General features: G+C 51.1%; 2 protein-coding genes across 2 annotated transcripts; both read left to right on the forward strand.

Moving 5' to 3' along the window:
* The first annotated feature begins 1,087 nt into the window (after positions 1 to 1,087).
* Positions 1,088 to 33,865, forward strand: LOC119100020 (collagen alpha-1(I) chain-like). The gene is given in 31 exon segments (XM_037223136.1): positions 1,088 to 1,151; positions 2,923 to 2,970; positions 13,492 to 13,674; positions 14,139 to 14,233; positions 14,513 to 14,628; positions 16,157 to 16,319; positions 16,742 to 16,927; positions 18,425 to 19,006; positions 19,008 to 19,043; positions 19,756 to 19,941; positions 20,574 to 20,709; positions 21,079 to 21,119; positions 21,121 to 21,402; positions 21,720 to 21,836; positions 22,229 to 22,417; positions 22,850 to 23,056; positions 23,354 to 23,560; positions 24,184 to 24,435; positions 24,858 to 25,019; positions 25,313 to 25,474; positions 26,130 to 26,346; positions 26,609 to 26,922; positions 27,710 to 27,826; positions 28,500 to 28,661; positions 29,323 to 29,538; positions 29,984 to 30,222; positions 30,552 to 30,730; positions 31,701 to 31,885; positions 32,208 to 32,311; positions 32,751 to 32,868; positions 33,453 to 33,865. Coding segments are annotated over 31 exon segments (5,409 nt in total). The 3' UTR covers positions 33,597 to 33,865.
* Positions 33,866 to 47,615: 13,750 nt separating this feature from the next.
* LOC119100021 (glutamate receptor ionotropic, delta-2-like) lies at positions 47,616 to 55,286 on the forward strand. The gene is made up of 7 exons (XM_037223137.1): positions 47,616 to 47,628; positions 50,313 to 50,532; positions 50,821 to 50,982; positions 53,245 to 53,491; positions 53,636 to 53,719; positions 54,605 to 54,801; positions 54,848 to 55,286. Exons 1-7 carry the CDS (start codon positions 47,616 to 47,618, stop codon positions 55,284 to 55,286), a joined length of 1,362 nt encoding a protein of 453 aa, XP_037079032.1.
* Positions 55,287 to 71,787: the final 16,501 nt, after the last annotated feature.

Raw genomic sequence — 71,787 nt, forward strand, 5'->3', positions numbered from 1 at the left:
ACACCGAACAGTTGGCTTCCTGTCAGTCTGGACTCTGGGTGCCCGTTTTACAAGCAGGAGCGAGGCCGGGGGCTACGATTTGCACTGGTCTGGATCCCTGAAACAGTGGTTTAGGCCCCTGTGTCGGTCAGGGGCCCACAGAACATGACAAGGCGTCATGTGTCAGCTAGTTGTCCTTAGTTGGCCACGGGGTTTGTTTGAGGAGGTCCGAAAAGGATCCGGAGGACCTCTCGGCACCAAAGACATAAAGGCCCGATTGGAATCAGTCCCGGCGCCCTTGCTTCGTAGTGCCGTGGCCTGAAATGTCTGTCAGAATACTTTATTAGGGTTCTCTTATCAGGGCTCTCCATCCTTATTATATGGGCCTCGACACGAAGCCAAGAAGTCAGCTTTATGTCCGTCTGAGCACTTGAGACCCATTTCTCAAGCAGGGACCAGGCCAGGGACCGCGATTTGCAATATTCGGGGTCCCTAAAAAATGAGCGGCTCCTGGGTCAGTCAGGGGCCGCAGTGCCTAACAGGCATCCTGTGGCGGCAAGTGGCCCCGAGTCGGCTGGGAGAGGACTTTGAGGAGACCTGAAGTGGGGCCGAAGGGTTTCTTGAGATCGAGGATCAAAGGCTCGATGTCAAGGCTGAAGAGCTCAGAGCGCTGGCGGCTTGTCACATTAAGAACTCCGCCCATATGGCCGTGATCTCAAATGTCAGTAAAGTAGCCTCTTGCACTAATTGGGGTAAACTGAAACGGAGCGCGTCTGTATTTCGGCCAGAGATCATCAACATCGAACAATCGACTGGGTGCCGGTCTGAGCTCTGTGAGCCCATTTTTCAAGCAGGGACAAGACCAGACCCGCGATTTCCTTTGATCGTGGTCCTTCCAACAATGGGGGAACGGGCTCCTGCTTCGTTCAGGGGCCCACAGTGCCCAACAGGATATTATGTGTCACTGAGGTGCCTCGAGTCGGCCAGGAAAGATTTGCTCAACAGGTGGGGGGACTGGACCCCAAATAAAAGGGTCTCTTGCGTTGATCGGGGGCCCTATGACAGTGAAAAGAAACATGAGCACTTATGATTGTTTAAAGTTGAGGCGATGGAAGGCTTCTGTAACAGTCAAGGACCCCGGTTCCAAACGGTGTGCGAGTACCCAGTGCCCAGTACCAAATTCCAGCCTGGCCCGTTAAACCGAACTGGAGCATATATGCCAATTAATTGACCACCTGCGGAGATCAGGGATGTTGTTGCACCAATGAGGGTTTTTGCGTCGATCCGGGGTCAACTACCGCGCAGGTTCGCAGGCCTTCTGCGTCAGGGAGAGGACCAGTGTGATATAATGTATCCCTCTGAGGGCGTCCAGATCGGCCAGGAGATCCCGCCCCGTGTCGTCAGAACGGCAACCGGAAGACACTCCGCGGTGGGACAGAATAGTCCTCCAGCCCTTGACCGAGAACGGCAATGTACCCCTAGTGTTCTTCTCAAGGGTCTCAAGTTCTTCTGGACAGATTATCAGATAAAGCAACAGGAAGCATAGATATTCTACGTGTAAAAAGATGATCCGAACAGCTGGCTTTTATTCAACTAGAGCTCTCGGAATAATATCTACCTCTTCTTCAGCCTTGATGATGATGAGACAATGCTATTCTCGAAAACACATTTCAGCACGTTCTGGAAAAAAGAGTCAAAAGTTAAAAGTAATATGCAATCAACAAACCTCTGAGGTAACGAAAGTAGGATGACTCGCTTGTCATGTTAGCCGCAGATGAAAATTGCAGAACATTGCCAAAAACATATGCAATGCATTGACAATTTCGATACGATGGCAAAACACCGCTTTTGAGCATTACCAAGTCACGTGATAACTGACACGCGCATACATCTCGAAAATGCATATAGTTTCACATCTCGTAATCGATTCATAGCAACGCATACGGCATATCGCAACACAAAAACAAGATAACCCACGCGTGTAGAAATTTCCGGACCCGAAGCCCGCTATCGTATTTCGTATTACACTTCGCCCAACCCAACTGTTCTTTTTCAGCCTTTTTATTTCAAGTTGTAATACGCACTCGCTAACGGTACCCTCGGATTTGTACTCAAACATTTGTCACTGGCCGTTCTGGAAATGAAAATACCTCAATCTTTCTGTGTCATCAGTTTGTCTCACAATCAAAAATTTATCCCTCCTTCCACGCGATGCGATACCCTATGTTCAGAACGTTTTTTTCAGTAAGCCCGAATGGCTTATATCCGCGGTTTTTTATCGTTCTCTGGTGTCCACCACTTCTTGTTTTCAAGCTTCCACATGTCTCCACCACATAAGCTCTTCCACATTCACATTTTTATTGACAACTTATTCTTGTCTTTTTGTCGGTTCTTAACTTGTCTTATTGTCAAACCAAGCAACTTCAAGTTACCTTCGACGCGCTTTGTACTGATATACATGCGTTATGCCAACACAGAGTGGTGCTTCACTGTCGAAAATATGTTTATTCCGGTACGATAAGCTTTTTCTACGTAACTCGTTTTCTCACAGCACGATCGAATGCGTGCGTTTAGACGACGAATGTCATGCTCTTGCGATGGTCGGGAAGGTACGCCCGCCGGCGGAGCCACGCAGGTCTGACACCCCAGCAGAGCTGGCGGCTTCCCACCGGTGAGCCGTGCCACAGACCGAGCCAGAGCCTGCGGCTAGCAGGCCCGCAAGCCGGGCCTGCGGCGCGGCGTGGCGGCGGGCCGGCCGGCGGCGGCGGCTGCAGTGGCGGCCGGCTGGGCGGCGCCGGCGGCCGGCCGCCCCAGTCAGCGGCCGAGCGCGCTCCACGCCGCTCTCGGACGCGGCCGGCCCCGGCGGCAGCGCAGCCGGCCGTCCGCGCCGCAGCCGCCTCCGGGCCATGGCCCGGCGACGCCACCGCCCGCTGCTGCTGCTGCTGCTGCTGGCCGCCGCGCCCGGCCCGCCGCCCGCCTCCGCCCAGTCAGGTCAGTCCGTCGTGCCCGGCCGTCCCCCGCTGCTGCAGGCGCGACCCACTGCTAGGCTGGCTGCTGTTTATGGTCAGACTCGGTTTGAAATCACACCGAGCTTTTTGTTCTGTACTTAAAGAGTGTTAGCAACGATGCTGCGGAGTTTTACGAAAGATGACGTTTGCGGCGTGCTTCGGGGAGCCCCTAAGACCTTTGGCCTACGCCTCGGTCGTAGGCCTGCGAGCAGGTGGCGGAAAGGGGGGGGGAGGGTCGTGACCTACTCACTGTTCCTGCAAGCTTTGCGTAGCTACGAAAACATTAAAAATACCAATAAGCATTGAAACAGCTAAAAGAAAAAGGGTTTTCGCCTATGAACTTTCAACCATGTTCGTAAGCACCTAACCCATATCTACAGAGCACAGAATCCTTTTTCATGTGACAGTAGACTGTCGTCGTATCAAAAGCTAGCAATACACTCACAACATTCAGAAATTCTCTCGTGCTCAAAAAAGCTTATTTTTATCTCATGTGATCACATTAAGATAAACGCGATGGGAAGGACTTGGAGACGGGCTAAATACCCATCCCCATGCGGCTTTGCTTCGCCTGCATCCTGTCAAAAAATCAAACACGACAAAAGCGGATGATGGTGCGTTGTTGCTTTTCCTGCCATCGTGACATCCTTGCTATTTCCACCGTCGCCACATATCACAGTATTCTTTTAGTGCAATAGGCGGGTGGACTATTTCTTATATTCAGCATTGCTGGTCGTAAAATCATGTTTTTGACACTTACTGTCGTTAAAATAGCCGAATCGTTCGGATTTTCTCAAGACCGTGCTTGGTGCCCAGACCTTTGTGACGAAGTCGCACTACAACAGCTGGAGGACGAACGCAATACAGATCTCATATCTATAAGTGCACATTTATAGAACTACGTCGAATACCAGGGTGGGTCATTCCATCAAATGTTTACTTATTACGTCAGTTCAAGGTGTGTCATATATGACTCCAGACAAATCGACAAACTGTAAACGAAAACTGAAGGTTTTTTTGGTAGGTATACTCCTGAACACAAAAATATTCTGCCCAGTCATACCCTGTCATAGAAAATGGCAAATGATAGAACTGTGCGGTTTTATGTAAGTGACGTTATTTTAACTGGTCAATTCATTAGCGCTTTATTGCGTTTATATAACTATATATACTATATATATATATATATATATATATATATATATATATATATATATATATCTGCATACGCTGTTTTTGGATTTGCGATATGTCAACACTTCAACTCAAATGCGCAGCGATTGATCCTAAGAGGGAATAAAGCCGTGCCGCCGTTATGGCGGCACATTTTTATCCTACGTCACTACATGGTGTAACGTTCACCAGTGGCCATATGTCCGGCATGGTCGGGACGCTCTCTGTCATGAAATATGCATCTTCAGCTCGACGAAGTGTGCCATCATTTTTGCTGCTTTTTGTTCCTGACCCGCCTTAGACCTGACAGACCTTATTCACGCTCATAAAGTCAGATAAATGTAGTTGTTATTTCCGCTAGATGAAAGCACATGCTGCTAAAACAGCGCAGGGACGTGGATGCAGTTTGCACGCATGGCTTTTCTCTGATGTATCCCATGACTCATCGCAGTATTGGCCTTGCTTCTTGAGCTAATGGTTGAATATTGAGGAGACGATGGCTATGCTTACAGTGGGCGTTTCAACCATGATACCTGTTTCATATTACTTAGCACCTGGCACATGGTTTGCAGGCCGGCAGGCGAGTTCATACCGTAGGAAACCAATGCATACGGAAGGATAAGTTGCAAAATAGAGGAAAACGTGCACTAATAAGACTGGTCAATACAGTGGCATGTCGAACCAGCCGCCGGTCCAGCTACAGTTGGTGCTGGCTGCCGCGCGGAGGGCGGGCGGGTAGCGGCCCCGCCCGCCGGCCGCCGGCCGCCGCGGCCACAGCCCGTGTGTTTACATTGGGAGACCCAGATTCCGGCGGGTCCGGGGCTACACATGGCTCGTCTCAGCTGTCAGCCGGCCGCCTGCAATGTTGTACCTCGCCGCTGATGACCGCAGCTGATGCACCCCGCTGACGAGGGCACCGGCCGCCGGCGCAGCGCCGCTCCCCACGCCTCCCGGGCTCCATTTCCGGTGTCAGATGCTCCCCACGCTCCCCACACTTCTGCACTCTCGGGCGCCGCTATCCACGCTAGAGCTCTTCAGCACGTGGGGTTTTCTAAACTGGATGGGAAAAGATTAGAGCAGTGACTGTCGAAATTGGAATTGTATCTGACATAATGCTAAATTCAAATTGACTGGAACAGATTCATGTGTAAAATGTCCATAAAAAGGTCCCAAGAACACCCGTAACTTCTGCGCGTGACACTTGATATTGGACGGGCAGATGCGCGGTGACGGGATTTGTTTACGGTCAGTCACATTTTTGCAGGCAATGAATTGCATTGGGTACCATATGCGATTGGTGAAAAGTATATTTGTGGGTATAAATCAAACCACGAATCGATCTAAAACCTACTACTCCTGCTGCCTCCGGGAGATCGGCCGCCACTGCAGATACCCTTTTTCTACGTACGGATTAGTCACCAGTCATTACAAGTGAAGTGAAGTCAAGTGAAATTAGCTACAAGTCAGGTGCATTGCGTGTTTGACATCCTGATCGGATGAGATCGGGTCAATTTGCTCGAGGCATTGTCGCGTAATATAATAACCATCCGCTCAGTAACTTGTACTTCCATTTTTACTGGTTCCACGTAGCCGATGGCATAGGGGATGCACTGCACCATGTTTTTTGTTATTGTGTGCCTAAAATATTTTGTAGCACGGCCTGGATCCACAACACTTGGTAAATGCAGCTTGTTACATGTGCATACCCCTCCGTCACACATATTGGCACAAACGCTCCTGGTCATCTCGTAATAATGATAGATTATGGACCATTGACATGTCATGTGAATGTAGTTGGCACGTATAAAGCGAGATATGCTGATATCAGAAGTGGTTGTATGCATTATTTGTAAGCCCATTTTCTCACTAGCCTTTGCTCTAAAAAGGCCCGCCGAATTGGAGGCTCTGCCCAAAAACAATTGCGGGATATTCATGTCACATGTAGACAAAAAATCAGGGTTGACTGAAGTTCGGCCTTCCAGCTCACCCCCATTTATATTGGGGCGCGAAATTGTCAATTAACGTTATTGACAAAGACAATATTAATGTTTCGGTTCGTTCTGACTTAGCCAATGTTACATTTAGAAGGTCATGTTCATTAAACAGCGATGTGTAGAAAGCAGTCCAAACATACAGGAAAAGGAAAGTTGGCAAACAAAATGAAATGTGATACTTGAGTTGGTCAAACAGTGCTACTGTTCCAAAGAGATCCGTCTAATTGCTTGCGGCAGCCTAAGTTAGTTGGCTGCACCTGGAGGCCACACTTGCGACACATCCAGCAAGGCACACACACACACATTAGATGATCAGAATGAGACGTCTATGTTCTTTGTTTACTTACAGTCGCTGTATAGATATGAAACCTTTTTTACTTATGACACATTTTTGGATTTTTTTTTACTTGGATTTAACCTCTCAGGTCCGTTTCATTACCTTATGTTCATGCAAGCTGTATGTTTGTGACGTAGTCGCGTAGCTCATGTCACAAATTTTATCAGGTAGGTAACCGCCTGATGACGCTTGTGATGTACCACATTCATCAGGGAGAGCTCTGTAACCGCAATCATTTCCATCCGCATGTCCAGCCATACACCCACACCTGCGCGTCTGTTGATCCACCGCTCCCCGCCCGCCAGGCTTCCGGCAGCCGCCTGTTGATGGATGGTTAGACTGACCCGCCGTACCCAGTGGTCGTGCGGAACAGCAGGTGTAGTTTCGTGTGCCGTTAGGTCGTACCTCCTCACGCCAGAAATCTTCTCGTTTCATTCAAGGCTCTGAAGCAGGAGCGCAGGATTAGGGTGGCGCTGCCGAAGTGTTCAGCCGCAGTTGTAGCCAAAGGGGGGGGGGGGGCAATGTCGCCATGCCCCCACCTCCTGTTGACCAGGCAGACTACTCTGGCACGAAGCCTCCCAAGGTTGAAAGCCCCGGTGGACCCCCAAACGCTCGGTAGCGCAAGACACATTGTTCTGGGTGGCGTAAGACGCCTGCATGGTACCTCTCGTGCTATTTAAATGTTTCTAAAACGAAATAAAACATTTTAGGCGTTAGGCAAGATCATGAGCCTAAAGGATTTATCTCCAGGCATGAAAGAAAGCATGCTAGACGTGCAGGAATTGAATGGGCGTTCAGAGACCCTGCCAGCTTGTAGCGACTCATTACTTGCCTTGCAAGGGTTCCTACTCACCTACAAACGGCCTTCGTCGGCGGACATCAAAATAGTATTCTAGCTTGTAAGAAGACCCTGTTGGCCTTTATAGGGACTACTCGCCGGTTCGTCGAAGGGCGTGGCTGGAGTGAGTGTTGTAAGCATCATTTACGCCCGGAAACGTCCCAATGCGCGCCCATTGGTGATGACTACCCTTGATCGCCTTGATCGCCTTGATCTCTCTCTCTCTCTCTCTCTCTCTCTCTCTCTCTCTCTCTCTCTCTCTCTCTCTCTCTCTCTCTCTCTCTCTCCTCTCTCTCTCTCTCTCTCTCTCTCTCTCTCTCTCTCTCTCTCTCCTCTCTCTCTCTCTTCTCCTCTCTCTCCTCCTTCTCTCTTCTCTTCTCCTCTCTCTCCCTTCTCTCCTCTTTCTCTCTTCTCTCTCCTCTTCCTCCTCTTCTCTCTCCTCTTCTTCTTCCTCTCTCTCTCTCTCTCTCTCTCCGCATCCTCCTTCCCCGATCTGAGGCGCCTAGCGTGTTTGACTGATGTGTTTGAATATGTATAAACTTGAGATAAGGGTGACAACTACTGCATGGGTTTAAAACAGCTCAGTGTCTAGGCGAGCATGGAAGGTGCCCGTCGTTCAGAACAAAGCGCGTGATCAAGTCTGCCATTTCAGTAGCATGGATGAGACACACTGTGTAGGTATCTGGCGTTCACTGTCAGTCTGAAAGAGCAGGTTCCGAATATATATATATATAGAGAGAGAGAGAGAGAGAGAGAGAGAGAGGAGGAGAGAGAGAGAGAGAGAGAGAGAGAGAGAGAGAGAGAGAGAGAGAGAGAGAGAGAGAGAGAGAGAGAGAGAAGAGAGAGGAGAGAGAGAGAGAAGAGAGAGAGAGAGAGAGAAGAGAGAGAGAGAGAGAGAGAGAGAAGGAGAGAGAGAGAGAGAGAGAGAGAGAGAGAGAGAGAGAGAGAGAGAGAGAGAGAGAGAGGAGAGAGAGAGAGAGGAGAGAGAGAGAGAGAGAGAGAGAGAGAGAGAGAGGAGAGAGAGAGAGAGAGAGAGAGAGAGAGAGAGAGAGAGAGAGAGAGAGAGAGAGAGAGAGGGAAAACTCAAGGTCAATTTATGTTGCAAAATTTGAACAAGTCAAGCTGAGGCTTGCTTCAACCGCACTGGCTAGCTCGTTTCGCTGGACAGCTTCCATTATCATGAGGTAATGCCGCTCCGTAAAACTTATGCGCAAATTTGAACATCGACCCTGTACACATCGTCCATGTCAGGGCAGCCAGGTAGGTAGGGGTGGCAGGTGAGGGACACCGTTCCCAGCCTCAGCAATGGTTAGCATTGCTGCGGTGGTGGGGTGGTGGAGACAAACGTAGCTTCTTTGCCTTGTTGTTTTCTGTACAACTCTGTACCCGCGTCGGCCTGTGAACTTGTACATGGCACTTATCTAGGCTGTTTGAGCTGTGGAGAACGGCTTACCAGTGGCGCAACCAGTATTTTGCCAACGGGGGGGGGGGGGGGAGGGGCATGTCTGATTTGGAGCCTTAGTAATCAATGGGGCCCACATTATCAAAATGTGTGTGCTCATGATAAAAAAGTGTTTACAGTGGTTCAGCACCAAGACTTCAACAAAGCGGCATTTAGCCAACAACCAGGTTAAGCTACCGGCTGCACTATTGATCACGGACCGCGTTTTGTGACAACTGATACATGCATGAAGACGAGTAATAGTTATGACGGGCATTACGCAAAGAACCGAATAACTTAAGAATAGCGCCGTATCTGAAAATGGCAATGCAGGTGACGAGCATGAATACGAAAAATGCAAGAACATCATAAAGAAAGGTCAGAAACACGCACATAACCCTTATAACATAAATTTGCGCGTACATACCAGCGAGTACCATTCGCCACCTTGCGGCGCGCTGAGGTACCACAAATGAGTCAGTCACGCCGTTCGCTTCCGTGGCAACTCTGACACGGCCAGTCTGACAGCGACTCTGACGTCATAAAAATTTTCGCGACGTAATCATGTAATTACAGGATTCGAGGAAAATATTTACTAAGTAGTGAAACTGCATTAACTAGAGCAGTATTTAACACTTAGAAAGATAGCAATAGTTTCCAAGTGAGCTTTTTCCAATACACAGGGTGCTTGCAACAATGTTTTCATTTGTGGAATAGCCCATTTAACATGTTATGTACGCGATGTAATGTCATTTAGCTGACAGAAACGGCGGCAAATTGTTTGCTCATCCCTCGTCCTCACTGCTCCTTCCGTCTTCCCAGAAGTTCCACCGTCGCTGCTATGAATGGAAGCCACTTGCGTGCTTTGAAAAATGAATTGAGAATAATCAACAGATACGTGGCAAGTGCCGTATTTGTTGGATTAAACAACGCGTTGTGTGAAGTGCAGTTTAAGCACTATGGGTTAAAATAGGCATCTATGTATTGGTGCTGCTTGGCGTGCGTGGAAGAAATGAGAGATCGTGTCGCTGCTCCCACAGTTGGGCGCACTTGATTACCAACCATACGTCTCGTAGGCAGGAATATTTACCATGAATGTGACGGTAGAATACGTTCACCTGAAATTATTTAAGCTCGGGTTTCCAGGCGCAGGAGTAAGGCATACTGGTGACATCCAGCTAGCTAGGCGCATATATGCCTTCATCCTTTGGTCTGCTTAAGACGTACGGGTTATGTTGTTCATTCTCGTATTATTGCAGCATCTAGTTTAGGCATTGCAGAGTCACACGGGCTGTCACTCGTAGATCGCTGCAGGTGGCGATGAACACATAAGGAAGGCATTGGAACATTCTTTTATTGCGCTCCGTAGCCTTGCGCTGCATGGGCTTCACTTTTCAGGACCAGATGGGAAGCTCCAACATGAATTCCAAGCCGTTCTTTTCACGCATCGTCGTAGACTCTACTGTGACAATGCGAAATTATTGACACGAATTGCCAAAGGTGTACCAGTTGACGTGCTGGCACTCGACATTGTGCTCCACTTTAATTTAGCTGCCTGTTTCCCACATTTAGAGCATGAACATTCGAACATGTCAGCGGTGGCTGCTCTGATCACACAGACACCGAAATGGAAAAGATGCACATCCAGAAGTGCCGGCGGAGTTTACATAAATTTTAAAGCGTGACCAGTAAGCCAAACCTTAACGCAAGCCGTGAGCCCGTCGGTTATCTAGCGTAAAATCTGCGAAAAAGAATTATCTCAGCAAGCTGAAATGATTCCTCCGCGTGTGGTTTTCCACGCCTCCAGCCGCACCTGGCCTGAGGGTCTGGGCGATACACTCCCACCATCCACTGGCGCGGCCGCCCCTATTCAGCAGCGCTTTTTGTCAGCGCCGTCGCTGCGGAGGAGTTCCGTGTCCCGCTCACATCCGCCACGCGGCGCGAGAGTCGGCCCGCCCGCAGCTATGGCTTACATAAACAAACCATGTACCAGCGGCCGAGCAAACAGACCGCGGCGGCGGACCCGCGCCGGCCGGGCGGCCCGGGCCGAGCACGAGCTACAGGCGGCGGCCTTGCCTGGCTCATCTGAGCGGCGCTGGTGAGCCCCAGGTCACCCGCGGGCTCAGATGAGGACCGGGATTGGCAATGGCAGCAACCGGACCAGCTGACATGGCGGCTGAGGCGAGCATTTTGTGCGAACAAATGGTATTCCTCAATGCAGTTTGATATCCACAAGGGTCAGTGGCGTGGCTAGGATTTCACTCGGAGGACAAAATCGGGGCATAAATGCACTTTCACCCAAAGGGGCTACTTGTTCGCTGCAGGGGATGTTTTCATTCGGGAAACCTTAGTAGACTCGGGGTCCCCTTTAGATGTATTGAGGGTCCGTTTTTTAAAGTCCCTATGGGGGTCTTAAACGACCGAAAAATACTGAGGTGTTTGGCCCAGGGAGCCCCCTTGAGTTACAGGTCTCAAAAGACCCCCTCGCACCACTTCAACTACGCCACTGATCAGGGCTCATCACTGTGGTCCATTGATGCGTTTTAGTGCGCATCGATTCTTGCGGGCTCACAGCAATGCTCAGTTATTCTATGTCTGAAGGCCTATTAAAGTCCCGTGAAATTATAGACCCTTGCCCTCATGGAGTTTCTTTTGCCTTCGCGTTACGAGGGGGCTTCTGAACCCCCTAATATCTCCAAAACTAAGGAAGCCTCCATGGAAAAAGCAACATGTGGAAGCACTCATAAAACTAGATATGATAGATTTTCTTAACAACAGTGAATGTGACTTTTGACATGCTAAACGAGGTCAAATGAGTCGATTAAGATATACATACCCATTCTGTTATCTCGAAATTTAAGGACGCTGTGGAGATACGAAAGACGGCATTGCCTAGCCCTCGAAAAACACCAACAGATAATCATTGAATAATATCCGCACATGCCATTTGTGTGTTAAGCCGTGCCTGGCCAGGGGTGGTTTATCAATTTTATGGTGGGTCATCCTGTTTTCTATCAATTTTGCATCCCTTGTGCATATTTGAGACTTTAATATGCCAAGAGCGGTGACCCAGGCCAGATCAAAGAGGCCAACCTTTAAAAGCTTTGACCACACATAGCTTTTTGTGGGTGAGTTGCCATGGTTGGACCTGCGATGACAACAGAACATGACCTAACGTACAGGTTGTTTGTTTAAGATATTTCGGAAAATGCTGAGGTCAGTAAACTGGTTAGGCCACTTTCTGTTACTTTTTATAAACATTGCAAATTTGTGGGAATTTTTGGGTAGTTGTGGGGTTTTTAGATGAGATAAAGAGTGCTGATTCTCATGCACATCGGAACGGCACCTTTTGACCTTTCGTGACCTCTGGGGACCCTACATTTGATCTAAGATCAAAATCTACACAAGCATCCTTGATGATTTGACAAAATCCTCAAAACGATACTTTGTTTTTCTCATACAGCATCTGGGAGTTAGAGATCCCAGGGAGGAAGTAAGCTTCCCTCCGGACGGGCGCGGTTGCCTGAGACCCCGCCCGGGCGCCGTTGCCTGAGACCCCGGCCGGGCGTAGTTGCCTGAGACCCCGGCCGGGCGCGGTTGCCTGAGACCCCGGCCGGGCGCGATTGACTGAGACCCCGGCCGGGCGTGGTTGCCTGAGACCCCGGCCGGGCGCGGTTGACTGAGACCCCGGCCGGGCGCGGTTGCCTGAGACCCCGGGCCGGGCGTGGGGTCTATCATGCGATAAATCGGCAAGATACGCCGCTTTTGAGCGAAATATGACTAACATAACCTCGAGAAAGAGGTCAAAGATCATGAACTGTCAGCTCAGAAGCTTCAACTTTTTACATGGTGTGGGAAAACAAAAACTCAGGCACCCGCACTTGAACCGTTCACGAAGTTGTTAAACAAATGTTCCAGAAAAACCTTTAGTATGATTTGAAGCCCCTGGCCCATCTCGAAGGGGAAGATTGCAAAGCCATCAAACGCTTTTCCACGTCCAATAATGATGCTCTGTTGCATGCCATGTAATATTTAACAAAGCACAAACAAGTAACACATTAATGAGGAAGACCAATAATGTGAAAAAACGTGGTGTGAGGAGCTGGGGATGGTGTCGGGGGTGCGGGTGAGGATGAAGGCTAAAAAATGTCGTTTTAGACATTCCTCCAGGCAGAAGCTTCTTCTCAGCGGTGTGAAACGCTTGGGGGACCTTCGGCCAGAACTTGCTATCTAATAGACGGAAACCGCCGCTATAATCTACTACTTTGCCTTCTTCGCATATGTGATAACTAGAAGCATCCGTTTCGGGTGATAGTTCACTTCGTATCAGGTCGGTCCAGGCTCAGAGAAGGCGCATGCGAAGCTAGTCATGACCTTTGCCATGGCGATGGGGACTGGTTTACGAACCTGACATCTACGTTGACCTCTCTTTTTTCCCTGATGTGACATTTGCCTGCTGTTTCAGGAGGTGATGTCCAATGAGCGGATCAGGTGTTGACATGGCATCTGACCCTTGACCTGACACTCGCCCCCCCCCCCTCCAGGCGGTAGTGGTCAGGCCCTCACGACTCCCGAGCTACTCGCCACCCGTGACCTCGTGACCTCGAGTGGCGAGTACCGACCTAATCTCTCCCATGAGCAGACCTCCGAACGGGCCTGACCCCTGCTGGAGCCAGTAGGTATGACCTCTGACATGCCCTGACCTCTGACCCCTGCTGCAGGCGGCGGTGGCCGGCCGGCGGACCTGCTGCGGGCGGCGGGTCTGACGTCTGACCTGCTCGGCGTGCGACGGGTAACGGGCAGGTGTGCCTCTCGTCCGCTCACGCGCGGCGGCACTCGGCCAGACAGCGCCGTCAGGCTGCCGGCCGCCACCGTACCCAGCGTGCCGACCAATCGGATCTTCGGTCAGTGAGCCTTAGCCAATCAGTTGTTACAGATACGTCATGCTTTGAGCCAAAACCGTTGTCAATGTTTGCCATAATTTATTGTATAATGCAAGCAATAATTTTTCCATTTAGTCTCAGCACTTTAGAGGGACACAGTTTTTAGAAGAGAGCTGATCGAATATGAGGAGAACATTTTTTGACGTATTTTCTAAATGCGTTTCGCCATTTCCCCCTCTCATTACCTCTGCCAAAAAACTGCTTACTTGTTTGCGTCCCAGCAGTGCTCCTCACGTCCCGTTTGGGCAGCTCCATAAACTACCAGCACGTTTTCAAAGTTGGCTAAGATGACTAATTTCAAAACAACTAATCTCTTACGAAAACTGTTTTATTTCTGCGCCATTCTTGTATCAGAAAGCATGACATGGACAATAATCCTACGAATGAAACTCGATGGACCGATTTCTGTGTCGCTAATGTTGCAGCCCGCTTTCCACCTGACTTCTCGCTGCTGACAACGCTGCGACCGGCGGCCGGCAGCACGGGTGTCGTGGCGGCCGTGTACAGTGACGGAGGGGAGGTGAGTGACCTCTGTCCGGTCACCATGCCTGCAGTGGTGTGGCGTATGACATAGCACAAACGCAGTGGTCACATTGCTTTCACTATGCTTGAGACACTTTCAGAACCAAAGGTGAGGAGCAGTACGTTGCTGGATTAAGTCAAAAGAGCGCCGATACTTTCTGTTTTGCGGTGCAAGGATCGTTAAACATCACATCACTAGGTATTATTTGTGATTTGCAACCATGTCACGATATCTGTGACGTTGAACAGTGACTATTCACTTTGGCGTTCACCGCAGGACCAGCTGATATTCTCCGTAGGTGATACCATACAGCTAAAAATCGTGTCCGGTAGATCTGGAAGACGCATCAAGATACAGACATTACGGTTCCGAGTTCGGATTAACGATGGGAGGTGAGTGGGCAGCGTGTGCTTAATGAGTTTCATGGCTGAAAAGCTGTTAACGTAATTAAGCATGTATTTATTTCAGTAAAATGCAACGGCTCACTCGGCGCGAGACCGGACGATGGACTTTGAACTGTACACGCATTCTCGTGAAGCAGTCGCACATGCCCTTCTGCATAATTCAAGCCTGCCAGAGTAGCTTAGCTCGGCTGTTTTCTACACCTGTCTGAATATGTTCGATTACACAGTTAGTATTTTGTTAAAGATCATCACAGTTTATTACAGCAATGCTAGTTAATTACGTGGGCGCTGATGTTATAGCTTGCATGCAGAAATGAAGGTGCCAATGTAACTGAAGTAAGCTAAAATACGGTTTGCTGCACCAAGGCGAGGTGATGTGGATTCGTGTGAACTGCCATAGGGCCACTCCAAGAGTGATAACACGATACATTTGATACTCAGGTGTCTACATGGAGCACGGTAAATGGTCTAAGGGAGCAACCAAATATTTCCGGTAGAGATCACAAAGTGCCACCAGTGATGAAAGAGGTGCGAGTAATACCTACAACATGGACAAATAGCAACACTGCATATGCAAAGACAACGCCAAACAATGACACTGTAGAACATGCATCGAGCGCTTATTGCGTTCAGCTGGCCAACAAAAGAGCTTCTATTTTTATTCTCCAAAACCACAAGCAGATGTAAAATTTGTTCCGTACCATCACATTCCTGCATCTGTAACTGACACCAACACGGCTGATATACATTATGTAATGCTCCACATGTGTGCCTGAGTGCCCTTTTTATGCAATGTTACGCTCAGATCCGTCAAGCCATCGACATCATAAAATCATCAAGTACCTTTTCCCAATTTTTTCGCGATGAGCGTGCCGTTTACAAGCTATTTAAAAGCTGAATATGTCGAAGGAAGGTTCACACTCGGTGAGTTGTTTGAGTCCTAGAAAGCACGATGGATCTAGTAGATTTAGAAATGTTAAAAGTGTCAAACTGACACTGCATAATTTTTAAACGAAAGGCAGTGTTATTCATGACCTTTAATACCGAACGGAGCAGGTTTATTTTCCACTCTTTCAACTCTTTTACGCACATTTGCGCACATTCGCGTACAGTTCCGTGTTGGTCATGTTCAAAAATGCAGTTGCGCTTATTTCTCACAAGAACATGTGGACTTCTTCCAATCCGTCGACCTTTTAGTAAGCAGGATGCGCCACACAGGTCGTTACGCAGTCCCGAAGCACTAGCAACCACTGCCCTCACATCGGTGCCCGTATCAGCGATCACGTCGCATCAGCGCTCATATCAGCGACCACATCATATCAGATGCCATATCAGCGACCACGTCACACCAGCGGCCATATCAGCGACTACGTCACGTCAGCGCCCACATCATCGACAACGTCATATCAGCAGCTATATCGCGCCAGCTGGAAATCGAACCCGGACCGCCCGCGTGGAAGCCGAGCATGCTCCCACCTCAGCTACTTCGCCCCCAAACCGTCGACTCGTCGCGCAGGTGGCATCGCGTGGCGGTAGCCGTGAAGGGCAACTCGGCAACCCTGTTCGTCGACTGCTCCCAGCGCGAGACCAAGGCGCTGGCGCGAGACGCCAGAGCGCGGCTGGACGTCCGCGGTGTCACAATCGTCGGCCAGGACCTGCTGGCAGCACAAGTTTTTCAGGTCAGTCCACGCGAGCGGCCACCCGGCCGAAAGTTGCTTTCAGGTCAGGACACGTGAACGGTCACCCAGCCGAAGGCTGCTTTCAGGTCAGTCCACGCTAGCGGCCACCAATCCGAAGATTGCTTTCAGACCAGTCCATGGGAGCGGTCAGCCAGCCGAAAGTCGCGTTGCGAGTGCTAGAGCACAAGGAAATTTTGATACCTGCATCCCAGACAGGCCCTTCTGTGATATGGCAACAGGGTGGTTTCTCCGGTTGTCGCTGATTCGCTGCTCTCCGCTTGGATCCACCACGCTCAGAGTCCAGCTCCCGTCTTCCGCTCTTTGTGCCGCAACCAGCATCGTGCGACCCCGGCCACGCCTTTGCTCTGCCAGCACACGCGCGGCGTGTGAGCGGCGGTGACATGGCGACGTCCTCTCGGCAGGGTGACGTCCAGGACGTGCTGCTGGCGCGCAGCCCGGCAGCCGCGTACGACCAGTGTACGCTGCACTCGCCCGGGTGTAACGCGCCCCTGCAGCGGCCGGAGCCGCCGCAGGCAGAGGAGCCCGACTACACCGCCTTCTACGAGGAGTACGAGGACGGCGACACCGATGTGTACGACTACTACGAGGTAGGCTGACCGTCGGCGCGTGCCATGCATGGGGCGGCGAGCTGACATCGAGAGCTGCGCGGACGAAGGACTGTGTCCTGACATATGATTCACTGTGGTTGAATGTGCACTTGACGGTTGCGCATTCTGGCTCAACTAGAATATGAAATATTTTAACCCTCGCCCTGATAAAGAGATCGATGAGACCCCTCCAGGTTTTCTAACGACACCTCTCTGGTATGTTGTGCAGTCGTGTCCAAATTTTTGGTGACCTGTGGCACACTCCCTGCGCCGCGTGTTTTGACGCCAAAATTATGTCCCTAGAATTTCTGGTCCCGCAGCAACGGCAGTTTTTGAGGAACGCCTCACGGCGATCTACGACCCACGAGGGCGGCGGGCGGCAATCGATGATTCCGCGGGCCGCCGCGGTGGCCAGACATTATTGATTTAACGGAACTATACACGATGCATCTATGCTCAAAACACATAAAACTATACACCACTCAACCACTGCCCTCAAAAGTGAACAAGGAGCACGTCGATTCAAGTATCATGTCTCTTGAAGTATCAAGTATTTGTCTCTAGAGTTCTGGTGCCTGATTTTAATAGCTGTGAATGCTTGACCCTTGAACGTAAGATGAACATTCAGAGGACCGAGCTATTGGTCCAGAAAAAACAGCATTCCGTCCTGCACAGCTGATGGGGTCAAATTGACTCAAATCACCTTTGAAAGAAGCCAGTCGGCTGACTCTTTATTGTGAAGGGGTCACTATGCCGGACCGTATCAATGTTGATCCGAAAGTTCCACCATTTAAGATATAAATCCGAAGCGTGTAGTTCAGTTCAGGTGCCACTGAAAAGTCCATGTGTGCAGTTCATACTCCGCTGGAGTGAAACCCAGGTATTTATCCTCAGCGCGTTTTTTTACATACCAGGTGAAAATTAATGGTGAAACTGAACGTTTGATGTACACGGACATTTTGTGAGCATTCGTAAAGTAATACGAACAATTTTTGGCAACCAAAAACAAACACAAAAATGGGGGACCGCTTGTCCGTCCCGATTGCTCAGTCGGTTACAGCACCTGCCTTCAAATCCACTCCCCCGTGGCGGGGCGCGTTCGAGTTAGGTTAGGCGCTTGCTATTTGTCCTTGACATGTGTGGCCTGCGGCCGGCGGCAGCGGCCATGCGAAAGGTCAGATGGCGTCAGAGAGCAGGGCGGACCGTGCCGAGCATTGCGGCACGTTAAACTTTCACCACCAGACTCTGCCGCGGGCATGGAATTGCACGATCGTGTGGTAGGGGCTAGGGCACATACAAGTGCTGATTAGCATAAGCTCTGATTCCAGAAATCTACCCACTCAAAAGGTTCGCATTAAATCTTTTAAAAAAACGTGTGTGCTGTGTTTCCTTTCTGGTGAGTTTCATCAGTGCGGCATAACCTTGGAGGCGTCCTCACTTAAAGACAATCTGCCTCGGTTTGCACCACGTGTTGTCAAATGAGCTCGTCCCCCGCAGAATGGAGACTCTAACACTGGTGTTGACCCGGAGGACGACTACGCGACGACGGAAGACAAGCTACCAGAGACGCCCGCACGGCCGCCCCAGGAGGCCGGACCGGCAGACCCGGGGGAGATACGGGCGCCAGACTACGAAGACGCCCAGCCCCCGCCGGTCGGCGCGGACCCCGACTATCGAGAGTCAGGGCTCACGGACATAGGTCCGCCCCCGGACTTCGGGGACGCACAGTCTCCGGAGGGTGGCCCGCCCCTGGACTACGGAGAGTTTCCTGAGGGTGGCCTATCCCCGGACTACGGAGACCAGCAGCCCCCGGAGGGCGGTCCGACCCAAGGCCCCGATTTTGGCGGCCCGCCGCCCGATGCCGCCTCCACCGAACCGCCGCCCGATGCCGCCTCCACCGAACCGCCGCCGGAAGGCGGCACGCCGGTGCCGCCCGACTACGACCCGTCCGAGGAGGACGAGAGCTACGACGACACGCTGCCGGCGCCGTACCAGGGCCTGCGGGGCGTGCCAGGCCCGCCCGGGCCCGTGGGACCTCCCGGCGAGCACGGCATGGACGGGACCGGACGGCCAGGATGGGCCGCCAGGATCGCCCGGCAGTGTGTTTATGATCCCGGTGAGTGGCGTTGCCGCTCTCACGCGGCAAGCGCCGGCTGGCCGCTGGGAACAGGCTGGGATGTTTCGATGTTCTTTACTAACAGCCTCCTAAGTCCTTTGAGAAACCTTATCGTAGGTATTTCTCATATGCAAAATGCGCTAGTTGTGAAATCTGCTTGCAAAATCAGCCATTTAACCGTAACCTGCTGTTCAACCCTCGTGCTGAGACGGAGGAGGGGTGTCCGATCCCATGATGTTTTGTAGAATGACTGCAGAATAGTTTGATGTTCGAGATTTCCTCTGGGTTCCTTATCTCACATGCATTTGAAAGGTACTCTGGTGTGTTGGTGTTCGGGTTATGTCGGGTCAATAACACAAACAGTTCCAACCTGTTTGAAGTCAGAGCCGAATTTTCCGCTTTTAGGCAAGACTAAAAAAGACTGCAGTGAAATAAGTTTTGTTTTCTTCTTAAAACGATGTTATTAAATTGCGAGCACATGCGTTCACTTGGTAACAGTCTTTCTTCGTGCCATTACACCTGCGTTGCCAAAGCGAGACTGCAAGACCAGTAATCATTGGAACACGAACGCTACATCAGTCGTACTTGCCATTTCCTCTGCAAGCTCCATTTGAGACCTTGTCGTAAAGCTCTGCATACCAACTTGTCGTAAAGCTGCACTTGCCAACTCGGCACAAGCCCCGCTGATGACACCGGCCACCCACCGTTCCAGATCAACACTGGGACGGGCCAGAAGGGGCCTGACGTTCAGGCAGAGGCCATGCGCCTCATGCTGAACCAGCACATGCGCGCGATGCAGGGCAGTCAGGGGTCCCGGGGCCTGACGGGGCCTCAGGGGCCACAGGGCAAGCCCGGGCCGCCCGGCATCAAAGGCGAGGTCGGCGAGCCAGGTGAGCCGGTGAGTGATGACAGCACGGGGCCGGCGGTGCCGGTGGCGGTGGCGGTGCCGGTGGCGGTGGCAGTGGCGGTGGCAGTAGCGGGCCGGCGGTGCGTGGCCACCGGAGGGGGTCCGCTCTTCATGAGCGCGTGCTCCGGTCTCCGATCAAATCGGATGCATGCTCCGTCCAAACATAGTCAATATTCTAACGCTTAAAACGAGCTAGAATTGCTGGTTTTCTTAAGTAATTGCAGTGCGATATGTTCTGGTTAGAAATTGCTTGCTGGAGTGCAGAATTCATGCGTGTTGGATATAAATTCTTAGAGATACTTCAAACGTTGCCTGTGACCTTTCGGACAACGTCTCGGACACCTTTAAGATGTGTGACAGCACATGAGATTTACACAGGATGACTAAGACAGTGCCTTCGTTGTTTTGCATAAGCCTGCCTTTCGCGAAATGAGTCGCAGCAATTTTGCAATGCGCTGTCATCCCCTCACCTAGGTATCTCGTGTCCATGATAGGGGAACAAATTGTCCACGCTTCGTCTTTTGAAGAAGAAGCCGTTGTCATACGTTACGTGCTTGGTGTAAACCAGCACAGCTGTGACGTGCTTCGAGGGCGGCTAACGGTGCGTCGATGCGTGCCGACAGGGGCCCCGAGGTCGCCGCGGCCCGGAGGGCCTCCCTGGCCGGGCCGGCCGCCGAGGGGAGCCTGGCAAGGACGGCGAGAGGGGCCTGTCGGGGCCGCCCGGCGAGAAGGGAGCGGACGGACTGCGGGGCCTGCCAGGTCAGAACCCGAGCGCGCTTCGGCGAACTTCTTGCTGGCTAGCTAGCGCTCGAGGGAGAGCAAGTGTGGTTCAGCAATAGTTCAGAACGATATGCGCACATCTGGATCCATTAAAAAATTCACCCGACCCGCACGAATGAAACTTGCTTTCGTCGTTTAGCGGTATGAACTTGCTGTCACCGCTTAGCGCAAGTACACTGTGCGTCAAGTATGATGATTCCGGATTGCAGCGTCGGAATTGCTCCGGAAGGTCGCTATCATCGCCATGATCAGTGTCCTTTCTATCATCGACTAAAGCAGCCATTGGCAGCCTAGTGTCTTTCAGAGCTGCTCAGCTCTGCCGCCTTAACGCTGGTGGTCTGCCGGCAGGCCTACCCGGCGAGAAGGGGCACCGGGGCCGGCGGGGCGCGCGCGGGCGAGAGGGGTCAGACTGGCATCGACGGCGCCAGCGGCGAGCCCGGCGTCCAGGGCGCGCCGGGCGTGTCCGGCGAGATGGGACCTCGCGGCTTCCCGGGCCCGCGCGGCTTCGGCGGTCTGCCTGGCAGCCCGGGCATCCCCGGCTCGGAGGGCCCGACGGGCCTCAAGGGCAGCGCCGGCCCACCTGGCCAGTCGGGCCCGCCGGGACTACTGGGACCGCCCGGCGCACCGGGCGCCACCGGGCCGCAGGGCGCGCTGGGTCCCACCGGACCGACCGTGAGTGACCTGCTTCGGCCACCAGGTCGCTGCGACGTTCAACCCGAGTGGGACGGAGCTGCCAGTGGTATTGGGCAAAATACGGCCGCTTCGTTAAAACCCATGCAATGCATTAAATGCAAGTTAGGAATCTATATTTGCACCCGGTATCACCTGCGAAATCTGATCTTTGAGTTAAGCAAGCAAATCGTTCAGTGGCAATGAGAGCCCTTGACGTTATGTGTGCAAAACGTGTGTGTGCGTTGGCGTCACGAATCAAACCACCACGTTGCCAAAGTTTCTGTTTTGTGCACGCGTTACTATTTCTTTGCCGGCAGGGTCCACAAGGCAAGCAGGGTCTGCCTGGCCTGCATGGTGCTGAGGGCATTCCTGGTCGGCCAGGCACTCCTGGCGCTCCGGGCAGCAAGGGTGACCAAGGCGTGCCTGGAGCTCAGGTCGGCACTCTGACCCCCCTCCTCTCACTCCGTATTGCCTTGATCATGAGGAGTGGGATGGAAGCCTTCGTGTGCAGATGTGGCTCCTGCTGATGGAGAACTTGTTCGTTGGAAGCGTTTTGTTTGGTTTGGAAGCGTTTTGCAGCTTTAGCTGTTACGTTTTTTTAAATAAAAAATCCTGTTGGAGCATGACCTTGCTTGGCAGCACTGAGGGGGTTGCCGTCATGCCTTTCCTTCGAACCATATATTCGTTTGTTTCTACTGCTATATTCAAGGTACACATATTTTCGCAGATTTTTTTCATGAACTCCGCCTGGACGCCATTCCATACGTGATTTACTTCTGATAAGTGTGATGACTGACAACTGCGATGAATGTGATGCGCTGGGCAGGGCTCGATTGGCTTCCCGGGGCCTCGCGGCGGGAAGGGAGAACGCGGAGCCCGCGGGGCCTTCGGAGACAAGGGCGAGAAGGGCGACAACGGCTTGGACGGCGAGAAGGGAGACATGGGCGGCAAGGGAGATCGCGGAGAGCTGGGACCACAGGGTGTTGTCGGACTCGAGGGACCGCAAGGAGCCAAGGTAAGCCTGCTGCTCCAATCGAAATCTGGTTATGCTAAAAGTGCGTCGTTTTGGCGCGGGATCATTATGATCATGAGAGCCGTTGCGTTTCCCGCTCCGGGTGTTGTACTGGAGGCCACCTTAATTTCTGCGATATGTGCAGTGACTGTTTCTTGAAACCAAATGAAAAAATGGGCCTTGGTTACGTCATGGGATTGCCGATGTACCGATTTAAAAGCCATAAATTCGCATAAACGACGATCAAAGTACGAATTAGGACCACATTTGGATGCAGCTATCTAACCAAAGACTCTCCCACCGTTCAGTGCAAAGCGAGCCGCGCGCTGTGTACAGCAGATCCGGGCCGACTGAGGGCCTGCCCGGCCCGGCGCCAGTCCCCCGGTGCGTCCCTGCCCCCTGAGCCCTCCCCCCCCCCCCCCCTGTGTCTGGCAGGGGTTCGAGGGCCCGCGTGGCGAGGTGGGAGCCATCGGTCAGCCAGGTCACAAGGGCAAGCGAGGCCCCACCGGCTTCCCCGGCTACCCGGGTGTCAGCGGCGCCAAGGGCAACAAGGGTTTGCAAGGTCAACAGGGCCGTGTCGGAGAGAAGGGCCAGTTCGGACCGGACGGCATGGAGGGCGAGAGAGGCGAGAGAGGACCCAGGGTAAGTCGTGGCCCGTCCGAACTTTGGTCAGTAGGACGCTGTGAGTACTGACATGTCTACGGTCTTCGAGTCTCGTGCTCTTTGTCATCCTCGCAATGTTCCAGATATGTTTTTGATTTGTTGCTGTACTTTGTTTCCACTGGAATACCACTTGAAGCCGAATACTTGCTCGGCACAGCACACTGAAGTGACTTCGATAACGCAGCGTCTACGAAGAATGCATGGAAGCGGCACAGCCGTAGCTTTAGCGGACGAAGGTGTTCTCTCCGCCGCACTGCTGTCTGTGCTATGCGGCAGGGGTTCCGCGGCTCGCGAGGCAAGCGGGGCTCGCGAGGGCCGATCGGCTCCAAGGGCGACACGGGCCAGCCGGGCCCGGCCGGGCCGCAGGGCGAGAGCGGCGCCCCAGGCAAGGAGGGGCCGCGAGGCTTCGACGGCCAGACGGGCAGGCGCGGGGATGACGGCAAGGACGGCGTGCAGGGGCCGCCCGGAGAGCGGGGACAGCAGGTGAGGACTGCGAAAGGGGAGGGTGCACCGGATGGAGGCTGGCGGCAGACGGAGAGATAGCGAGCACGTGATGGCAGGGACAGACGTTTGACAGAACCTGCATCCTTTGCTGCAGGTCTGTAGTGGTCGTTATCGGCCAGTTTTAAAACTGACTGAAAGCCCTCTGGGAAAGGCGTCGCTCATGAAAATCAAGTCTAGGACTGGCAAAGGCTGACGGCGGAACTTAATTACAGCATGCCTGTGATCAAAGATGGCTGCCGGTGTCGTTGTGCCCAGCACAAACCAGGACCGGCGAGCGTGACCACTGAGTGCCCGCAGGACGGCGAGTGTGACTTCCGAGAGCGTGCAGGACGGCGAGCGTGAGCCGAGAGCGTACAGGACGGCGAGCGTGACCTCCGAGAGCGTGCAGGACGGCGAGCGTGAGCCGAGAGCCCGCAGGACGGCGAGTGTGACCTCCGAGAGCGTGCAGGACGGCGAGCGTAACCTCCGAAAGCCCGCAGGACGGCGAGCGTGACCTCCGAGAGCCCGCAGGACGGCGAGCGTGACCGCCGAGAGCCCGCAGGACGGCAAACGTGACCTCCGAGAGCCCGCAGGACGGCGCCTGACGATACGGTCGGTTGCAGGGCGAGCCGGGGCCGCCCGGACCGCAGGGCTCGGCTGGCGTGGTGGGGCCGCCCGGCTCCATGGGCGAGCCAGGCGCCGCTGGCGAGCCGGGCGCGCCCGGCCTGCCGGGCCTGCCGGGAGCGCACGGTCGGCCCGGCTCCACCGGCAAGGAGGGCCCGGCCGGGCCGCAGGGCTCGTCCGGCAAGCCGGGTCCCACCGGCTCGCCCGGCCCGCCCGGCTATCCCGGCGAGCGCGGCCTGCCAGGACTCACGGTGGGTACAAGCGGAAGGCTCATCATTATTAAAAGCAATATAAGTGGCAAAATAGATTACAGCACTGGTACTTTTAATGGGAATTATTCATGTTATTGGATTTTAGGGCGCACTAACACCGAAGTCATATCATGCTTAATAGGTGGCGCTGGCCACAGCAAAGCAACTGCAGACCAACCGTGAGACGCCGTTAGTAAATCATTTCACTTCAACCATTGTTATGCTCAAGTGCGAAGATTTCGACAGATATATCTGTATGTATACTGGCTTTTTTGTTGCTACTCGGTTCTTACACTGAAAGCTCACAATATCCTGCAATTATTATGATGACAGACCACAAATGCTGCGAAGATAATTCTTAGTCGGTGCTGGTGCGACGCCAGTCCGCAACACATTGACTCATTCCCGTACCTTTCCGGCAGGGTCTCCAAGGTCTGAAGGGTGACCGTGGAGCCCCAGGAGCTCAGGGCGTACAAGGAGACAAGGGTCAGACGGGTTACTCTGGCGCCGACGGTCCGCCAGGACCTGTGGGAGCTAGGGGCTCCACTGGCAGTCAGGGTCCTGCTGGTACAAAGGGCGATCATGTGAGTCAAAGCGGGCCATTTGATTGCTGTTGCCTGATGATGTGTCTTATCCGCTGTGTCACATTGCAGGAAAATAGTTGCATGTTGGCGCTGTGCGCTCACGTACATTTCGATGTATAGTTCAACGACTTCGATCAAGTCGGATAGCGTGCAATTAACATGAATGTCAATAAGTAACCAAAGTTGAATGCGTGGTATTTGTGTCCTGCGTCGTCGTCCGTGACCTGTGCCGCTCTGAGTGGGCCACGCTGGCCGAGCGTACGCGTGACGGCCGGTGCTGCTGACCGCTGCAGGGCCCCCCGGGCCTGCCGGGCCCCACCGGGCGGGACGGTCTGCCCGGCCTGCGAGGTCTCCAGGGCCCAACCGGGCCGCAAGGCCTGCCCGGCGAGGACGGCGAGAAGGGAGAGATCGGCGAGCCCGGCAAGAAGGGTCATCACGGACCGCGCGGAGACACGGTGAGAGCGCGGCGTGGCCGGCAAGAAGGGTCACCACGGACCGCGCGGAGACACGGTGAGAGCGAGGCGTGGTCGGCGCCGGCCGACAATCACTGACGGGAGTCGCTGCGGCCACGCCATTGAAGCTGGTGGTCTGGCTCGTGAGAGACACCGCCAACTGTTCATGTATCCCGCAGCTGCAAAGCCCCTCGATGCTCTGCTGAACCAATGATCATCTGGTTTTCGCTAAGAATTACCCATTTGACTCATTGAGATATTAGCGAGAATTACGCGGCAGATGTGAGGGGGTAAGCATAACCATTGTCCAGATTAGTCATGGTGTATGACACGTTAATGTCCGCTCAGTTGCGGCACGTATGTCAAATGGTTGAGCGTGCCATCTCTGCACTCAACTTGGCTGAATCCTTAAAATGTCCATATAACACATCACCGACTGATTCCTTAAACACCTCACCAATGACGAACGGTGAGGTTGCGATAGATAACAGCTAGCAAATCACAGATCACAGACTGACACCTCACCTAGTTCAGTTAGCAAAACACGCTTTCAGAAATCAAAAACAATGTGCCATAGAGACGTTTAGGGCCTGACAGCACTCATCGAACACCACGAGCACCGCGGCAGCCTGTTTAACAGTCGTACCGGTGCCGCCAGGGACTGGCCGGTTCTGTGGGCCCCATGGGGGCCCGCGGAGAACCGGGCCCGCCGGGACCCGACGGCGAGCAGGGTCTGGCCGGAGACATGGGCCGGCCGGGCCGCAAGGGCGAGGCGGGCCCGCAAGGCAAGCAGGGTCTGCCCGGAACCTCCGGCAAGCAGGGCCTGCCCGGCGCGAAAGGCGAGAAAGGAGAAGATGGCGACAGGGGAAGGAAAGGTAAGCGACTGAGCGTTGAAGACGTATTCAGATTCATCGCAGCAGCTTGTCACGTCGGCTGTTTTCGATTGCAGCTCCCGTTTGACTTGCTTGAACATCTTGTCACATCTTTTCGTGAGATTTTGAAGCATGAAAATCGAGATCTTTCTCGAGCTGCTCTTGGTTGAGACTAAAACTACGTAATCCGAGAAGCAGACGCCGCCGTTCGACGCACCCAATCGTTGCTGAACAGAGGCCCACCGCGGTTGTCTGCTCGTTGCAGGACCTTCGGGTCTGACCGGTCTGCCTGGCGAGAAGGGCAAGGCGGGTCTGCGGGGCCTGGAGGGTCTGCCCGGCCCGCCGGGCGCTGAGGGCCAGCAGGGCATCAAGGGAGAGCCGGGCAGCGACGGAGCGCCAGGCCCCGAGGGCATTGCCGGGCGGCACGGCGGTCCAGGGCGACGAGGCCAGAAGGGAGAGCGCGGCAACCGAGGCCTGCAGGGCGCCGCCGGCAGACGCGGACCGCCTGGACCCGTCGGCCCCAAGGGCAGCCCTGGGAACGAGGGCTTCCCTGGACCACCCGGAGAGCCAGGACTCATGGTGAGACGCTGCAGCCGGACATGTCGTTCGTGACGTTACAAAGAAATTGCGGGACTTATGCCGGCCGTATCAGACATTCAGCAAGCACCAGACAGCGCTTATATTGGTGGGAATATTGGAGTGGTGGAGAGAGGAGGTAGCGTGATGGTGTGATGATGTGGAGGCGTGATGGTGTGATGGTGAGTCAGTCTGATGGTGTGATGGCATGGCAGCGTGATAGTGTGATGGGGGGAGGGGTAGCGTGACGGTGTGATGGTGGGGCAGTATGATGGCGTGCTGATGTGGTAGCGTGATGTTGTGATGGTGTGACAACGTGATGGTGTGACAACGTGATGGTGTGGCAGTATGATGATGTATTGGTGAGGCAGCGTGATGGTGTGAATGTGGGGCAGTGCTGATGGTGGATGGTTTGACAAGCGGGCTGCTAGGTTGGCTAGATGGTAGGATGCAGAAGAGTGTGCTTGTTGGGTGCTGGGGTGCTGGAATGTTCCATAGACGCAAGACAGAACAGCTTGGTTGAAGGACCGTGAATTGGTGGGCGTCTGGCCCAGCCGCCGTTGAAATGGCTTAGAGAGACGGCGGAATAGTGAGAAGATGAGACGGCAGGACTTGTGGGCGTTGGGATGGCCACATTTTGTGGGGTTCGTTTCAAATCCTTGATAACGGAAATCTCAAATAGCTGAGAACGGCGTGTGACATGTTTTTCCGACACAGTGCAGTGTTCTGAATGGTGTTAACATCGCCCTTCCCATCCGCGCGTGTGACACCTGTCTGTGTCGGTCTGCAGGGCGTCAAGGGCGAAGCGGGCGGTCCTGGTGACGACGGCACACCGGGAGCGGCCGGCCCGCCCGGCGAGCCCGGGCCGCAAGGCGAGCGCGGCATTCCCGGAGGACCCGGACGATCGGTGAGACAAGCCCTACTCCCCTCCACTCTCATCTACCACACCTACGCTACTGTCACTGACCATGGTGACTTTAGACGCCAACGAGGTGTAATGAGCTGTTACGGCTGTGGAGACCTTCTTAAGACCTAAACCCTTCCAGTTACTGAGTTACACGCCCGCGAAGATGTGCAGACTATTTCGGAGACACTAATCCAAGGTCACCCAAGCATCCATGACGCCATTGCAATGTCATTCAAAGTATGCCATTCCACTAGCCATGTGGCGATCAAGGCCAGAAAAATATGCTTGTCGAGTCTTTCAAATGGTGATCGCCGCCTCCACGCTGACGGACACAGCGTCTGTCTCATCTACCTCTGCCTCACCTCATCTCTAGCCGCCGTCTGACACAGCGTCTGTTTCACCGCTCTCCGCCTCACCACATCTCTAGCCGCCGTCCGACACAGCGTCTGTTTCACCGCTGCCTGCCTCACCTCATCTCTAGCCGCCGTCCGACAAAGCGTCTGTTTTATCGCTCTCTACCTCATCTCATCTCTAGCCGCCGTCCGACACAGCGTCTGTTTCACCGCTGCCTGCCTCACCTCATCTCTAGCCTGCCGTCCGACACAGCGTCTGTTTCACCGCTCTCTACCTCACCTCATCTCCGTCTGACACCACGTCTCCCGTCTCCCCACAGGGCGCCGAGGGTCCGCCTGGCCCTCAGGGCAGCCAGGGCACGCCGGGCGAGAAGGGCGACAAGGGCATGATGGGCCAGCTGGGACGCCAGGGTCCCGTGGGACCGGCCGGAATTCCGGGCCCGCAGGGCTCTTACGGCCTGCGGGGCTCGCCGGGGGCGGCGGTGAGTACTGGCCGCTGGAAGCGGTCGGACACGTGACGCGGTCAGTGGTCCGTCAGCAGGGTCACGTGTCTGACAGGTGGAGCGCGCGTAGGGGGTTTGATGTGTCATGTTGCGACAAACTCAGCCGGTAAGACGCCAGCATGTGGTTTAGGCCGTTGTCGTTGCGTAATGGTGCGTGCCGTCGTGGCGTAGACATCCGAGGTGGCATACACAAGGAATGTATTGAAAGATGACGGGGAAGGGGGGATCCGGTTCTGTTTATGTTCTTCAATTACATGGGCATTCAGTACACTTATTTGCAATGTTCAGAGATCATCCTTACCTAGCTCAGCGGGATTGATTGCCTCTTTTGTTAAGGGTCTAACACATATTTCCTTACTTACTGTGCCTTCTTTTGTAACGATGATCTTGCTTTGCGAGAGTTAAAGTCCAGTGATTGTGCGATTTGCCGATCAGGGAACCTAAAGCAAATATTGCTTTACTGCCCCACCAACGTTCCTTTCGCATACTCGCGTTTCCCCATTTCCACGGCAAAAAAAAATCCGCCAATGCTAACATCAATACCAGGTCAGGAAATTGTCTACGCCTCATGCGCACGTTCGCACCTGTCTCATGCTGTTCAGGTGAGCCCACTCCTATAATTGTCCTCGGCCGGCGACAGGGCGAGAGCGGCGCCCCGGGCAAGCCCGGAGAGCCAGGCCCAGCTGGACTGCCGGGCGAGCCAGGGCCGGTCGGCCGCCGCGGCCGGCGCGGTCTCCGGGGTCAGAAGGGTCACCGCGGCGAGGTCGGCGTGCCCGGCAAGGAGGGCGAACAGGGCGAGAAGGGCGAGCTCGGCATGAGGGGCCCCACCGGTCTGCCCGGCCGCAAAGGAGACATGGTAAGCACGCGCTCAACCTGGGGCGAAATATGCTGCTCTCTACGACTGCTTTTTGATCAATAATCATGGTAACGTTACCTGTTTTCAGTTATCCCACAAACTTGCCCTTCACGGTTTATTGTCAGTAAAAAAAAACGTTATACACCTGTCTTTTTCCCACTTGTTAGGTATTAAATCGGTAATGAGTAATTGCCTGTAGGCACGAAATGACTACAAGCTGAGAGCACATGAGCGATTTTCGATGCATCGATTTCAGCAGGATGGTGGATATAACGTTAAACTTGGAACTTAGTGCAAAAGCCTAGGTCCCTTTGTCGCAGCCGGTACGATCCTCGTAAATCTCGCCTCTTCGAACTTCCGTCTTCCTTTAACACGGGACAAGCCAGTCCACATTCCCGTTGCCTTTGACTTCCCTGGTGACTCCTGACCATAGCCGCGATTTCAGGGTCCTGCCGGCAGTCCTGGCGACAAGGCCAACCCGGGGCCTCAGGGCCTGCCCGGCGTGGAGGGTTCACAGGGCTCCAAGGGCACGCAGGGCTCTGCCGGAGTGAAGGGCCGCCAGGGTCCGGCGGGCCCGCCGGGTCCGCCGGGCCCACCGGGCGAGCAGCCGGTCATCCCGGCAGAGCTGCTGTACCAGGGCAGCAACTTCAAGGGCCCAGAGGAGGAGCGCCGCAAGAGAGAAGTGTGAGCGGCCTCTGGGGAACCTTGCCGTGGTCGCCCATTGGGGTGTCAGGTCATTGACCACTGTTTGAAAAATGCGCATAAGAGTTTTAATAATTCCGAAGCGTACCGCTGGCCGCTTTTTCAAAACATGAACAAGGGCGCTGATCTGCAATCATCAGGTCACAAAGCGTTGATCCGGAGTCATCAGGCTACAAAGGCGTTAATCCGAGTCATGAAGTCACTGCTGCCATCTCTTGCGACTCTCCAGTGCCAGTGCAGTGCTCGTGTTACCGTGAGCCGTCTGTCCAGCGGTTGGCCCGCCTCTCACGGCGCGGGTGCCTGTCGCGCAGGCGCGGGGATGACGCGCTAGAGGACGACACCAAGTTCTCCGACAAGCTGCTCAGCATGTACAGCAGCATCTACTCGATGCGCCAGGACATACGGCGGATTCGGAAGCCGATTGGCACGCGCGACAACCCCATCAGGACCTGCCGCGATCTCTACTTCGGACATCCGAAATTTAAGAGCGGTGCGTTTTGCCCCCAGCCGGTGTCATAACTGAACTTGCAGCTGGCGGTCTCCTTATTCGCGAGTCATGAACATGTGTGCCATAAGATAGTCAGTTTCTTAGAACATTCCTAGTCATTAATGATGCATGCATCAGCATATTAAGTACAACTGATCCGTTTCCGTTCCATTCGCTAAGTGCTTGAACCTGAGCCTGGTCGCTACTGCCGCCGCCCACTCGCGCCCTGTTACGACAGTCGACCTCCGATCTCAACGGCTTCGGCCATTGGTCAGAAATAGAACACCGTGCGGCTGAATTTCATGCTCGCTGTTGACGACTGGTCTGTGCCGCTGTCGGCAGACATAATTGCGCGTGTGCGGGCGCGGTGGGGTTTTAAAACGGCGAAGTTGTGGGCTCGTTTTATGCAGATCGTCACTCGGGTGCTTGACATAATTTGCGGCTGAGGCGCAGGCATGGGGTCACAATGCTTTCAAAAATTATTTACGACACGCACTAAAACCAAGCCTTTCGACAAGCTGGGTAGTCTGTGTGTGGGCGAGTGGGTGGGGGGGGGGGGGGGACTCTTCTATACGCGGTTCATTCTCCCATCACTGAGGGTTTCGGCGGGTGCAGCTCTCTTAGCAACGGAAGACGCTGCCAGGCTCACTGGTGTCTGTCACATACAGTCGCATTCTGTGCATAATTTATGCCGTGACAACTGTTTCTGACGTGTACATCTGCTTCCCTTTATATGGTGGGCTTAATGCGCTTCTAGCGGCCTTGTTTCTAGCCAACAGCCTACATAGTTTATTTTTTCAAGTACGTGTCATTGTACTCTATGCAGATATTCATACGTGTCGCATGTTAATGCGCACATCCGGCGCAATAAACGACGATGGTGGATTGGGAGGGTGCCAAATAGCACGTACCAAAATACAGCGAAGAAGATCAGCTTCGTCGAAAACGAAGATCGACACGTTTATCCTTTCAGACTGGTATTGGATCGACCCGAACCTGGGCATGCCGGACGACGCCATCTACGTCTATTGCAACATGACGTCCTTCGGCGAGACGTGCGTCTACCCAGACGCCCACGCCAGCAAGATGCCCAATATTCCGTGGAGAAAGACATCCGAGAGAGCCAGCTGGTTCTCTACGCTGAGAGGAGGCTTCAAGGTGACCCACCGATGCAACTTTTGCTTAGGTTTTGCCAAATGGGTGAAAGGTTTCGTATAACACATTCTGTCTGTAACAAACTGAAGTCGCTGGTGCTTTGTATCAATATGGTTCGCTGCCAAAGGATGCAAACCAGTCTGGATTCAAACTGCCATGCTTGTTCGACCGCCCCAAGACTGACAGCCATAAGCAACGGCGTTGAACCGCAAAGCCAGAGCCGGTTCTCCGCACTCGTGCGCCCTCTGTCCCGGGACTCCTCGGCGAGCAGGCGTCAGTGACCCGTCGAGGCACGTGTGAACCACGGCGCCTGCTCTGCCGACAGATCACCTACGAGTCGATCGGACCAGTGCAAATGACATTCCTGCGCCTGCTGTCGGACACCGGCCGCCAGAACTTCACCTACACATGCATCAACTCCGCCGCCTGGTGAGGGGTTGCTCGGCGACCGGGGGGCTCGCTGCTGTGCATGATGGAGACGTGCGGACTGCGCTAGGCAGACTCGATCTGGGTGAACCGACGAGGAGAAAAAAGCCGCTACTCGTCCTTTTCCTAATGTTTGTCGTTGAATGTCTATTTTGCGTGCTTGCTGCTCCTGCTATTGTTGTGTACCAAAAAGTGCTCGTTTATTTATGTCCGCTCGAGGAAAGCACATTCACTGGTGCTCGTATGGGCGCGGTCGTTGTTTACCCAGTTTCTCACTAAGTTTGCATTTCACATTGTTTGGGGCTCCCGAATACTATTGTGCTTCCTCGGAACGAACATCAATTGGAAAGATTAGATGTGCCCTTTCAATGCTATGCGTTTTTTTTTTAGAGAGACCTCAGTCGATTTTATACTCGCATCAATGCCTCGTTATTCATCACAGGTTCGACTCACGTGCCAACAACTACAACAACAGCATCCAGATTCTGGGATCGTCAGCCACCATCTTCAGTCATTCCAAGAACTTGCGACGCATAACCATTAAGGAGGACCAATGCAAGGTGCGTGTTGTGTGTAGTTGCTGGCTAAAAAGACCCGTGCTGTACGACATTCAAAAACTAGCGCTCCTATTACGTCACTAGAAGTCAACGCCACCAGCTTTTGAAACGGCACAAAAGGCTCAAAACAATTTCAGCCTACATCAATGGCAACATGTAGTCCTTGTATTGCGGGCCGAAACACTTCCCTTCTCATTCCGAGCATCCCCCACTGCAGTGTTGCTGCGTTCGCCTGGGGGCGACCCTTGCCAGCTGCTACTTGATCGGTCGACTCGCTGTTACGTTATGACGTCTCTCACGGCTACCATTTGCGACCGTAACTCGACCTGGGCCGTGTTCCCCATTGACAAATTACCTGCTACCTGTGACGTCACAAGTGCGTACTTCACGCACAAGCGGCTATCTTCCAGGCCATAACAACTGTTGTAAAGCACTTACTCGGACATCATGGGTTGCAGCTTATGCACGGCGCTTGATAATGGGAACTGGACTGATAAATGGGCCCAGGCGACCAGTCGTGGTGGTATGACCTCACTAGCGACTTTATGCACCGGTAATGACCGCCGGCGTCCGTGACGTCACCGCAGGGGAAGCGAGGCACGGGCCGCATGGTGCTCGAGCTGCGCACCGCGGCGCTGGACCAGCTGCCCATTCAGGACTTCCTGCCGGCCGACTACGGCCTGCCCCGTCAGGCGTTTGGCTTCGAGGTGGGCCCGCTCTGTCTCAAGTGAGCGCGCCCGCCGCTGCAGAACACATCACAGGGACCGGCGGCGCAGCGTGCAGTGACGCAGCGCGGCGTGTGGTGGCGCGCCGCGGGCGGCGGACACGCGCGCCCCGCTCGCGACGGACGCGGGGATCGCCGGCGCGCCGCCGGCCCGCTCTAGGATAAGGTGCCGTCGGCGGGCTGCAGGCACGCCGCTGTTATGTTGTGAGGATGATCGTTAGGAGTGTTTGCACAAGTACTGCCATTTTCTCATAAGCTAATACATGATACAGTGGAGCTTGGGTTTGCAGCTTCGGCGTGCTGTGCACAGGAGGAATGCGGTTGTTCAAGGTATGGTATATGCAAGCAGTGCCTTGGCCCTGAATGGTCGTCAGAAATGTGACAGACGTTAACAATAAGTGTGTGTGTTTTCATGAATTAGGGTGTTGGCGGTGGATACACGCACGGTATACTGGGAAATTCCCTACCTGCACGGCACTCAGAAACAAACTGCCATGCGTTTCGGTGGCATGAATCAGCCCGTCCGGCCATGCGAGAAAAGTTCGGGGTACATTGGCAGATCAAGGGGACCACCATGTCGCCTGCTCTTCGACGGTGAAATTCCAATGACACCATGCTCTTGCACCCATTTTATCTACATTGAGTGCACGCTAGTCTATATATCCAAAGCGGCCAGCAAATAGCATTACATGTGACGTTCCACGGAAAGAAATACACCACACAGGAACTCCGAAGTAAGCTATTGTAACAGCAATTACAGTTGGAAGAGCTCAGCAAAAAATCAAAGCCTGGGGAGCCCTGACCACAAAAGGACTATAAGTGTTCCCTCAAAAGGGAACCATGTGGCCTGACTGGCACTTCTGACTGGCATCGTTACCATCATCTTCACTTCAATAACACGCGCTTGGGCGGGAGTCAAATTGACCCCGAGGGTTTTTCCGGGATGGTTTCCGAAAGGCGAGGCGTAGCTACGACAAGTTTTGCATAGCTATAGACAATTGAATAACGATTTGTGTGATATCAAAAAAATTAGGTGCGTCTTCTAAGGTCGCTGACCAACGGCAGGTCAAAGTCAGGCCATTGGATTCAGCAAAGTGAATTTCTAGGAATCGTTCAATCTAGTGGAAGAACATAGTGTTAGACGAAGCTACGCATACATCAGCATCATACAGACACCTCTGAGATACTTTGCTAGGCAACACAACAAGTGAATGACCAAATTCCATTGAGCTAGGGTCAGGTATAAAGTTCAGACCAAGGTCAAAACCAATCTGTCTTATTACTCTGGAGACTGCCGTATGGGGTAATTTTTGTGCTAATTTCAAATTTATTGATGACAGGAACCGCACCAGACATCTTCCATGAATTTCTTAAAGGTCATAATAGGTCGCTGATCTAAAATGACCCAGGTCGATATTTCGTTTTTCAGAAGTCTAATGTTATTTTTGTCGTTTATTCAAATGCAAAACTCAAAACAATCTTCTATGATTTTGGTCATCATGACCTTCGAAATGTCAAGCAAGGTCAGTGATATTAAATGAGCATGTGATATTATGCTTAGAACAGGTATCTAGGCTCTGGGGACATTTCGGAGACCAACTTGGAGTTTGACATTGTTTGACCTTATGTGACCCGAAGGTCATGGCTTAGGAACCTCAAACTTTGACCTAAGTAAGTTCCTGTAAGGCCAACGCACTCTGTGAATTTGGTTCCCTGGACTTCTTAGTTCCTAAGATCTCAGGGGGGCCGGTCAAATTGACCCTCTACCCGAGCAAATGCTATCCAACCGGCCAGCCGGGCGCGAGATAATACGAAAAAAAACACACATCCAAGACCGATGGGGAGGTGTCTTCGGCTTACAGAGGCCATGGTATGACGTAATATTTACGGCAAAAGTCCCAAAACAACGAAACATTTGCTACCAACATAAAACCAACTCCCTTCAGCCTAGTAGGCAACCAGCACAGACCGCTCGATGACTACTCAAAGATGACAATGATGATGATGTATCTCCCTAGAAAAAAACGCGCGGTGGCTTTTCAATAAGGCACAACGTGGGAAGTAAAGTATGCAAGAAACATGGGAAAAGACCAATCCTATCACACTGACGGGAACACACGCACCTATGACATGAACGGGTAAACAGCATATAGTCAAACATTGCAAAAGTCGCGAGTCCGAGTTTGGTCAACTATGCCGACAGCATCACTTGTTTCACGGCACCGGGAACTGGCATCGGAAAGCCGGCGCCTGAGCGAGACGCCAAGCCTATTTATTAACTCTGCTCCCCGGTGGCATAGTCAGCGCCTTCTCGCTTCTGTGCGAATTGGCACTAGAGCGCTTCACGGACTTGATTTAAGGATTTTGTCCGGTCCAGTCGGGCTAGTCCAGACCCAATCCGCCCGCCAGTACGCTTCTCTCAGATTTCTCAATCCAATCCGGCCGCCAATACGCTTCTCCCAGATTTCTCAATCCAATCCGCCCACCGGTACGTTTCTCACAGATTTGTCAATCCAATCCGGCCGCCAATACGTTTCTCCCAGATTTCTCAATTCAATCCGCCCGCCAATACGCTTCTCCCAGATTTCTCAATCCAATCCGCCCGCCAGTACGCTTCTCCCACATTTCTCAATCCAATCCGGCCGCCAATACGCTTCTCCCAGATTTCCCAATGCAATCCGGCCCGGTCCAACTTACCAGGTGTGCACGAATTGAATACGTGTCAATCTACTTCCACAGTAAGGACCTTTTCAAATTTCAACAGTAAGTCTGGCTCATCTAAGTATCTTACAGGTAGGTTAGCTGCTAATTTTTGTTGTAAAAATGTGCAACAAGTTGCAATAGACCAGCGGGTGCTGAGGTGCTTTACGCAGCCTTTTGCTTTTTGGGAATGCAATTTTGCGTGAATATCAGTACAAACAAGGCCTATCATATCATCGATGATATCACAATTATTTTGGCTACCAATTAACAAACACCACCTAATCGCAGCGATCAAAATCGCTTCTGGTTCCAAAACCCTAGAGTCGTGAGCACATTATGAGGCATTTTCAGACTCCAGGGTTAGGTGCAACATACCCCACATGTCACTTGACAGTTTCAGTGGTGCCCAATTCAAAAGCACGGAACGACGCTCATCTAGTGCGCCTTCTGAATAACTAGGACGACCATTTCACCTCATATATGGTATTTCAGTTGTGTATCCGTTCTCGGACACACCAACTGATAAAGCAGCCCGCGAACAGCGATCAATATCTCTCGCCACGGCTACTGAATTTCCCGCTAGATCCCCGGTTGCGTGCAAAATTACAATCCACGCGCGCGAATGTTCACTAGCAGGTGCCTGCAGTTCGTGCCATTAATTGCTTCCAGTACTAGGAAGCTCTGAGAGCTCGCTCATTAGCTCTGCGGCTCGACCACTGACCTAAAGATTGCTTGGACGAGGAAAAAAGGGAAAAAAAGGAAGGAAACAGGAAAAAAAGAGCACATGGGGAAATCTGGAAGGCGATGTCTCGCCGGCCTTCGGCCGACCCTTCGGCATCTCTCTTCGCCAGCGGGAAGCCATTGACGACATTTTCATTTGATGTCAGTTATCTTTAGTCATACAGCGTGCCCTGCTTCAAACAGTATCCATCTCTCATTCCATGATATCTAATTAAGAACACCTGGGCGTCAGTTGACTAGCGTCGTTTTGCGATTTATCAACATTTCGGGTAAAATGGGTCATGAAAAGCTTGATAAATATCTGGCTGGCAACCTGACGCTACGCGAATCTTCTTCGCGAAGTTCTTAACTGTCCACAATGAAAGTCTGAAAGGGCATTCCGAGTCTTGATGCACCGACGCACGTCGATCCAATGTATTGCATGTTCATGTCGATGTTGACTATATCAAGACCACCTCAAACGGTGCGGTTTAATCCATGATATCCATGCACGAGACCACGCTTTTGGTTGGCACTTGACATGTATGCATGCATGCATGTACACCAGTGAGTGAGCTCCCATATCTCCCTAGTACTGGAAAACATTAGTAATGCTCCCTGCGACAGCAGACAGGTGGAGGCAGATGCAGCGCACGGTTTTCTAGATCAGGCTGGTGGTGGTTAAAGGACCTGCGATCAAGTGGGATTCGCGTCTGGTTTTCTGTGGGCAGGTTGAGGATTAATGTACTAAGTGCTCTCGGGATGAGCTACCCTGCATATGCGCGACAGAACCACCCATGGGAGTTAAACTCCCCCTCGTTAGGATGCGGCGCAGCTTTTTTCTCGCCACGGCGGTTTTTCGGCCTACTGTCATCGCCTAGTGCATGAGCAATTACATAACCTGTCTGCCAGTCTACTCCCATGCCGTCTTCAGGTGTTCAGGTGTTGAGTCTATATAATGATAAACGTAGATGACAATGGGCTTTAAGCCATGTAGGCCTCACAGCCCGTATGCTCTCCTTACCATTGGTTGAATTCAAACCCGTGCCTTCCAACGCAGTCCAGTGTTCTACCAACTAAACTACCCGAAGAGGACTTGTCCCGGTCCTGTCCTTCCAGATAAGTTAAGTTGGTAGAGCACTGCACTGTCGGTCCAATGCCCTGGTTAGAATCACTGCAATGCCATGGGGACATTCGGGCCATGATGCGTGCGAGACTGGAAACCACACCATTTTCAGGACTCGATGACACCTGCCGACGACCGGGGAAGTGACTGGCAGACACGCAGTGTAAATACCAACACAGCAGGCGAGGACAATGGTCCGAACAATAGATAACTCCCTGGAACTGGTGCCTCGTCTCCCTCCTTCCGTAAAACGAATGCTATTGGGGCTGGGATCCTGATATTCCCCCTCGCAAATCCTGGTCGCCCCTCCCTCCTCCCGCCTCAAATTCTGGCTGCGCCCTGTTAGTGAATGGATGGCAGCATTTGTCCGATTCCGGCCTTTTCATCTTTCGTTTGCATTTCGCATCGCAATCTAGTCGTAATGGCACGTGGTTGGCCATGGGTCTGTGAGAAGCGATATGCATGATTGACGCCCACGACGAGTAGTGTGTTAAGTAGAAGATATCGCATGCAGAGTTACTTGCATGTAAGGTGCCTATCAAAAGCGTGGACTCGTGCTTGGATGTGGTGAATCGAACCGCACCCTTTCAGGTGGGTTTGATGCCACCCCCTCGGCATGCACTCGGAACACATTAAAACGACGAGCGTAGGTGCGTCGAGGCTTGAAATACCCTCCCAGGCTTTTATCACGGACGTTTAGAAAATCAAAGTTCGCGTAATCTCAGGCTGCCAGGCAAAAATGTATAGTACTGTGCACCCCCTTTTCTAGCTAAAATGTGAAAAATCAAAAATTACAAGGTCGGGTACTCAAGGGTACTTGATCCTAAATGACGGCATCCGCGAGTTTGTTATTTTATTGTTTAGGCAGCGTGCGCTGAGTCTTAAAGGGAATGTTCCACGCTTAAAAATATTGAGATAAGCTTCCGATATGACAGGAAAAGCTTATTTGTAACTATTGGTAAGCTTTGAAAGCTCAGAAGTGACACTAAGTGGTAAAATTTCAAAGTTTGTAAAAATGCGCCCCCTTACGTCATTGTTTCGTGGCGTCATGGAATCGTTTTGTAACGACAGCAATACCTGGCAGCATCTGGAAGCCAGACAAAAAGAATACCTTGAAACGCACGAAAGCTGACGCCAACCGGCCATTCTCGTCGCGGTCGCTGCGTTGCGTAGCGGATTAGCAGTGAATGGCTCGTTTGTGTCTTTTTTGTCTTGGTGCTGGTCGTAAGAGGAGCTTTGATGGGCTGTCTGGCATACGCAGCGTAACGATCGCCAGCTTTTATGGCATATCACTGATATAAAAGCGCGATATGCTGTGAAGACCGTAAAATAGCGTCGTGAATCTTTTGCCGGAACCTGCAAAAACGTTAAGGACGCCGATATTGCATTGTCCGACTTACCCCTGCCTGCATTGCTATAGTCCTGACATTTATATCATGTGATGTGCACAGTAGTTATTTTCTTGATGTTTTGTAACTGGAAATGTATTGAATGCAAAAATTAACAAATCTGTAACATTGCACTGAATTGATTGTCAAAACATCGTTATTTCTATACTGAAGATGGTAAGGTTAAGCTACCAAGAATGGTTTTCTTATTTATAATTACACAATTGCTAGCCAATCCTGATATAACCAGTGTGGTGTAATAGCATTCTCGCTAGGGATTGCCCTTTGGCGTTGTGAAATCAGTTGTTACCAGTCATTCACGAAATATAAGCTGTTATCTCATAGGCTTGACATAGACTAGCCAACCAATGTTGTGAATTGGGTTTTGGCACGGGTCAACAGTGTCATCGTGGCACTACCTCAGTGCTGTACTATGGCATGACATAATGAACAATGATATGGTTTTGTACTGCAATCCCTGCTGCTTTGATAATAAATTCCACCACGAAAAGATGGGTCAAGCATGCATTTTTGCCTTAACTTCGCATCTAACATATGACTGACCAAAAGCACATGATATAATACACAAATCACTTTTAGCAAAGCACGCCATCAATGAGTGGTATCACTCGCTCACCCTGCTTTCGGAATCCACAAAACATAGGTGGCAAAGATGCAAACATGTCTTCTGCTTCTGCAGCCATACAACATGCAGGCATCAGGCTGCTTCACTCAAAAATATTGTTCACACGAGTAATAACACATGTATAACAAGAAAATATTATAATGGGACTGCAAACCTGCTGACCTCGCACGGGGCTGGAGACATGACAAGTGAATGTAACCATGGTTAGGTGGGCAAAATGCAAGGAAGTGATGAAGTTTCCAGTGCACGCAATGCTCACGATACAAATATCGTTACGTGGTAGCCAGGAAACCAACAGCAATACTTTTCCACCTTTCCCAACACTGAGCATCTCATACAAGTTGCAGTGACTATGACAATGATGACTCACAAGCAATGCTGACGGCATACGAAATTTGTTAAGACAGTGGCATGTTCATCTACATCAATGCAGCGCTATACTGTCAGAATTTTTAAGGGAAAGACAATTTTCAGATCTGTATCATGCAAGCTTATACTTAACATGTGCATTAATGAGCTGCACGTTCCCTGCCAGCTGAATGCCGAAATGAATTGCTAATATAATGGCAGGCGATTGATTAATTGCATGCTGTAATACCTCAATAAGTTCAAAATGTTGGCAAGATCATAATGAAGCAGCAACTTGCATTTGAATACCCCTGCAGCATTGGTGCTAGCGTTTTTTTTTCAGTTTGCCGACATCACTACCTTACCATGTTCAATGCAAACCTGAAGATAAAGTCAGTATATCACATTTTATATATCACATCAATATATCACAATATATATCATCAATATATATATATATATATATATATATATATATATATATATATATATATATATCATCAATATATCACATTTTACTGGGTGTCATTAGATTGAAAAAGAATACCAAAGCAATGTTCTCTCTCAGAAGCACAAACCTCGCACGCACACTCCCCATCACATCAAGGTCAATACATGCCACTGGCACGCATCACCAGTGATCACACCCATTTCAAGGGTCGGATTCACACTCCAATATCGAATAAGTGTGATCTCACATTTGAACAGCCCGCGGGAATATCAAATTGCAAGTTTTCTCGCAATTTCCGCACAGGCTTTCGGTTATATCACCACGTTTTGCGCTGAGTTCCCTTCAAAACAAAGTCCCAACGGTGGTTCATGGTAATACAAGTCAAGAGGTTGTATTTGTCGGACACAATTTCTTCGTTGAAGATATAAATATGTCATGCAACATGTGTTAAATCTTTAGTAATATATATATATATATATATATATATATATATATATATATATATATATAACTGTAGTATTTCCCCAATTTCATAATGCCTTACTATCCCCTAAATCCGTGCAAGGTTCTTTGCTACGGTACACAAGGCGCCAACCGAGCTGTCAGTAGCAAATGCTCCACTGGAAAAAGAAGAAAAAAACTTAAGCGGGAGAAACATGGCAGGATTTGCTGTCGCGTCTTCTTTTTAAAATATTCGGGAAAGTGCCGTTTTTTCGTTGCTTTACTTTTTGCAGACAGTGGCTTTATTCGTTTATAACATTGACCTGTGGTCCAGAAATAAGTAAAAATGCCCCGTTGGCGACGAGTGTCTCATAACCCGAAAGTGCTCACGTTTACGTTCGCGACACGCATTCAGCAGCGAAATCTTACTAACAGCCAATCGCTTTCCGCGGATTGTATCATAGGTGCCGCATCATCGCTCTTGCGAATGTGTCAGCGGCCATGCTGTTTTGACCATAAGCAGAAATCAGCCTGTAATATAACGGCAATCGTATGGCGTTTCTATGACGACATCAATGCCAGGGTGACTCCGAAGTAGTCTCCCAATAAACGTGTTCGCACTTTTGCGGGCGTATAACTCATGAACCAGGGGGGTTTTGGGTCTTAAAAAGGGACACGGCCGTGAACTGCATCAAAAGGTCCTCGAGATGGCAATTTCTGTTCAAAACCCGATATAAAGGTGGAGCATTTCCTTTCAGGCTGCCGACGCCAAAGTAAGACGCGGCCGGTGGCTCTCCACCGATTTTCCCCATCATTCCCCCATTTGTGCAAAATGGAGTTGTATAAGCTTTCGTGACGTCAGTGGTTGAGCCGTACAGCCAATGAGCGAGCTCTCATAGCTTCCTAGTATTGGACAACATAATGACGCCCGCAGTACATGCTCTTTCATCCAGAAGTATGAAAGAGCTGCGTCCTTTTTAACCCGATTGCTAAAACGCCAGATGCTACCAGGTTTCCTTTTTTGCTCATACTGGAAAAATACGAAACTTTTTTTAGTGGTAATCCTCATTGCAGAGATGCATGAAGTCACTTCTAACACTCAAAAAGCCAATTTCACCATATATATTGACAAAAGTACGTTACTTTGTACGCGATGTTTTGCTTTCGGCACGCTAAAATGGGTGCCATAGGCACCTTAGTTTAGATGGTGCAGCGCTTACATAAAGCAGGTCGTGCGCCGTGGGTGCTTGAGAAAAAATATGGAGTCCTCCCATGTTCATTAAACGAGGAGTGAGGGCTAGGTACGTGTTGCCCATCATACATCTGTCATGCCCGCTGGCGCTTTGACATCTCATATACATACTAGCCACTGGCCAGGGGCTCTGGTGATCGCACAAGCGATCACACGTTCTGTGCGTTATTTGTCATTTGTCTGCAATGTAATTTCAAGCCAAGAAAAATAAGTATGTTTATCAGCTCAGCGTCTGTAGACGCCAGTAATTGTCGCAAGATGGTGAGCGGGTGGGGTTTATGCCTTCCAAAGCCGCTGTTCAAATCCGTTCGCACGCTTTTTTATGGCTTACCAGCTTCCCGACAGCCGGCTAGCTAAGTCGGCTAGCCGCTGCCTACGGCTGACGTTCGGTTGGGGTTAGCCTGTTAGCTAAGTAGCTGAAAAACAGCCTTGCGTGCACCACTAGCGTGTATGTCTCTTGGTACCCAAATATGTGCTGTCGTACTAGCCGTATGCAGGGCCAATTGCTCGTGAATTACGGAAGCATTCAATGAGCATTTCACCAATTGGTGTAAGTGTTTGTCACGTATGGATTCCGGACTTCCACAGAAATTGCACGGAACCGTCGGCCAGCCGACCAACAATAGTCTGTCCCTGCCAAAGAGCGTTTGTTCAAAACAGCCGCGTACAAACAAGTCATGTTGGCCTACCAAAAGGCTGCTGGGTGGATTTCCCCGAGTTTTGTTTTATTCTCTGCGCTCTACAAACTCGTGCTGCTTGTCAAAGTCTTCAAACCTTACACATGCGTAACTATTTCTAAGCATGGGAACACAATACCCTCCCGCGCATTCTTTGTGGATTCTTTCAGATTGCAGGAAGTGACACTCTTGACACTGCGAACGTTTTGGAGAGGTTATAATATACCCTACATTTAAGAGCTACGCAACATGACTGGGCGAAACGAGGAGGGTACAAAATGCAATATTCAGCTCGGAGGCCGTGAATCCGGCGACGCCTAGGTAAAACATTAATCTGTCTTAGTCTGACTGGATTATGTCCTGTTGTTAATATTGCGTGATCACTCTGCTCAGCATAAAAAGACGGAATTGAGGCTAGTCCGTATGGAAGGGATCTTTGTCTTTTCACAACGCTCCCGACCACGCTGCATGTAGCTTCTTTCCGAAAGTCATTGAAACCGGAGAGCGAGCAGCAAGTCCCGGCATTCTCAGTTGATTTCTCAAGTGCGCTTGACACTGTACTGCATTTTGTGTCACTTCCCCGCAATTTGCGGCGCAGCCTTAGGTCAGGTCAGAACCAGGTCAGCAGCAGGACGGCTGGGCTGGGGCCTAAGCGTCCGCCAGAAAACGTCAGCACACGATGTAAACGCTACGTGGCTTTAGTAATCTCGCTTCTTGTTGTTGATAACTGCGTGGGGCTGTGGTCATAGTTATACACAGATACTGGTGTGGGGTATACACCACTTACACGGAGGGAAACAGAACCCAATTAACCCACGCTTCTGAACCGAAATTTTTTAAGCGTCTACAACTTAGCATTACTGGCTATTGATCGGTTTCTAGAAGTCATGTGCGTGACAAAAACAACTAAAAAAAAGCAACTAACGCCTATCTATCGCAGGGGATGTAACCCCAAGAACGCTTTCCAGACAGCGTCCCTTACCTTTATAACTCTGAAGTCACTTATCGTTCTGGCTGCTATTTCAGGTCATGCTATCCAAAGTAAAGCTATGCCAATGTAGCAGTTGCGACCAGATTTGACCTGTTTTAAAGTTTATACGTTAAAATGCTTCCTGTCGCCATTGTCACACTGACGGGGCTTGCTTCGTACTTGATAGCTGGGCGGGTCAATGCAATAGTAGCCTTTACCCCTTTGACCTGACATGTCTGATTGCGGGTTACACCTGCCTATGGGCAAATGCTCATTTCATAGACTTTTATAAAAGCCATTCCACGCCGTTTTTGCACTGCTGCAACATGCTTAGCAGGAGGTGTTTGTACTAACGTACTAATTCGGTAAGGTGTTTGTACGATGTACTGATTTGGGCCCCTATGACCTGACTTGGCTATCAATATCACATTCACCACAGTGCCGTTGCAAGTAAGCATTATAGTTTTGAGGGCTTAAAAGTGCCTCTGCGGCCTCCGTGTAAGGCAGAGGTGAAAACTACGTTTGTAGAAAGAGAGAGAGAGAAAGAGGAGAGAGGAGGAGAGAGAGAGAGAGAGAGAGAGAGAGAAAGAGAGAGAGAGAGAGAGAGAGAAGAGAAGAAGAGAGAAAGAGAGAGAGGAGAGAAAGAAAGGAAAGAAGATAGAGAAGAGAGAGAGACGAGAAGAGAGAAAAGAGAGAGAGAGAGAGAGAGAGAGAGAGAGAGAGAGAGGAGAGAGAGAGAGAGGAGAGAGAGAGAGAGAGAGAGGAAGAAGAGAGACAGAGATGAGAGAGAAGAGAGAGAGAGATGAGAGGAGAGAGAGAGAGTAGAGAGAGAGAGAGAGAGAGAGAGAGAGAGAGAGAGAGAGAGAGAGAGAGAGAGGCGAGAGAGAGGAGAGAGGAGAGGAGAGAGATGAGAGAGAGGAGGATAGAGAGAGAGAGAGAGAGAGGAGAGAGAGGAGAGAGAGAGGAGAGATAGACAGCAGAGAGAGAGAGAAGATAGAGAGAGAAGAGACAGATACCAGCCCGAGTCTTGGTTGCTAACAGAAGCTCAGAGTGAAGCTCAGGAACACATAGCATGAGAGGTAGACTTACCCTCGTCTTGTTCTTAACAGTAACATCTCACATATTTTTTGAACACATGCGCACATGATGTACACCAACGTTTTGGTTTACATCCCATGCCCGCTGCGGGTTGTAATTCGCCGAGCACATTTGCATTGTTTAACTGATGCTTGAAACAAGAGTACGGTTTGGAGTGTTTGCAGGACCGGTCATCCAGCAGGAATGATGCGGGCGTCTGCTGCAGGCATCAGCAGCGCACCTGTAGCTGCCGCGTCTTCCACTTGACGACACGGTTAGGTATATGTGTGTGTTTGTATGTGTGGTTGCGTGCAGGCTCTGCCAGTCGAGTCAGGCCGCCCCAGTTGCCAGGAGCGGCCCGGCCAGGGGTCCAGTCCCGCCACTTCAGTCGCGCCGAGTAGTCCGGCAGGGAAGGTTGCGCCGCCCGGACGGTGGGACCGGTGCGCAGCCTGTCCCCACGCCTGCCATGTGGGCCACAGTGAAAGGCTGTACTAGCTCAAGCATTAATTTGCTACCTGTTCTTTTCATTTATATGTCATCGCTGGCTTCCGCAGGTAAGGGAAAACATACGTAGGACACAACTAAATGCGTGCTCACACTGTTGCACGCGGACATATTACATACCTTCATATGTGCACCATGTTTAGCTGAATTCTACTGACGTATATGCCTCAGAGATATACACACATAGCAAATAAATGACACATTTCTGGCGACCTGCTTTAAACAATGTGGGAAGTATTGTGGTTGGGCTTCCATGACTGGTCTGTGGGAGTTGGCATATGGATGTGGGCATTGAGGTGATGAAACAAAAAGCAAGCACCTTTGATTCTGAGGTCTAGTCAATATGCTCTTAGGCTACAGTACCTGGGAATACCAAGAAAGAAAGGGGCGCAGTGCTGTAACAAAACGTTGTCAGCGTAATTTGAACTCAAACGTAATAAGCTGATATGCGGCATACACCGGTGGCGGTGGAAATGCGAGCTATTTCTTGCTAGACGCCTCTCGTCCCGAGTCATACGTTTGCCGAAGGACAATGCGACCAGCTTTCACGTTAATCGCTGCATAGGTCATTTTTCAGTCATCCAAACTTGCTCAAAATATCAGCTGCCGGCAATGGAACCACGCACCACACGCTTCGATGGACATTCCGAAAGTGGTGGTGCTTCCGTGAGCTGAGAGGCTGCTTGTGTGAGCCAGACCCTAAAATCCGTACATCTCAAAAATCGGGAGACTGCAAGAAAGATGCTAGTACCTAACAAGGTACTTAGATGAAGATTCTATGTGAATGAAGATGAATGAAGATGTCGTGCAAGTCCCGCACACCGGACTTTTGACCTTATGTCATATGCAAGGTAACCAGAGGTCACGAAAGGGAAACAATTGCCGTTCTACGAGATGTAGTTAAGCCATATGTTAATTCATCAAGACGGATTTTGAGGGCACATACGTGACCGTTAAAACTATGGGGAGTCCATTCCGAATATTTTTCTACCACAAGTGTCAAATCAGGTCAGATCACCGTTCAACATTGGTCTACTAGTGGCCGTTCTGTTTTCTTCCAAAATTTGCTTCCGACTAAGTTGGTTTCATTAAGTGCGTCTTCGGAACAAAAGTATCCCGGACAAAAAACAAAATTTAGTCTGAATGAATGGTCAGCTCAGGTCAATTTAGGTCAAATTCATAAACCACCAATTGAAAATATTAAGTCCTTACCTGGTCTAAGAGACCAATGCAATGCTTGTGTGTGGCAGTGTTATGTATATATATATATATATATATATATATATATATATATATATATATATATAAGTGATCAAGATCGCATGGCTCTTGTATACATTATACATAGTCCATTCGATTCTTGACAAGGTATTTGTAGCAAACTGAGTGCAGGCACGTTGGTACATTGAATCATACGCCATCAGCTTCCCAAACATGATATAGAGGTGGCTTGATACACCGCACTTCTTCACCTAGTCTCACTGACAACAGAGACCATTGATGTTGAGCGACCTCATATGACCTTGATGTCCTCATGTGACCTATTGTGACCTCATTATGGATTTGAATGATATCACAACATGTTTTGAGTGCAATTATCAAATTTTGCGCCCAAAATTGTGAAATATACCTGCCTACTTTGAAGTAAGCATGGGCTTCGCGGAACGCATCTTTAGAGATAAATCATGGCCCAGGCCAATTTCGTATGCTCTGTGGTAATGTGATGGTTGCGCAATGTCAGTCAGTGTTCTTTTCCTACCGCACAAACACGAAACTGTGCCAAAATACGCAAAAATTTGCATTAATATCGGAACAACTGCAAATAATTACGACACGTCAGGTGACCTAACCCGCCTACTTCGAAAAATCTGAAATAGATAAACCGTAGGCACCATCATATTTGGTTGTGGTGGCAAGTCTGTGTAATGACAAACATTGCACACAAAAAATATGGGCGGCCGATTTTTTTAGAGGCTGACCTCTTTGACCTGACCCAGGTCACTGATCTCATCTTGATCAACATCTTGATTCGCACAAAGGATGCCAAATTTATAGATAGATAGACACTCAAAATTTGGTATTATTGTGAGCGTTCATTTTTGACCTGTGCTCGAAAAACCGTAGGCGGAAGTCAACTTTCTCCCCGACTGCTGTACGTCAACAAAGTGGATGTTAGACCCCTTCCCCGTCAAGTGAAGGTTTACAGATGGCACCGTCTGGTTTCATGGCAGATGAATGCTCGAAAATGCCTATGATGTAGAGCAGGCTTATATTTGCGTGGACAACTCCATTTGTAAAAAACACAGCCGAGGGCCTGTTCTGAAGTTCATCCTTTTATCAGCGTACTACCAGTGTTCAATACCGGCAAGTGTCTTTGTAAGCGTTAAACTTCGATTTTGTCGGCGGAAATGCAATTCATAAAAATGTACATACGTTCGGGGCGAAAAGCGCTAACCATAATGTGTTACTCTGCCTGAACTGGGAAAACGTGGCATAACATACTACCAGTCCGAGGAGTTGCAATGCGCCCCTGTCACAACATTTGATAGCACGGACACGCGATAACAAATGATAGATGCATTTTGCGGTGTAAATGTATGCTCCTGCGGCGTAAGTGGCAGACGCAATTAACCCGTTCGTGCTACTTATGAATATGATGCGTGACTGAATAGCAATAGAGCTGCAGCTTAAGAGCCTGCATACTCGCAAGGCGCATGCACAAATAGTCTGTAGGGCTTTGGAAGAAATGTTCTACATTTGATCATTTTGACGCGGCATCAAATGTGACAAAATATGCTCACTTTTAAATATGGGTATACTGTTAAATGGAAAAGACTGCTTCAGACAACACAACCTATTTATCTACTAAATATGCCCCTAAATACGTCATTGTTTGGTCGTCATCCCATCCCCCAATTATCCCCATTGATTGAGAGCCCACCGACGGCCGTTATAGTTGTAAATCATGCTCACGAGCGTCAGATACGAGCGACTCGACAGCAATATTTCTCTTGGCCTTGATCACCGCATGACCAACGGGATAGTAGATTTTCAATGACGTTATTATGGCGCCATTGATGTCTGGGTGACCTTGAAATAGTCTGCACATCTCTGCGGGCGTGCAACTCAGAAACTAAAGGGGTTCAGGTCTTAAAAAGACACGACTGTTAACTGCACCGAATGTTCTTAAATGGCTATTTCAGTTCAAATCACAATGCAAATATGGACACTTCCTTAAGCTGGTAATGACAATGACAAGCTGGTAATGACTTAAGCTTAAACTCGCAATGACATTTATGCCTTCAAATACAAACGAGTTATGCGATCATGACCAATGTCACTATGTAACTCACGTGAAGACAGGACAGTGGTAATAGCCTTATTTCTGGTAGGAAAACCAGGAGGATGGAGAAATAGACGCGTTGATATTTCGGCAGCGTACCTGCATTGAAATGAAGAGCAGTAATAGATTACCACCGTCTTATCTATATGCATAACGTTCCTCACAAATGCACTTAATATCCTACGCAACTCATTATGTAGTGAATGTCAAATACTGGTCAGAGGCGGCAGAACAAAAGCCAGAGTGGGCGGTAGATTAAAACTAGCATGTCCGAACTAGCAGTCATGACTAAAATATACGTGTTCTGATACGATAAACTGAGTTGAAATTAACATCCAAAGCCTTCTGCAACTAGTTGAGAAAATATGAGCAATATGACAATATTGTCATATTGCCGTTTTCAGCGCCTCAGCCGCGCCCATCACGGCTTGAAAAGATCACTGTACCAAAACAACTAGGTCTTCAAATTAGTGTCATACTTTTATGCTCCGTCAGACTGTATCCTGAGGCAGACCGCAGCATTCTTAGTCAGTTCAACTTGTTGTGATAGATTATATATTTTCCATACCTTTTGTAAGGTTGCCAGGCATCCATAAACTGTTTGCGCATGTTACGCAAGCCTGCGATACGCGCTCCCGGACAAAGGAATTAGCAGGGCCTTGCCACTGTCACCAGTCGCGTCAGGAAGCTCAAAAACCGTTACTAATACCAAACATTGCTTCTAAGTTTACAGATGTTGCATCTATGGTTGCCTGTGAAGGAGGAACTGGCGGCCCAAAAAGGGTACCAATGGCTAATTCAGCAGGCCGCTGGTACATATTGAAAAGATACACACTTAACACCGCGCATGCTCTTACAACCCTGATTAACATACTACGTCTGATTTATGTTTCCAGCAAAAAATGCCGGCTCTGGCTTCCAAATTTTTCAAGTGTTCTGCCCTCGTCCGCACACACCCTGGAAGTCGGTTCCACGTGTTCACACCTCCGAATAAAATGTGCTTCCTATCGTTTTTAGAAGAACGCGCGACTAACCACCGTGTCCTGGGTATACACGCCACCAGTCTGTTCTCCTCAGACGACGGTCGCCTGGTGGCCCTGACCACGGAGACGCTGTCGGCGGCCGACCTGCCTGGCGTCGTCTCCCTATCGGAGGTTGCCCCTGACGACCTCCAGAGCCGGCTCCGGGACGCCCTCTGGCAGCAGGACGTGCCCGTGCTGACCAGCTCGCCCCGCTTCCCGCCGGCCGACCGGCTCACCATACTGCTGGCTGGCTCGCTGGGTCACGTGACGGCGGCGTACCGGCGGCTGGGCCAGCAGCCGGCCGCCCGCTCGCGCCTCCTCAGCTGGCTGCTGGCCGTGCGCGGTGACGCGCAGCAGGCGCAGCCGGCGCTCGAGGCCGTGCTGCGCGAGAACGAGCCGGCTGTGGTCGTGAGCTGCGTGAACGCCTCGTGCGCGCGGCTGGCGGCCACCTCGCCCGGCCGAGACGGCGTGCGGCTGGTGCCCTGGTCTCGGGGGGCACCGCCACCCGACTGGCAGCTCCGGCAGCTGGGCGGCCGCACGCTGCGTGTTCTGGCGCCCTCCAGGAAGACGCTACCCGACCACTGCACCTCCACCATCATATCGGCGTTCGTCACCCCCGATAACCGGACGCAGCTCTGTGGCTACCTCGGACAAACCCTGAACATGCTCGCCGACAAGCTCAATTTCAAGCCGGAGGTGATAAGGAAGAACGGCTGTGGCGCACGGCAGGTGACTAATGCTACACAGAAACTGCAGTCAGGCAATACCTCATGGCTTTGTTTGTGTTTACGGTTATTAGCCAACATAATCACTCCACTTGCGGGTGAAGTCAAGGAGTTTTACTTTCGAAGTTAGTGTAGAATTCGGGCAGGACGAGAGAGTGCGGCCTTCATCGAGCCGTCGGCCGCGCCGTCTCACTTCCTCTGAACCCCTAGCTACACTCTTCACATCAGGACTGCTCGGTCGCGCCGTCTCACTTCCTCTGAACCCCTAGCTACACTCTTCACATCAGGACTGCTCGGTCGCGCCGTCTCACTTCCTCTGAACCGCTAGCTACACTCTTCACATCAGGACTGCTCGTCCGCGCCGTCTCACTTCCTCTGAACCCCTAGCTACACTCTTCACATCAGGACTGCTCGGCCGCGCCGTCTCACTTCCTCTGAACCCCTAGCTACACTCTTCACATCAGGACTGCTCGTCCGCGCCGTCTCACTTCCTCTGAACCCCTAGCTACACTCTCCACATCAGGACTGCTCGGCCGCGCCGTCTCACTTCCTCTGAACCCCTAGCTACACTCTTCACATCAGGACTGCTCGTCCGCGCCGTCTCACTTCCTCTGAACCGCTAGCTACACTCTTCACATCAGGACTGCTCGTCCGCTCGTTGTGCGCAGACTTCAATTACAGGGTCGCATTTGGACGTTGCCCGGTTTAACTACAGCAAGCCATTTTCTCCCGCTGCTCTCCCGCCCCGCAGTGCCGATTGTTCCTTGCTTCCTTGTTATTCCTACCACCATGCTCCACCTCTCCCAGATCAAAAGCAAATACACCACCAAATGCTTCGGGATGAGTAGTGTTATGTCCATGGCACTTACTGCGCTTGCAAAGCGGGACCTGTAGCGTATTCCGCTGGTCACGTCACCCGAAGTGTGCCGTTCCAGTTCGTTGCGCATTTTCCGTTTGACTTTGCCAGCCAGGACTGTGGAGGTTTTTCGTGCCGTTCAGTGCTCTGGGTCGTTCAGTACGACGCTCCGTTCAGCGCTCCGTTACGACGCAGTGCACGTTCGACGCTCCGTTACGGATGTCAAGTTGCCGACGGGCTTTTTGGCCAGTCGGGCAGAACTATTGTCCCTCCACGGAGCTCGTACCCAATACGATGTTAGTTGTCAACAGACCTTCCGTGGAAAGCCGGACTCTCACTTTCTCCATCCATGACTTTCCCACTGGACCAGGGGGCCGCAAGTCCGCGCACATTAACCATTGCCCGCGCCATGCCACGATTCCTGCTTCAAGATTAGGGTTGCGTGCGTCAAATAATCAGGTTGAGACGGTCTGGAGCACTTTACAGGTGTAACCAATACACTGTGTATTAATTAAAATTTAAGATACTAAGCCTAGGCCCACCCAGGCCCACCCAGCCCATCACAAATTATTGGCACTGTGTTTCCATTTTAGTCATTCCTTTCCGTTAAAAACTCCTTCCGCTGCCATTCACAGCAAACTATAATTCTTGGGATGCACCCAAGCGAGGTGATGTGATTAGCTATCTCTCTTCTGAGACGCAAATGCGCAGCATCCGTTCTGATGTCAAAATCCACAATTCACTTATTCTCAGGCTTTGCTCGCCGGCTGCTCCTCCAGGTTCGCTCACATGGTATTTCTCCCGAGCAGTCGTGAAAGCAGAAATACTTATGGTGTTTTTATAATAAGCTAGTAATATAAAGTATTATTTATAATCTTAATAGTGCTTTTCAGGAACAAAAACAACAAGTGGCAAACTTTGCTCGTTGCGAACCAGCTGCTATGCGGCTGGTTGGTTTGTTGGCGTGCGTAATTTTGTTTCAATTTAAAGCCTTTTTACGCCCCTTTGTGGATTGGGTTTGGCAATGCTTATGTATTGTATCATATTCCGTTGCCCATTAAAACACGGGCTCGCCATCGTGTGCCATCCCAGCTCTGAAGGCTGCACAGTTGTTTCAATTTTCTTTCTCGTCCTGAAACACATGGAGCTAAAAAAAATAGCAGCTCACTTAAACAAAACCAGCTGTCTCCCTGCCAGATGACAAGTAGCTTCTTTAGTAGCTGACGAAGTGGAGCAACGAACAGTTCTAAAACATAGGAGAAAGTGCGAAAAGTGATGAGAGAACTGAGATCAAGTACTAAACCAAACAACTGTCATCAGTTGCCACCACTTTACGCTCCTACAGGGTCGCGGAACGTGACCCATGCAACCCTCTGACTATACCACTGGCGCCCATCTGCGGACAGAGCGACTGGCTCGCTGGACGGCCGGGTGTCGTGGCTGGTAGCAGGGCGTGGTGACTTCGGCGCCGGCACCTGCACCGTCGACGTCATGCGCAGCGCGGCCGTCTACATGGGCGAGTGGTTCTGGAGCGACGCCATGTCCATCGGCACCGCCCAGCCGGACCACGAGCACTCCGACTTCCTCGTGTTCGGCGTGCTCACGCCACGCCTGTGGGCGCTCTCAGCGCTGTACGTGCTGCTGTTCGCGGCCGTGCTGCGGCTGGCCGAGCTGGCCGGCGGCGCGGTGCGCGGCTGGCCGTTGGGTCGTCGCGCGAGCGCCCGCTCGGCCCGCGCCGTCCGCGCCGCCCGCGCCGGCCCGCGCCGCGTGCCCTCCTTCACTGCCTACGTGCAGCAGTCGCTGCGCATGTTCCTCGGACAGGGCGACGACGTGACCAGCTCACAGCCGGCCACCAGGCTGCTCATGATCTTCATCTACATGGTGCGTGGCAGCTGCTGTCTTCCTGGGGCTGAGCTCTCAGGGGCTGTGTCAACCTTTTTCATGCGCGGTCAAATTGCCGTCCCGATGTGTTTTGCAGCTAGGTTTTAGGCCGTTAGGGTTAGCGTTTTGAAGCGGGCTCCGGTCCCCGTTTCGCCAGAATGGTCCCCGTTTCCAGTCTCTGACCGGGAAGCGTAATGTTCTGCCCGGTGTCCATCCCACGGGCCCCTTGTGCTGAAAAGGCGAGGGGTCTCCTTAGCGTTCGATTCACGAGCCCTCAAAGTCCTGCGCGCCGTTTTTTCCCTTGGTAGTGGTCTGCCGGTCCTGTCGCAGCTACCTGCCACCGTCCCTGTTGTGTGCTGCGTTTTATTTAAGCTGTGGTGTAGGTCCTAGCGGTCGGTTCGAGTCTAAAAGCGACAAAGCTCGCGGGATACTTTCCTAATCTTCACGGGAGGGGAATCCTTCCCACACATAATTTGAGCGACATTGAACGCAAAAATAGGATTAAAGGATGCAGCAGTTTTAAAAAAGTATATCACAGCGTGGCTGGGGGGAAACATTGGACAGACTTAACTCCCATCATGCGCGTCTTATTCATGCGCACATCTGCAGTAAAATGGTTCAAATATACTTTAATGCATCCAACAGGTCAGCCTTCGACGTGACACTGTGTTCAGTCACTTGATTTCTGTGCAGGCTGTACCGCCGCCTTTTGCTATATCCATACAGCAATAATGCTGAAAATGCTGGCATGGTAGCGTGTCTAGTTTTATTGCCTAATAATGACTGGTGCCGCGATCTAGTGACGATAAGCGCATACACACTCCTGGCATTGTCACGACAATGCCTATCGCGCTGCAAAGGGTCACGAACATTGGTGGATTTCAGAGCACGGTGACGCTGATGTCAATCTACGCGGGCAACCTGACGGCGTTCTTCTCCATCGGCCGCTACTCGGCGGCCATCGAGACGCTGGAGGAGCTGGCGGCGTCGCCATTGGAGCCCCACATCACCTTCGGCCACAGCCAATACTACGTCTTCGAGAACGCCAGCAGCGGCGCGCGCGGCCGCATCTGGCGCAAGATGCAGGCGTGCACCGGCTGCTGTGCACGCCTCCCTCCACACCACCAGAAGCGCCGAGTTCGTGTCGGCCCTGGTGCGCGGTGAGCTGGCGTTTTTCCAGAGTCAGCGTGCGCTGCTGCAGCGCGCCGACGACTACCTGTCGCGCACTGGGCAGCCGTCAGCGGCGCTCTGCCCGGTCCGGATCGCGCGGCAGGCGGTGCGCCGCGACTTCTTCAGCCTCATGTTCCCACACCACAGCCAGTACAGCGCGCTGTTCGACAGGGCCATCCGGCGCCTGCGCTATCAGGGCGTCATCCAGCGCATCTTCGGACAGGTGGCGGCCAACCGCTGTACGCGCTCGGCACCCCTGAGCCACGACGTCGCTCCGCTGGACCTCCACCGGCTGATGGGCGCCTTCTACTTCTTGCTGGCCGGCATGGGCGCGGCTCTGCTGGCGCTGGTGGCCGAGTGCTGCTTAGCCCGCAGGAGAATCAGGCGTCACACATAGCTGCATGCCTTGGCCTAGAGCATAGCTGTGGTCGCTTGGCCTCGATCAAGATGTCACTGTGACTGTGCTCGGATGCGGCAGAGGCTTGGTCCCATCCACGCCGAGAGGCGGCACTGGCCGAGCGATTGAGGGAGAATATTCGTTTTCTAACACAGTTTAAGCCATTTGATTTGTTGCATTACATAATGCATGCATAGACAAATGACAGCTAAGTAAGAGCGCCAGCTTTGTCCTTATTACTGCTGAAGTACAAGGCGTATGCAGGGTCACTCTCTGAGGCGTTTGACCAGAAAAGACTGAGATCAACTGTTTATTGCGTATAGCTGTGTCGTCTGTACATAGACCGATGCAAACGTTGCCACCCTTTGATGAGCGAAAAACCGCCTCACTACTTGTCATTGTCACCATACGACGCAATATGCCACACCACATATCGTGGTATGTGGTGTGGCTGCCAATAAAGACACGGTGGTGAAATTGTACTTACCATTTAACGAGTCATCAGTGGCGTGGTCGGCAACCATTTCCACCAACGAAAAGTCTGTGAAGACTATTCACCCCTTTCAGGCTAATCATCCTCCTTGTCACGCACTTGAGACCGTGTGCGATACCGTGGGGGCTGGCAAAAAAATATTGGGGACTGAGGTCGTTAACACGTTATACGCAGGAGACCGCAGGTCTGGGGAGTGCAGTAATGGCCTGGCTTATTGTGGTATTAGTGCTGTGGTATGTTCTTGGTCATATGGATAATCGGAAACGGTATTTTACAGATTATCTGCGTTATGACCAGGGAAAAACAAGTCGGTTATACCACCTACAGTTTGCTCGACAAAGCTCACAATACACTTGGTATTGCTCCCATTTTATTAGCATTACCTTGACCATTGTTTGACGAGGTCGTTGACCTAAGTAGTTTAAGCACTTCATATGTCTCCAATAGCCCGTTTGGAGGATTGTGGAGGATATCTTCGTAATTAGTGAATGCTTGGCGAGGCGAATCCCTTCACCAATGGACCTGTTTCGCCCACTGACGCATTAGTCCCGTTCTGATGGAACACCGTACTGTGTATCGAAGACATGATTAAACATGTGAAGAAATGACAACAAACAGACTTAAGTCATGTGTCGGCAACGCGGCGGCTGCTGCGACCTAGAGCGTTGTTTGAAAGCCTGGCGGCTCGGCCCTATCAAAATTGTATTGATGCTAGCAATGCACGATTACAGAGGCGAGGACAGATGTCCTTCAATCTGGATTCTGCAGGGCTGATGCGAGAAGTCTGCCGAAGCTTGATATGTATATAATATATCGATGCAAAGTGAAAAGCGCAAGTGCAGAGTACAAGATCGTATTCTCAGAGGGTACAGGTATATTTTCACACAAAAGCGCCGACTGCAGCTGGATCTCACCTCCAGGAGGCCCACAATATTGACTGTATTTATACACACCGATGCATTAAATGGTGTTTTGTGTTACACACACAGACTGGAGGGAATATGGCAACAAACTGCAACCCACCATGTTGGATGATTTCTTCATAGTTGCCACCGCCGACCGGCCGGACGGCTGAGGGTACTTTGACGGCGTTGCAGTGCTCGCGCGGCACGGGGCCAATGTGTGCTCGTCAAACGGCGACAGCTCACGATCAGCAGCAGCGAGCTGGAGTCTCTGTGCACACTTGTCAGGCCCGATTGCGGGCCGCACGTCATCTTCGGCTTCTTTATCGACTTAAAGACGCGCGTTGGCCGACTTAAGAAGCGGGGTTTCGTCGAATCGGAGGATGCTATACCAGCGTCTGCTGATTGACTATCCCCGTGGTAAGGTTGTAGTACGTGACAGTCTGAGGTACAGCGTTAATAAGCCTGACTGTGATTGTGGTATGGTATGTCTGAATGAATTTTTATGGGATTTTGGGTGACTGCAGCACGCCGGTTCCAGTATTTATCTATCGTGATCCGTTATACGCCTTTTTAGCTGTTGATGATTCCAATGTAATCAAGCGCAGTGACAGCGGTTTCTTCACATCAGTTCGCTTCGGTTTGTTCGTGCTTCCATTTATGTACCTACCAGATTTCCACCGTCGTCTGTCACCGCCCGTGTTCGTGTTCTGCATCGCATTGACGAGCCTTCTTTTCACCTCGATCTTATCAGGGCTGATCGGAGCACGGTGTTTTCATTTCCAGCTATGACTAAGAAGTGGCCACATTGTGCCCACGTGCCCACCCCATCAGCACTCCAAACGGGCCGACGTCCCGTTCAGCTCGGTGCGCTTGTACGGCCCCACCCGTGGTGACTGATGACGTCCGCTGCCTGACGCAGCAACTCCGGTGGTCCCCGGCGCAGCACGGGCCTGCTCCGGTCCTCCCACTCCTCCGCAGTGTGCTCAGAGGTGCGGTGTGACACCCGCCAGCATTCAGAAGCCGATCGTGGAAGAGGGCCAAATCGATGTGGTGGAGATTTCGCTCCGGTGTGGGGTGCAGTAAGCCTGCCAGGGTAACTCACGTCGCCACACCCTGGTTAACGCCTATTTGTTGGCGAAGTCCTTCTCGTGACCGGTGAAGGTCAAAGAGGTCACGCGATCCCATATTTCATGCCGTACGACACATGCAGATGCCAGCGCTATGACGCCATCAGCCCTCACCCTCACACCGTTGCGAGTTGTCAGCATCGAGAGCTCGTCGACCTGTGGTAAGGACGCTATTGGTTTGCGTCTCGCCCTCAGCCTTGACGCCGTTCGCGCGCTATTTCGCCGCATGGCCTTTCCGTTTCCGAACCTCCTGCCATCCTGAAAACACTTTATAGATCTCCCTTTCTTTCCGTGGTGACCATACCAAGCCATCCATTTGCCATCCTTTATCCATCATCCAGGTCACCGCTAAAATCGTGGGGCGTGAGGTCCACTTGCAGTTCTACGGGTACCTTACCACAATCATCTCCGCTCCCCTCCCATCACGTTGTCCGTCCTCTTAAATCGACGGAGACCGTGCTGACACCCATATCCGACTACATCCAGACACCCGACTACATCCAACTACACTGCACAGGTTGTGCGGGGAGGAAATGAATGAACCACGTACGATGTTGTGTGAGAAAAGCACGCTTATGGTGCAAAATTTGCCCGTTCTCTTGCATCAGCTGCGCCAAATATTTCTGAATGCGGCGGCTCGCACATGAACACCAAACAGGGAAAAACGTAGAGAAGCATTGCGCAACCTATCGGCGCCGGTGTGTTTGTTCGTGTGAGTTTTGAGCTATGAAGAGTTGGGGAGCTACGTGCAGAGCTCCAAGGTTTTCTGGTATACATGGAGCTGGACTAGGTTGGTGTCTTTCAATAAATTATATCTTTTTAATTTAAAGCCGGTGATGCGAAGATGTCGTCAACGTTCTGCGGAGGTACGGCCCATCGGCTGGACCACCTGTGCTGCCAAAGGGCTCGGACGTCGGGGTAAAGCATATGGTGGCTGACTAGTGGGTGATTCGGAAAAGTGTGATGCTGCCATATATCTCACTGCTGCTGTGCTGTGATGCTGAGATATATGATGCTGAGATATAGATGATCACACTGCTGTGATGCTGAGATATATCTAAAAGATATATCTCACTGGATATATGCCAAAAGAGGCAGCACCTTTTCGGCGGCAACTTCCTGTTGAAGCCAGGGCATCCTGAAATCCTCTGCCGCGTTATCGGCTGCCATAAAAACACTACATTCACGAGACTGGATCAAAGAACAAGTGACGCATTGAATGCTGCCAGTCGCAGCAAACAGCAAGACTTCGTTCGATTGGGCGCAATTTGCCGAGATGCGCTGTCACAGAGTGTCCTGGCAGCGATGACTGGTTTGGAAGTGGGTGTGGTAGGGAAAATAGTCGTGGTAAACGATACCTTTCTTTAGAAGAGGAAATACCTCCGCAGAAAGATCACTATGCGAGAATAAATCTGGGTCCTAGGCATGTGCGGTGTAGACAATCATGTGCAGGCTTCGGAGGGAATACAAGACCGGCAACACGACGAAATGTTCTCCAAAGTATTCCAGCATTGCGAAAGGCGGAGCAGCTATAGCGCAGATTAGCATCGCTCATTCGCCAGGCTGAGCAATATTGGGTTTGACTACCCCAACGTCAACCACAGCGAGGATTTCAAGACGCTTGACCGACAACGTGTGCTAGAGCGATCCCACGACATGCGTGACGTGCTTTGCCATAATCGTAATGGCCGGCGCTTACCGAATGTTACGTCAGGACTGCAAGAGCCAATCAGCAGATTGCACGCAACGTGTTTATTTCTGCGATTTAGATATATCTCAATGGCACACAGAGAACAAAATCCCCCCCCCTCCGCCTACACTTAAACTATCGAGCAGAAGAATTTGGCTTTCCAGCGTTGCAATCAATAGTTTTATTTGGTACGCGTCAGGTCAGTTGTCTTAGAAAGACTGTTCTTTAGTTGAAGATATTGAGGTAAGCATCAGATATAATGGAAAAAGCTCATTGTGACTATTGGAATGTTTTAAAGGATGCTCAAACTAACCAGATTTCACAATTTTAGTGAAGATGCTGCTCAACACGTTACCGTTTGATAACGTCATGGGGCATTTTTGTGGCGTCAGAGTCGCTGACAGACTGACCGTGTCAGATCTATCACTGTAGCGGACGGCATGTTTAACTTTTGGTGCTTCTACGCGCAGTAAAGCGGCGTTAGTGGTCTTTGCCAATAAATGTATTCTACTAGCGTTATGTACGGGCTTTTTGGCCCTTTTCCGTGCCGTTTTTATACGCTTTTCCGCGATTGCACGTTTTTACACGCATTTGTGTTTTCGGTTACGGCGCTACTTTTAAGTTACTCGATCCTCGGCCGATATCAGCGATAACTAGAAGTTGTCAAAATGCCTGTATCATGTCTCCAAAAACGCGGTTCGTGATCGAGACATGCAATCCGCAGCTCAATTTAATTGTCAGCCAGCTGCCTTTCATCGTAAGGACACTTTGTGTTGAACCACTGCAAACACGCATATCTCGGTGGCCATATTTTGTCTAACCATGAGCACAACGCAGCCAATGAATGGAGGCGGTAGTCGCGTAATGATTATATGCTGTCATACATGTCAGGGTAACTTTAAAATAGGCCGTGCGAACTTGGCTGCGCACAAGAAGTGTTCTACATCTGTAAAAGTTTTTGAATTGAAATAGCCATCTTGAAGATCATTTGATAGGAATGCGCTATGAAGTTGCACATTTACTTAACAAAGAAGTGGTGTTGTTGAAGGCAGCCTTTTCACTTAAAAGTATACCAATAGTCATGAGTAAGTGTATTTTATTGTATCTTATCATATCTGGCGCTTACTTAATATCTTCAGTTGTGTAACATTCTCTTTAAGGGGGTCTCTCAGCCGTGTATCGTAGGGCAATGGTTAAGCTCATGTGCTCTTTGACAAAACTTCCTGTCAGTGATCCGTGCATTAGCTGTTGCGACTGCCTAATGCGGAATATCTCTGCGACTTGTGCCACACACTGAGTATCAGTGTCCGGAGCCTACCGTTCGACAAAGAAAGACAGCTAGTGTGACAAGGTCCACTTTGTGGAATCAAACGGTCTACTGCCGGCCGCCGTCCGTTAGCCGTATATTGCCGCTATCTATGACGTCATAATCGAATTGCCGTACATTACCGAATTGCTATTTATGACGTCGCAAATGTCCACGTCATACACAGACGACTGTTATCCAAGTCTAAGAACTGTCGCGACGTGCTTGACTATGACGTCATAGGTTGCGACTAATGGACTGCGTTTGGCGGTCGGGAACTCGGCCCAGGTGGATTATGTGCAGCTGTTAGAATCATCCTTGCCCATGTCCAGGCAGGCGTCTGGCAAACAGATGCAGAAGCAGTTCCGCCGGAACTTAGAACAATCACACCATCCGTAATGTGATTCGACACGTCCTTTCGTAGGTCATTCTCAGGGCCTGAACTTTTCGTCTCTTCCGGGGACCGCAAGGCTCGCTCGTCGTACGGTGTCGCGGATGTTTCTCATTAATTGTTTATAGCATAATATTGCATCATTTTCGTAGCATGTGCTGTTTTCGTTTGAGGTATTACATAAAGTGAACCATTTGTTTTTGTGCAAGCTCAAAGATTCACTCGAATCGAAGACGCAAGGCTGCTGTTGGGTGTGCGACGTGCGTGTAGACACTTAGGCGTAGAGCGAGTGTTAGTGAGTTAGAGCTACTGACAACCAGAAGCTTGAAAGCATTTAGATTTGCCTGACTCGTGAGAAGGACTGGTACAAGGAAGGTAGCCACTAGTAAGGCTATCACGCAAGCGGTTAGAAATCTGCTACAGCGAGCAACGTTGTAACCTACGGATTAAAACTCGATGCCAGGTCAAGTTTGTGCTAATACATGATCACCCAAGCTGGTTTCATAATCCCACTCATGGGTTACGGTGTTCGGGGCAGGAAGGGAGGGGGGGGGGGGGGGAGGGCATAATGGCTGAGTAGTCGGCGCCCTCAGCTCCCACGTGGAGGCCCGGATTCGAATTTCGGTTGCGCCATGGCCCTTGAGCTATGATACGAGCAGTGCAATCGCTGGTGATCCATAAATGGTACACTACGGCACGCGTCGCGCTCCCTTTTAAAAGGGCACCAGGCCGGCCGCCATAGGCCGAGCAGCATCTAGTTTCGTACCGAATGATTTAGCGGCAAGACCAAGCGCACGAACGGAGATCCATACCTCGACCGCGTGAGGCAGCTCACACCACGTCTCTGGTGAGGACGCGGCGGCCGACTCGAGCCTGAGCTGATCCTGCCCGCGGCCGCAGGCCGACGGCTGATCCTGACGGCTGGGGGCGGCTGACGGCTGACGGCTGACGGCTGAGCTGATCCTACCTGCCTGCAGGCTGACGGCTGGCGACCGCGTCAGGAGTGGTGTGCGTCGCGCTGGGGGCGGCTGCCGTCGCTCATCGCCGCAGGCGTGTGGGGCGCGTTGGGATGACCCTGGCGGTGTGACTTACCGGAACGCCTAGCTGGGTGTGAGCGTCACGGCTGTGTGCCCCGAGAAACGGATCCGTGGCAGAGGGGCATGCAACCAGCCGTGCTGATCTGCGATGGTGATCTGCGATAGCTGGCGCGCGGTCCGCTGTCATTGGACGTGACGTCACGGGACAGCTGCGGACCATCTGCTTGATGGCGACAGCGGCGTCGCGTGGCGGTCAAAGCATGCAAATGACGATTGTCGCAAATGGTAACCAGCTTGGCACAATGGAGGGCAGTTTGCAAATGTGCCGTGGGCGAAAAAAATAGTTCAGTGTCAGTGCTTCTGACATATCTTTAATGAATCAGCACAAGTTTGCAAAGTACGCAGGCCTTGTGTGATTTCGTCTAGCAATGCTTGGAGTGTATATTGTAGAAATGACATTTTCTAGAAAAAAAACTGCGCGTGGAGTGAATCACCTCCTTTTGTTCCACCTTTGGAAGGTCACCTTTATTGAATACCTCGTCCTACCTAAATTTGCGCTTACATGTCCCTGGTGGCCGCAGATATTGAACTGCAGATCTGACCCATGATGGTAACTTGGAAAGTTGAGGCCCTTTTCGCACGAGGAACTTTCCATTCACACAGCGGTAAGCCGCCTCCTTCACCACCGCCTTTCAAAACAGGTGTGAGTTGCCACGTCAACGCCAAAAAACATGTCGGAACAAATAAAGTTACTGGAAAACTTCAAGAGCTGATATGCCTGGTCTAGCCTAGGGAGTAGAACGTAATGACCTCTGCTCGCGCATTCAGCGACAAAGAAAGCACTCACTGCACCAAACACATTACTTTGCACCATCGGGCTGCCGGATACCCATCGTGCCTATTACGGCGCTGCTGAGAACCAATGTAAAGCTTTTGCGAGTTTACGCGACTGTATATGTCAGCGCTTTGTTATCCCGCCCCTTACCCCATGTAACGCTTCTTCTGGTTATCATCTACCTCTTTAGCGCGTGTGGAAGCCATTATGGCCTTCCTCCCTTTGCATTACCACATAATTAATGGCTGGCTCCTGCTGCGGTCGGAAGCCGCAATGCACCTGGCGCCTATGCACTCAGGCACTTAAGCACTTATGCACTTAAGCCCTCAGGTGCGCAGCCGGACGCTAATGATGAACCCTCGGTCTGAATCGAACCGATGGAGCACGCACATGCATGTAGACACAGGATTTTATAAAAGTAGGACGGTAAGGCCAGCGCATGTCAAGTATTTGTCAACGATTATCGAAGGGGTTGTGTTAAACATGTCCAGAGGTAGATCGTCGCCCTCTATCATGTTACTACGCCTCTGCGCAGACGTTCTGACATTGGTGAACCCGGTCCCCAAGTTGCCATTTTGAGTCTCCGGAAAGCTGAACAGCAATCACTCACACTCCGACTCCACACTGCTGTGACTTGAAAACCATGAAATTATTCAATTCAAAAAGTGTATGACGCGTGTAATGGAATGTGTATTGATCAGCGGGACATATGAGTGGGATGCTCCTACAGAGACGGTTCCACAAGCCGTGCTGAAGCTGGTGACCCCAGACATGGCTTTAGCCGGGCCATCGAGATTGGGCGGGAAAATCAGACTTGTGCGGTCACACTGGAATCTGAGCTGGATAGCCCAATCTAGAAGAATCTGAGCTGGACAGCCCAATCTAGAATTTTTTAAAAAATGAAATAGCGTAACAACGCATCAGCGTGCCTGGTGCAACAGCATTATGGCAGACAACACCCATCCCATGTCATGTCGCGCGCGCTCGAAGTGCGGATCGATGTGGGGAGGTTGCTTGTCACTATCTATCAATGAACCCCCCCCCCCCCAATTCACCTCGCATCGGCGGCATAGCATAAGCATAGGCACCTTCTAAAATAGCTTTGTGCTTCGTCAAGCGTTCCTGGACATTGTTTGCTATAACCAGGTCATCGACATTGTTCGCCGAGCGTGGCAACGCGCACTTGTCATGTCAACCCCCAAGGGCGAGGTGCCAAAACTAAAATGGCGCGCGTCCTGCATTGATCCGACCTCCCACTATGAATTCAGCCACAAAAACGGTACAAAAACACCCATATTAATGTCTGTCATTCACAGAATTGTTTTTTGACGTTCACCACAGTTGCTGCGAAAATATTGCAAGCAATCCACCATTTCGCCGCCCTCGGCAAAGCAGTATATGCAATGGAAAAGGGCAAAATTTGTACCCTCGCATTGAAGGTCTTAACTCAATGCATCGCTGTCATGCGCACAAAAAACTGTTTCAAAACTGTTTCTGCACAGTGTTGATTCAGTTTGGCTCCGAAACCACTTGATCGGTCACACGCGGCGGGTCAAGGTGCGTGGAGCTGACAGTGCGTCCCTGACGGGACGAAAAACAACACACGATTTAGTCGGAGTTTTTCAGGGTGGCCCTCTGAGTTGTACCTTATTCATGCTGTTTGCTAACGACTTAGACTTTTGCGTGTCGGATGTCGTCACGGTCGCACAATGTGAGGATGACACCCAGATTCAGCGTGAAAAGATATTGTAGTCAACATTGACCGCCACCTCACCTTCCAAGCACATGTCGACACAGCGGCCCACAGAGGTACTGAAATGCTGTAGTGCTGCTTCGCGCATGGCATGTGATCCGAAAAATATTTAAAGAGCAATGTGCAAGCGTTGCACTTGTCTTGAGTCAGGTCCTGTATGTTTAAACATGGTTGATGAAGCAAAAAACGGGTGCATTACTCGAATAATGCTACGAATTCCTGCCTGTGCAAGGGTGGTTACAGGCAAGAAACGATGCGATCAAATGTCTCGGACAGATCGCTGCCAAACACTTCATAGTGTTCCAAGCTGTGTGCGCGGTTCGAACAATCCCTACGACCGGGCGGCTTGAGACCATTCTTTTCACGCTAGTGTGGCGTTTCAATCGAGAGCACCAGCACGATACTGGACTTGTCGAGCGCCAGACGCTCCCACACATCCGCAGGGACGGGGGGGGGGGGGCGCCGACGAGGGGGTGTAGAATGGTGAAATAGGCTTGACGTCGACCCTCGCTCGCCGGCGTCTCGATGCGACGAGAAGTGGGCGATGCGATTGACTCAGTCATTCGAGCTCGAAGGAATCGAGAGAAGTAAGCGTAATAAAAGGAGATAAAACCTTTGTCAAATGAACTCGGACTCATACAATGTTATTGCTGTTTTTGCGCCTGTGTGCTCACGTGCCAGTGAAATGATCGCACTCGGATAGTATTTTCTGTGTCTTATTTGTCATCACTTGCCCGAGTTAAAAGAAGACTATAGTAATGATGGCAAACGCATCAACATCCTCGATTGGCAGCAAGACGTGATTGTATTTCGAAGGTGGTTTCAACTTGCCTATGCAAATTACCGTCATGCGCATGCCGCGTTTAGCCACATCAAATGCGGAACTAACAATGCATCTGACCATGACTTCAAAGCTCCAGCTTCTGTGTTGTGTTTTAAGAACAGCATAATTATATGCATCGTGCCAACAACTTATTTGTGTGGAATGTGCATTGCAAGTGCTCGCTTCAGCTTGCATCTTTTTCTTGAATACGGCTGACTAGGGTGCCGCCCCTTGCTTGGTGTAAGCTGCCATTGATTTACGGCGATTTCGGCCCACTTGCCTTTTGACCCAGACGCTTTCTACTTCGGAGCTTTGCTGCGGGCTGTACGCTGAAATAATGGAGTGTTTAATATCATTTGTGTGTCACGGTCGTTGAGCCTTTTCCTCAAGGATGCAGTTTCCAAAAAAGTTCTGAGAGTGGGAAGCTGAGCGGAACAATGGCTGAACCTGCTCTCAAAACACATTACAAATATAACCTGTTTCTCGCGGATTTATCCACCTGAATAGGCAACTACATCCGTGCTCCAATACGCTCCCTCGGCCTGCCTGGGTGGGCAATGTTGTCGGACATCCTTATCACTGTGTTGAGCGTTTATGGACGAAACCAGGTTTCGGTAACCGACGCACGGTCAATGTTGTGTGTGTTGAGACGTTATTAGTCCAGTGTCTCTTCGGGAATCAAGAACACAGGTGGAGTTAAAGACCACGCCGCGAGCCCCCGGCCGGCAGCCGCCAGGCGGCCTGCAATCATGAACGCAGCATTCACGCAAGGCATGCTTGACATGGCCCGTGTTGTTTTGGTGGCCATCGTTGTCGGATGATTATCGCTGTCAGCTTGCCTTGGCTAGTGTCAATCGTCAGGTTTGCGTAGCCGTTCTATGAAATATTGACGCATTATGGACGTCGGCACATTGAGAGGGTTGTTGTAAACGTAATGGTTACAGAAGTAAGTCACATTTTTAGTTACTCTATCCTACTGGCCTGTTTTCATTCTTCGATAAGACATGGCAGAAAAGGGCAAATTGTTGCACATGAGGAAATCTTGAAACTTCCGTGAGCATTGTCGAAACACGCAAACAATATCACAACACTAGACCATGTGTGGAAACACGAAAATGCTCACGTGAACACGGTGCCAACGCGAGGCTCTAAAAGCTTGGAAACCTCAGTCAGTTGCACTCGATTAAGCAGAAGATCGCACATCGCATTGTTTTGCCCCCTCACCTGTGAGACAATCATGAGAAACCTTATATTATCATCAATCATCAATCAACCATCCGTGGATGCCTTGCTGTTTTTTAAGAATAAACCTGGCTGAGCATTGAAACGGGACCGTGACCGCTGTAAGCGCGGCCTCGCCAGTCACAGGCCCGTTCATGACTGTAGAAAGGTTATCTGGTCTTCTGCGAAGGTTTTTTTTTAGCTGTCGGGCGAAACGCTGCTAACCGTTGGGTAGGTGTATGTGCAGCATTTCGCAACGAGTGATGCATAATTCAAATTTATTTCCACCCAAAGCCCGTCTCATGGTGGCGTGGGCACGCAAAAATGTTTACATGGCTTGTAACAGCATGGAATATTTGTAAGCTAAGCTTCTTTATGCATCTACGTCAATTTCTTAGCTGTCTAGATTGATTTACCTGCACATTATTGAGTATAAAAATTGTTGAGTGGGTACATGTCCCGACCTCCAAACCGCCAACCCCGCGCTGTGAATACGTTCCTGCTTACGAGGCCTCTAGCCTGGGCTCACAGTGCTGGGAGAGCGACAGGGTATAAAGCACTCTGGCATCTAAACAAGAAAGCAATATAAGTCCGAGAGTGATGCTCTGAGCGAGGTTAAGACAACCACAGCTCACAATTTTTGCCACTGGATATAACCTCCTTCAGGACTGTGAAGTCAGATAAAGGAAAGATTAAACTTACAGGCATTTAACTGAAATGCACCATACTGTCTGCTTATTTCATCATTAGAACATGATGCATGCTTGATGATGCGATGTGTGGTAGCATTTTGTGCATAACTGCCTGCATAAATTGCCATGCTTTATTGGAATGTGACATGCGTAAGCGGGTCAAGCCTAACAAGCGTGAGAATAGCTTAAAATTGTTTACCACATATTCGGTTTTATTATCATGCTCTAACGTCAACGCACGCATCTGCCGCTTGCTGCCGCGGTTGCCGCTTGCTGCCGTTCCTCCCTACGACGCGCCGGTATCCTAGTTCACTAATCGCATCACAGGTGGCGCCGTCGAGCACGCCCCGGCGCCACCTATGGAAAGCTGTCTGCGCCTAGCGGCGCCACCACGCAGCACCTCCACATGCATGCGAGGTCGTGTTCTTGCGTGCGGTACTAGTGCGTGCCGCGTGGCTGATATTTGCGTGTCCCACTTGTAGCTCGCTGGGTTGATTAACGGTTTAAGTCGACATAAAATGGGTAACACAAGTCTTTCTCACTCCGCTGACGGTGCGCCGACTGAACGAGAATGAACTCATATAGGTCGGGTCGAAGGCTAAAAAGAAACAATGACCAAAGCCGAGCGTTGGGGTGACAACCTGCAGTTCGGAAGTTGCTCAAGCCTTGCGAACGCCTTGGGGGGGGGGGGGGGGAGCAGTCCTTGCTTTCCAGCAACACATGGCCAAGGAGGACCGTGGCTCTACAGCAGGGTTTAGTAGATATACACTGGGTAGTGGCCCCTGGAGGTGAGGACTCCGATTTGCAGGGCTCGATTAGGTTGCAGTAGGTTTGAGCCACGCGAATTCTGAATCATGAGAAGATAATTTGAACCCTGAAAACCGACAATTGATTCCCGAAAAACCGCTATCAAATCTCGACGGTCGTCTGTTGAGTATGCAAAAAAACATTTTTTTTAAAAATATCTGTTAGGATTAAACGGTCTGTATTTTATATATACGTATATAGACATTGTACATATATATATATATATATATATAGAGAGAGAGAGAGAGAGAGAGAGAGAGAGAGAGAGAGAGAGAGAGAGGAGATGAGAGAGAGAGAGAGAGAGAGAGAGATATATATATATATATATATATATATATATATATATATATATATATATATATATATATATGGTGTGTGTGTGTGTGGTGTGGTGGTGTGGTGTGTGTGTGTGTGTGTGTGTGTGTGTGTGTGTGTGTGTGTGTGTGTGTGTGTGTGTGTGTGTGTGTGTGTGTGTGTTTATGTCGGCGTTGCATCGGACTGAATCTGCCATTGCTGTGCGTTATAACACTGTAGTAGTCATTCCTGACCAAACTGTTATAGTCTTAATTCCAGGAAAGAACTGCTGTGGATTGTCATGTACCACCACTGCCCTTCATTTTGCCAGTTTTCTGTTGAAGTGACAGGAAACAGCCCCTGTAACGATATGAACAGCCAGTGGCGGAACTACAATCCATTGGCAGAGGATGTGCAGACAGAAATCATTGGCCTTTCCGACCATTATTGGCCTCTCCCGCTCCCCTCTCAGAGGGGGAGGGCGGCTCGAATAGGGGGCTCGAACAGAGCGAAGGGGATGCTGTCTGGAGGAGGCGGGCCAGAGCTATGTGAGCGCCGCGCGGTGGTTGGGCGATGTTGTTGTTTTGCGTCGTAGAGCTCGGGTAATCAAGTGAGAACTTGATCTGCCGCACGATGACGTTTGTTCATGACACGTGATCTGGTCTCGTCACGCGTTGACCCAACCAATCCAGTGCAGCTCTCGTACACGCGCGTTGTGAGCCAGCTGCGAAATATCTGTGCGGCTTAGATGCGACCATTTGTAGGGATTCGAGCCGCCGCAGTGAACCTGCCGCCTTTTGTGTATGCTCGGCATGGCTTACTAATTGAAAGCTGTGGGTTTGTATGCGACGCGATGTATATACTTCACCCGTGTATAGCGAAAAGTTATCCGAAGTAATGGCGACGCGCTAGAATGTCAACCATAGTGTCATATCGGCGTACCACGTTGAAATTTATTTCACAGAGCAAGCTGGATGAGGATTTCGGTTATGAGAGGCGGGTACATTCAAAAGAACTTTGGAAGCCTTTTGAGAACGTCATCCAAACGTGCATTTTAACGCAGTTTCATCCAGAGGTTGGGGTTCGCCGACGTCGTAGCCATTCGCTGTCAAAAATATCACTTGTCACGACAGTCTAAAGAATTTCCTGACTGCAAATATCACAGCGCATATTTTATGTATGGGGTTTGCTCTTAGTGTGCAACAGTAGTTAAAGCATGATATGCCAGGTTGGACACTCAAGATACACCAGTTGGTTAATCTAACATTTATTGACCAAAAATACGACCATGGACGAAACTGGAGCAAGCAAGCAACTTCTCACTATTGACTATTGCTCTCAAGGTATGACATTGCCCTTGGTGCGAGAAGTTTACGGTGGCCACCATTATGCAATCACCGATCCAGGAAACAGATAATGTGTCGTTCGGTGGAGGCAATAACCGTGTTCACGAATATCCTGGTGGACATGCAGCGTCAACAATACTTTCGGCGGAGCACAGGTCTGCACATTAGTAGGCGAGCGTACATACCGGTGACTGTGGTTCTTTTAACTTAACCCTGCTCTGGCGGCAGAGCGCGATTACATTATCAGACTTTGCGAAATGCACCGTTATTTGCTCTCTGCAAGTGGATACTGAAAGCAAAGCAGCATTGCATGAATGGCGCAATGTCACGCCGTGCGTGACGTGTACCGCCTGTAGGAGTATTACATCAGCACGGCACTAAATGGCAACAGATGTGCGTTCCCCAGGTAGCGTATGTACCAGGGGTGTAGTTTCCTATTCAGTTGCGGAGCTTCAGCCCCCCCCCCCCCCCCCCTCTCCCCGCTGACTTGGGCTCCAGCCCCCTCCAACTCCGAGAAGAAAGTAAGCCAACGGCGTGGAGATGGCTGGCAGGTCGGGTCATTTTCACTATTAAAGCCCCATTTCTTGTGAAACTACGCCCCTGATATGTACACACATATACGTAAGAGATTGACTCAAGCATTTGCGACAGAGCATAATAAAAACGTCCACGATCGGACGGTATTTCATCGTTCAGCTGACTCACGTAGCTGTTGCATCTCTTCGCTCAACGGATATGCACAATGCGCACAACGTTCTTGTCTCGTAAAGTGTCCACGTCGTTGGGATATCCCCACGGCATGACCTCGTGGGCGCCATCTGAAACCAACTGGCACATGGTGAGCAAGAACGCAGCATATATCGCAGACGACTCACTCAAATGACGCTCAGGCTGCTGAAATATGCACTGGTTATTATTACTCAGATCTTTTTACTGTATTATCACCGGTCTTTCAATCACATTGAGCGTAACTCGGACCAGTTGGTGAGTACATATATAAATGTTTTTTTTCCGAATTAGCGTTCGTCTGACCATCAACCCGTTTCTCGAATCAACACTCCAACAAACTGCCAATTGATCAGGAACGTCGTTCTCACGGACCACGCACCACATCCGCCAGCAATCCCTCCGTCTCCCGCCCCCTCGCCCAAGACTGACCGCAGCGACGCAGCTGATGAGGGCAGATGTGCATGCTCGGCGGCGACTGGCTGCGGTGGCGGGGTCGCAGGCAGCGGAGCAGCAGCTCCTGCAGCACTGCCACCACCGTGAACACGGACCAGCCGAGCAGCAGGCTGAGGTTGCCGCCGATGTCGGCTACGAGGTCGGTGATGCTGTAGGTCGGCTCCTCACTGTACACCTGCCGGAGGGTGAATGGGGGCACGCCGTAAGAGCGGCAGAACGCTACAGCGAGAGGCCAATGCAAAGGTCCGTGATAAGAAGAGCGGGACAACCGGGCGGAAGCGGGAGAACGCCAAGAGGAAAGTGGAGGCAGACGGCACCGTGGGAACAACCACTAATATGATCTCATCCGATGGCCACACTATGTTGATGTCGCAAAAAACTTTAAGGACAACGATGTCCACCTGCAGTTTCCTTCCTCGTCGTTTCTCCCCGCTTCAGTTGCGGCTCAGCCGACCGCGGCCTATGCCGCAGGAACGCACCGGCATGGTGGGGTCGAGGAGCAGCGCGACTGAGACGTTGATGGACGGGTCCAGGTAGTACTCCTGGTTGCGAAGCGAGGAGAAGACCAGCGCGCGCCGCTCCACAGTGAGCGCGACGCG

The sequence above is a fragment of the Pollicipes pollicipes genome, unplaced genomic scaffold (genome assembly GCF_011947565.3).
Source record: "Pollicipes pollicipes isolate AB1234 unplaced genomic scaffold, Ppol_2.1 Scaffold_4881;HRSCAF=5763_pilon_pilon_pilon, whole genome shotgun sequence".
Classification (NCBI taxonomy): domain Eukaryota; kingdom Metazoa; phylum Arthropoda; class Thecostraca; order Pollicipedomorpha; family Pollicipedidae; genus Pollicipes; species Pollicipes pollicipes.

Coding starts and splice junctions, on each gene's coding strand:
- LOC119100021 (XM_037223137.1), top strand. Junction 50,533..50,820: donor CTGGGTCACGTGACGGCGGC/GTACCGGCGGCT, acceptor GGCGCCCTCCAG/GAAGACGCTACCCGACCACT. Junction 54,802..54,847: donor GGCCGCATCTGGCGCAAGAT/GCAGGCGTGCAC, acceptor CCACACCACCAG/AAGCGCCGAGTTCGTGTCGG.